At 44.0% G+C, this 72,089-nt stretch overlaps 1 long non-coding RNA gene across 1 annotated transcript; it reads left to right on the top strand.

The window, feature by feature from the left end:
* The first annotated feature begins 49,478 nt into the window (after window positions 1-49,478).
* LOC117060121 lies at window positions 49,479-60,641 on the top strand. The gene is made up of 3 exons (XR_004427971.1): window positions 49,479-49,985; window positions 50,577-50,674; window positions 60,477-60,641. It is a non-coding gene; the product is annotated as an uncharacterized LOC117060121 (long non-coding RNA).
* The last annotated feature ends 11,448 nt before the right edge of the window (window positions 60,642-72,089 follow it).

Raw genomic sequence — 72,089 nt, 5'->3', positions numbered from 1 at the left:
ATTATTATCATTATTATTATTATTATTCAATATTCAAAACAGTTTTAAACAGCCTACAACTGCAGAAATAAGGTGGATTATAAAAATATACACCTCAAGTGTCAAAAGCCACAGGCAAGAGATGCACCCTTCTGCATTCTCTAGAAGCTGTATAATGAAGGTTCCAGACACAACTCTGTTAGGAGTTCCACAGTTTAGGAGCCACCACAATTCCTCCTCCAGGGCTTCCACCACCCTGAGCTTCTGAGGGTGGTGGAATGACTAAGAGGGCCTCCTCTGCCAATTTTAGCACCCAAGAGGGTCTATAGGGAAGGAGACAATCTTTCAGGTATTTGGGGCCTAAGTTGTTTAGGGCTTTAAACACTAATATGACCCCATTGAACTGAGCCCAGAAATGAACTGGCAACCAGTGCAACTGTTTAAAAGGGGGATTATATGAGATCTAGATGCAACCTCAGCCAGTAATCTGGCTGCTGCATTTTGGACCAATTGAGTCATCTTCAATGGCAGCCCCATGTATGCATGTGTGTATATAGTTTTACCTTGCATTTTAGCCAACAAGGCTCCCAAAGTTGCCTATATAAATCAGAAAACATGACCAACAAGAATTAAAAACAGTATGCCAAAACACATAGCCTTGCAATAGTGTGAGATGAAATACTCCCTTTCATGCTGGCTCTACTTTTGCCTTGCTTTATGGTCCTTTATTGTTAATGTATCCTATTACTGAAGTAAATCTCAGTAATGACTTTGGTAAAGAAAACAATAATAAAAAGTTCATTTATAATACATTCCTGATAAGCTTTTCTGTCTTTTGAACCATCCACACAGTAATGAACATAAATGCTGTGCATTTTCTAAATATATCTTCAGGATTTCCCAGGGCATTTAAAATTAGATTTGAGTACGATCTTTTGGAGAAACATAATGATTCCTGAGCCTCATCTGAGGCAATTAAAAGAGGAACTTTGACATTTAAGATATCGTTCTCCCCCTTCATTAAACAATTATAAATAATAGCAATAATTAACAAATTTGCGCCATTCATTATCTGCCTAAGTAAACCTTTCAGGTTAATAATTGGAGCCGTTAACTCTCACCTTTTAATCAAAGGATCGCCTGCTTCAAAGAAAATGAAAGAAACATTTTTGCCTAAGGATGTTGATAATTGCTAAAGACTGGTCCGACCCAAAGACAAATGGACAGTCAAGAGGACTCAGGGGTTAGACTGAATGGACGTTTTCCCATAGCCTGGTGTGTTAGTCTTCTGACAGCCTATCCAGATGCACAGATTCCACACGGAATTTGATTTGTGGCGCAGAATATGAATTTTCAAGCTCCAGACTTTCACTCCTATCCATAGAAAGTTCATAGAATTATAGAATTGTAGAGTTGGACACGAGTGGCTCTGTGATCTAACCCACAGAGCCAAGGGCTTGCCAATCGGAAGGTCGGCAGTTCGAATCAGCGGGGTGAGCTCCCATTGCTCGGTCCCAGCTCCTGCCCACCTAGCAGTTTGAAAGCATGTCAAAGTGCAAGTAGATAAATAGGTACCGCTCTGGCGGGAAGGTAAACGGTGTTTCCGTGTGCTGCTCTGGTTTCAACAAAAGCAGCTTAGTCATGCTGGCCACATGACTCTGTGGACAAACGCCAGCTCCCTAGGCCAGTAAAGCGAGATGAGCGCTGCAACCCCAGAGTTGTTTGCGACTGGGCTTAACTGTCAGGGGTCCTTTACCTTTACCTTTTAGAATTGGACAGGACCACGAGGCTTATCTAGTTGAACCCTCTGCAATGCAGAAATCTTTCGCCCAACGTGGGACTCGAACCTGCAACCCTGACGTTAAGAGCCTCATGCTCTACCAACTGAGCTGTTTAAATCAACCAGAAGTAAGCAAACTGTGATCCACTTGCCCTGCTTACCTCTTCATCAGCTTTTCCCCCCTAAGCTAACAAGTTCCAAATGCTGCAACCGTTTCTCCAGGGGAGTTTCTCCATCTCCTTTAAGTTGCCCTTTTCTGAATCTTTTCTGTCGAAATTGCACCACTTTGTGATTTGCAAAAGTGACCCCACCATTTTGGGGGCACATGGAGACGGGAATTGGATCGCCTCCCTCCCTCCACATCCCATCCCTTCCTTCTCTTTTTACTCCAGCTTTGTTTGCCTGCTGCTGCGAGACATGAAATTGTGCAACATTTTGCACTGAGCATAAAAAGTTCTCAAGGTCAAACAGCCCAGGCAGCTTTCCGATGGCAGCACTACTGTGTTTCAGACCAACCTGGAATTCCCTTGGGAACAAATTTTCTCAGGAAATGTTGCTATTTCCGGCCTTGGTTGAAAGTCAGGAAAGGAGGGGGGCATTAGCAAAAATGTAAGAGCTCACCAGATCATTCCCTTTTTCCCCCTCCCCGCACTGCTTCCTTGTGACATTCACAGCCATTTGTTGCTTCCCCCAGAGCAGCTCTCTGAAGCCCATGACCTTTGGCCCAATGGTTGGGTGGGAATAAGTTTTACATTTTGGATTTCCCCACCTCCAGCTAGACGGCAAGTGTGTGCTTTGTCAGGTCGGAAGGCATCTATCTGGGTGAGGTTAGGGCTACCTGCCCTTCTGGCTGACCTTATGGGGGCCGTGTGCTTCTGCTGGCAAAAGTGAGCAGCGAAACAAACGCAAATTTTACCTTTGTACAGGAGGTTAGTTTCTGCAAACACTCACATGCCCCTCTTTATTGTCCATCCAGACAATTCCCAGATTGGTTTAACAACCAATCCCTCTTTGCAGGAAATGGAGCTCTGTGAGGGGACTAGGCAACTCTCAGCACCCTTAAAAGAAGTGTGGTATCTGAAGAAGTGTGCATGCACACGAAAGCTCATACCAAGAACAAACTTAGCTGGTCTCTAAGGTGCTACTGGGAGGATTTTTTTATTTTTTATTTTGTTTCACCCTTAAAAGACTACAGCTCCCAGAATTCCCCAAAGAAGAACTGGAAATGCTCTGGATACTTTCTGAACTTCATACAAAGACTACATTTCCAGCACCTTTTGACAAGCCGCTCTCTTTTCTTCAGACGCTCTGGATTTTGAGCCCAAGGGCAAACCTGGTGAAATATCAATACAGGTGTAATAAAGATAGGTTTTGTGTAGCTGTAGTTCTGGAGTAGAGGATATTCTTTGCATACAGAAGGTCCCTGGCATCTGAGAATGTTCCCTGCCTGAAACCTTTGAGAACTACATCGCAAAGACAGAGGTGATGAGGGACAAGCCTCGCTGGTAGGCTGCTAACAGTTAACCAAGGCCACATTGCCATAATACATGTAAAGCAGTATGATGCCACTTTTTTAAAAAAGTCATGGCTTCCCCAAATAATTTTGGGAGCTGTAGTTTGTTAAGGATACTGAGAGTTGTTAGTAGACTCCTATTCCTCTCACAGAGCTACAGTTCTCAGAGTAGCCTGTAGAGAGCAATTGACTGTTAAACCACCCTGAGAATTGTAGCTCTGTGAGAAGAATAAGGGTCTCCTAAGAGCCCTCAGCCCCCTTAAGCTACAGCTCCCAGAATTCATTGAGGAAAGTCATTACTGTTTATAGCATGACACTGATGTAAATATAAGTTGTCAGTGTTGCCCAAAGCTGCCACTGACACCAAGATATCCAGGATGTTAAGAGCAAAGAAGAAATGGTGTCCTGCTCTTGTGCTTTTAACCACAGCCTGTGCCAAAAATCAGCAAGTGAAGCTTCCCCCAGTAAGGGCATCAACCTGGTTAGATGGTTGGACTAGGACCTGGGAAACCAGGATTCAAAATCCCCACTGGGCCATGAAACTCGCTAGGTGCAACTTTGAGGGCCTAACCTACCTCACAGGGTTGTTGTGGGCATTAAATGTATGCCACCTTGAGCTCTTTGGAGAAAAAGGTGGGCTATAAATGCAATATATAACAATCATAATGCCTGGAGGTCAAGGCACTGGTATTGTCACAGCGGCTAGTTGTGTTAACCCTATACTTGGTCAGTATTCTTATGCCGTTACTTCAACAAATGCTTCTTTTTCTGACATGTTATTTTCTCCCAGTCTTAATGCTGAAGGCAATTCTAGCTAGTCATCCATCTTCATTTAGATACTTCCCCCTCCTTTTTCTCACTCTCACCACTAGGTGGCAGTGTAATGGCACTGACTTGCATCTACTGTGGCAATCGAAGGATACACAACCACACCTTTGTGTGGAAACTTGGGATATAAAATGTTACCCATTGTGGATTCAATTGACTTTCTCCGTTTTCTCCCATTCTAGCCCACCCCACCCCCCCATCTAAAATGTCTCATTTGGTCACATGACATGTTAGCACCATGCCTGTTTCAAATGATAAACCGAAGATAAATTTATGGAGCAGAAATTTTCAAAGTTCCAGAATTTGGATACTCAAGATATGGACAATGTTTTGAAACGCTATACAGTGGTACCTTGGGTTACATACGCTTTAGGTTACATACTCCGCCAACCCAGAAATAATGCTTCAGGTTAAGAACTTTGCTTCAGGATAAGAACAGAAATCGTGCTCTGGCGGCGCAGCGGCAGCGGGAGGCCCCATTAGCTAAAGAGGTGCTTAAGGTTAAGAACAGTTTCAGGTTAAGAACGGACCTCCAGAACGAATTAAGTACGTAACCAGAGGTACCACTGTATGCAAACAAAATGCTTTTGTGTCACAAGTGTAAGTTTTGAATCCAGTAAATATGATGGGGGGGGGGTGTACCGCTTTAAAACAAAAAAGGGAAAGGAGCTCTATAAAGATCTTTATTTAATGTGAGGTGTTAGCCCCAAATCCAGAAGCATCCAGCCATTTAAGTACAGATTTCAGAAGGTTGGCAGGGTAAAGTATCCCCCCTCCCTTCCTCTATCAGTTTTATAATTCTCCAGGAAGAACTGAAAATGCTCTGGATACTTTTTGAACTGGGTATTTCATATAAAGACAACTTTTCTAGCACATTTTGACAAGGGCCTCTCTTCCCCCCCCCCTTCAGATACACTAGTTTTTGAGCTCCAGTGCAAATATCAATACAGCTGCAGTAAAGATAAGTTTTGTATAGTCATAGCTGAGGAGTAGAAGAACTGCTTTGCATGCACAAGCTCCAAGGGTCAATCCAGATAGGGCTGGGAATGTCCCCTGCCTAAGACTTTGGAGAGCTGAAAACCAAAGACAGAGGTGACAAAGGACAAGTCTCCTTGGTAGCCTGCTAACAGTTGACCAAGGCCACATTCACTCGATGGTACCACTTTAAAGAATCTTGGCTTCCCCAAATAATTTTGGGGAGCTGTAGTTTGCTAAGGGTGCTGACGGTTGTTAGGAGAACCTCACGGAGCTACAGTGCCCAGGCTGTTTTAACAATTGATTCCTCTTCACAGGGAACTTTAGGAATTGTAGCTTTGTGAGGGAAATAGGGGAGGCCTATACTCTGGTGAAAGACAACTCTAGCAACCCACACAATTTCAGTGGTCTCCCATGATGCAAAAACAGGGGCTGTGGTTGGCCAAGAACTACAGACTGCTGCTAGAAAATATAGACATATATGCATCGTGGCTGAAAAGGCACTTGAATATGAGGCCACATACTCACCTTACACTCACAGCATCAGTCAAATACATATGAGTAGGAGGCTCAATATCCTAAATTTTTTTTTGCACATTCTGCTTTTTTATATGGTAACTTTTATCTCCTCCTCCTCCTTCCCCTCCTCCTCCTCCTTCTCCTCCTCCTTATCTCAGAGCCGTTTCTTTGTAGCTCCCAAATGCCCCCCTCACCCAGAGATTGTCCAGACTGAGACTTCCTTCGCTTGAAGAGTGAAGTGCATCATGGACCCTCAAGATTATTCTCCGGGCCTTGCGAGTTTCTAAATTGCATCTTAGGAAGTCCTTTATTCAGGGTGAGATTTGGGGTCTGTGTCAAGGGGCTGTGGTGGCGGCCTATGGAACACTTGAGTGGTAGTATTTTGCAATGTGAAGTGGGGGATTTAGGTTGTGCCAAGAGACCTTCGGCTGACCCCCTCTATAGGGCAAGGAATTACCAGAAATGCATGGAAATACATGTCTGCCCATGTGTGTATAGGGTGGATTAGCTGCCATTATTTGCAAAGAAGATTATAATGAGGAGAGGAAATGTCACAATGCAAATGAATGGACGTGTCAATATTTGGTAGGAAGAATGGAAAGAGTAGAAAGAGTCCTCAGATAAAATAGAGTCCCAAATGCAGCTGTTGGCAGACAGAGATCTGAGGAGAGAATGTGGTTGCTAAGACATCCTCTGGTTGGGGCATTTTGCCTTTCATTTTTAAACCAATAAGGATATCCCCACTTATGGTCCCCTTTAAGCTCTCGTAAGCAAAAGAAGGTCAGTCTGAGTGACATGGCTTCAGCTGAAGACCCTCAAGAAGCACTTAAGTTGCATATAGCAAATGCCATTGGGTCAATGGTGGTCGTGTTCTTCCATCTGAATCCACTAGTGGCGTTCCATTCAGTCAACCTGATCCTAATTTAGCGCTGGCTTTTCGATAGGTTATTAAAGTTTCACTCATTTCCGTTTATTTAAAACAACCCAGAACCATTTTGTGCGTCTCTACGATGGGGAATGTTAAGCCACATTTCTCTGACCCCCTTAGCACCACTTGATTCAATGTTAGCTTGCAGATTCGCACCATGAATAAAGCAATGCCAACTTGATCCCTCTGGGTTTGATCCTGAGATCTGGCAAAGCTTTTTTGGTGAGCAAGTTCTTGGCTTGGTCAACTGTTTAAAATATTTTTTTTCCTTATTGTGTTTGTTCTCATAGCACATTTTTGTATATACTTAGAGTCTCATTTCTCCTAGTAACAACTCTGCAGAGGAAGCTATGCCAAAAACAGTGCTTGCCCATTGGCTAACCAGGAAACTGAGCCAGAATTTGAATCTGAGTTTTCCACAGACTCATACCTCCTCTGGTCTTGTGGTTTTTCAGTAGGACACTGCACTTGCCTTCCTGCTGAATGTCCATAGCAAGCAGGGCAGAACTGAATTTTCATGGGCAAACATTTTCACTGTAAAAGAGGGAGTTTTGGCTCCCTAAAATGTCCCTCTCAAAAAATAAGTTTTCTGCCATGCCTGTTTCACCCATGTGATTTTTTTAAATTAATTTTCCAATATTTACCCAATATTACCACAGTTTTGCCAATTATACAGATTCCGATTAATATCAGAATAATTCTGATTATTTCCAAATTTATACAATTTTATCAAAGCGTTTCACTCGTGTGAATTGTTCCTGAAGTTTCTCCTGCAATATCGTTGTTTTGCTTGCAACAGATCATTTTCTTCAGGAACTGCCAGGTTGTAAGCTTCATGTTCTGATTCTACTGAAGTCTGTCGTAAATCTAGCACAGTGTTTTTCAACCACTGTTACGCGGCACACTAATGTGCCGCGAGATGTTGCCTGGTGTGCCGTGGGAAAAATTGAAAAATTCAAGAGAATTACTTTATATATAGTCAATATAGGCACAGAGTTAAATTTTTTAACATTTTCTAATGGTGGTGTGCCTCGTGATTTTTTTCATGAAACAAGTGTGCCTTTGCCCAAAAAAGGTTGAAAAACACTGATCTAGCACATGCTCAGGATTTCTTTGCACCTTATCATTTCAGCAGAGCAAGCAGGAGAGAAGAGAGAGTGACGGGCAAGAGGTTATCCAGAATGAAAACCACCCCTGCTTCCTACCTGGGCTGTCAGGAGAATCCCAGTTGACTTCTTTAACTTCCTGCCCTACAAGTTTCTGCTGGGTGAGAGGAACACAGAAAGAAAGGTACGTGCCTAGGCCCCAAGGGGCTACACAACCAATGCATAAAATCCTTATTGCATGCCATGAACTAGGTGCAGGGGCCAAATGTGTCTTCCATACATCTCTCTCTAGCCCTTGGGAATCTCCTCAGGCCACATACCTCCCTCAAACATGCTGTTTCCTTGGCCACACTCCCTCTCCCCAGTCCTACTTCATCCCTTCCTTGAATGTCCCCCCCCCCCGGTAGGAATGTGTCTTTGAACTCTGATATTATTTATTTATAGAAGTATTTCTGTACTGCCATATGGCAAGCTGTCGAGGCAGTGTACACCGCTAAAAAAACAAAACATCATTTTTATATGGTACAATATATTTTATATTTTAAGTTTATCCCATAAACTGCCCTGAGACCTGCGGGTATAGGGCGTTATATAAATTTAATAAATGAATAAAAATAATAATCCTCGAAATAAATACATAAATTGAATGTGAAAGTGCAGGTAAATCATAAAGTCAACTGATTGCAAAGGTCTATTGGCACAAAGAAGCCTTCAAGAGACTCCTGCAAGTCAAAAGTGAGAGTGCCTCCAGAGTCTCTGCAGGAAGAGTGCAACATTTAACTCCTGGTGTCTAGCTGAGTCCAGTCAGGCCTCTGGAAGACAGGGGACAATGGACAGCCCTCCTCCAGGTGACTGAGGGTGCAGTCATCTAGACACTTACCCAAAGATAACTCCCACTGAAATCAGGGGCTGATTTATGAGTAGACCTGTTCTGCATCCCAATGTGAACGTCCTACCATAGCAAAACATTCCATGCAGAAAACTTGATAAGGGCTACACATTTTGGACGATCTAGCTTGCCACTCCCTACATTGACTGGTGGTGACAGTCCGGGGCTTTCAAATAGTGATCTTCCCTAGCTCTTTCTCTGGAGACGCCAGGGATTGAACCTGGGACATTCTGCACTTCAAGCCACATGTTGTACCCCTGAGCTACAGCCCTTTCCAAATTTAGAGCATCATACCACATGACTCATCTAGGTCAGTGTTTCCCAAATCTGGATCTCCAGCTGTTTTTGGACTACAATTTCCATCATCCCTGACCATGGGGTCCTACTAGCTAGGGATGATGGGAGTTGTAGTCCAAAAACAGCTGGAGACCCAAGTTTGGGAAACACTGATCTATGTCACTCTTATACGCACTGACTGGCAGTGACTGTCCACAGTTTTAGGCAATACTGTTTCCCAGAAACACTTGGAGATGCCAAGGATTGAACCTGGGATCTCCTGCATCCAAATCAGGTATTATACCATGGAGATAATGGTCCTTCTCCTGTGGTCCTTCTGGACCACTTTTCTCCATGCCATGCTACTTTTTTCCATGTGTGGGGATTGCTGTTATTACTTTTGAATGGAGGAGCCTTCATTCACAGCAGTACCACCCCCACCCCCCAGACACAAGTCTGTCTCCTCAGTGAGATGTTGGCTACTGTGGAAGGAAGCCAACCAAAAGCCCTGCCACGAGACCCACTTTTGCCATAATACCACCGTAAGAACTGATACAGCCCTCTGGATATCTTCCCCCCCAAGGAGTTATCTTAAAGCCAGGCATTCTCTCAAAGTCATTGAGCTGGCAAAGTAAACAGAGGTCATTTTACCTGGGCTAAACAATAGCGTTGCTGTCATCCATGCCAGAGATGGAGCAGTTAGAAAATGCGCTTGAAAGCTGGCTTTGAGACTGGTTGCTAGGCTGAGACAGACCAGGTGCCCTGTCTCAGTTTGGGGGCAGACAGTGGAATGAGGCACATCAGCGGTCTGGCTGGATCAACCTTCCTGGGCAAATTTTCCAGTTCTCCCGAGTAAGCAAAGAGACTGGGAGATGGAGACCAACTTTTGCACAACGCTGAAGCGCGACTGACTTTAGCACGACACTTTCGGTAATTTCCAATGCAGCCCTTTGGTTTTTCAACTCCTTCTGAATGCTGTTGCACATGGAGGAGAAATTCAATTCCATTCACACTGAAAGACAAACGTACCCAAGTCACACTTTTCATAGCGAAGCCAAATGTAGCTATCCCTTGAAATTCACACCCCTCTGAATTCTGCGATGTGGTTCTCTAGTCAAGGACTGTGTGCAAAAATGAACAAGCTAGGGTCAAAATGTGCACAACAATCCATAGATCAGCGAAAATGACACGCAAAAATGCATTATATATTTCGGGAAATTGCTTTGCAAATATGTGCATATTTGGCAAAATTACATAAAACATGTATATATTTGGATAAATTCACACTGAAATGCTCAGAAGGACTTTCCATTTGAAAATAAAAATAAAAATCTTGAACTGGTGTGGAAATGTGGAGAACTGAATTTAAAATCTAACCCTTTATAGGTTTTGTTGAAATTGATCAATGTTATATTACTGCAAAATTAATAACATATTCTAAGAACATTAAAACAAGAGAAACTGAAAAAGACTGAAATGCATAGATTTGTGCATCCTTGCTTTTGCACTATCAGATCAACTCTCTCTCTTGAGAGCTGTCTTTCAGTACTGGAGCCAAATCAAAACCACTTGGGCCATTTTGTGGAAGTTTTGTGCCATGCTAGATAATTCATCCTCCCTGCCCCATGATTTTTGTAGTGTTCCTTGTATACTCTACCACCCCAACACTACCTGACATGATCCCATTCTTCCATTCCACCCCATTCCCTTCCTTCCTGTTCATTTCCTCTTCATTTTTCATGGCTTTTAAAATTATTTCCCTCTCTTCCTATGTTGTTTCACAAAAATTTGAAGGGACTGTGCGTGCCACACTGAAGTCAGAAAGGAATTACTTTCACTTGCTTTCCTAAACATTGGTCTGTTGTACTTTAATGTAAAGGGTCATTTCATGATTGCCACACAGACATTCTCCCTCACAGCCACGCACTTTAAGATTATGCAATAATCTTATAATTATATGATTATACTCTAATAACAATTATTAAGAGTGTATTATAATAATAATAATTTATTATTTATACCCCGCCCATCTGGCTGGGTTTCCCCAGCCACTCTGGGCGGCTTCCAAAAGAATGTTAAAATACAATAATCTATTAAACATTAAAAGCTTCCCTAAACAGGGCTGCTTTCAGATATCTCCAAAAAGTCTGGTAGTTGTTTTTCTCTTTGACAAATGGTGGGAGGGTGTTCCACAGGGCGGGTGCCACTACCAAGAGGGCCCTCTGCCTGGTTCCCTTTAACTTGACTTCTCGCAGCAAGGGAACCGCCAGGAGGCCCTCAGCACTGGACCTCAGTGTCAGGGCAGAACGATGGGGGGTGGAGACGCTCCTTCAGGTATATTGGACCGAGGCCGTATAGGGCTTTAAAGGTCAGCACCAACACTTTGAATTGTGCTTGGAAACGTACTGCAACCATGAATGCAGATCTCCATGTGCTGCCTTTCAGCTAGATCTGCTATTTTCTGTGGGCAAAGGATCTGGAATGCTCCAATATCTTCTTTTGGAATGACTTTTGTTTTCCACGCAACAGAACTTGCACACCATTCTCTTTCTTAACTACTTAACTTTATTCATCATTTTCCTCAAAATACATAAACAATCCCTTTATACCCTCATCCCCAATAAACTCTCCACTTTCTTGAACCTGAAGCACCTTGAGTTTTCTATTGTTCCCAAAAGCTTAGCCTTGGAGCATACAGAACAACTCCTCATCAGTGTTCTTCCCGCACGTGTTCTCCAGAGTGACCCTAGGAGCCAATCCTCTGTAGCTGACTCACCTCCCTTCACTCTGATTGGCTTCAAGCAGAACAAAGGGTGAGGACTTCTCAGTGGCCCAAAAGCTCTCCCCTCCTGCAGATTGGATGGCTTTAGGGACAGGGACTCTACAGCGACTCCACTGCAGAAATAGTACTAGTTCCTTGATCCTCCATGACCCAAGATTACACTCTGTGTCAATTCCTAGAGAGATTTCTTTCCCGGCTCTGCTCTCTGAGATCCCTTTTAACTGGAGATGCCAAGTAGTGAGTCTGGAAGGGAACTTTTGCTCTTATCTTCCAGAAAGCTACTGGACTGTAATACTTTCCCTCCAACTTGCTTTTTACTAGATCTTTATCTCTATCCAGGGGGAATTAGAGACCCCAAAACGCCCTGGGTTTCACAGAGTTCATTCTCTATGCCAGCCTATACCATCCAAACACTTTGAAAACAGTATTTAAGAATATGCGTTGAGTTCCTGATGCGTTCCAGTGAATCCAAGGGGAGATTTATTTTCTCTCTTTCAGCAGTCGCTGGCTCAGGAACCTTTTTTATAATTATCTTTGATTTGCTTCTTAATCTACTGCTGTCTTTAATCCTCCCTCCGGCTCCTAAAGAGAGAAGGGGGGACGACGACTCTATTGGCTTCAAAAATAACCTCCACCTTTTTTTTTTTGGCAACAGGTTATTGCGTGCCAGATTTTTCTTTTTCTTTTTTTTTTAAATCCCTCGCATCGTTCTTCCAGTATGTGTCAGGCATGGATTCGGCATTAATCACTCGCTTGCTCTGTATGGCATTTATTTCTTCAGGAAATGAATCAGACAAGAGGGACCTGCAGCTCCTCACCTTCCCCTCACTCTGCCCGTTTTGCCAGGGAAGAAGGCAAGAGGGTTTTTGTGTGTGTGTGTGTCTTTCTCTCTCCCCTCCCTCCCCCCCTATATAACACACCCCCTTGCCTGTCTCTCCACCAATGAGTTTGGCTTTGCAAATGCGTCTTCTGCGGCTTGAGTCATCGGCCACGATCACTTCGCAGCAATGAAACCGCAGAATCCCCTTCCAAAAGCGAGCGGTGAGTGCCAGCCAGAAGCAAATAGAGAAATGAATGTTCATGCCCGTCAGGGTAATGAGAATGGAAACAGTGTGTATCACTTCTTAGTCTCAGCTCTGCCTGCCAACGCCTGAATTCCTGCAGTTAAAAGGGGGGAACTGAAGTGAGGAGTTCATTGCCTCCTCTCCTCTGCTAGCCAGAGTTCCTACTGGAACTCGTCCTTACTGTACTACTGGCTATGTTGCATGTGGTGGACTTTGATTAGGAGAGCCCTGGGATGTTTGCAGATGCAGAAGACTGTGTGTCTGTGTGTGCATTCAGAGCCTAACTCATAAAAATAAAGGTGCTCAGAATTAAGACAGCAGGAACCATGTTTTGAGAACAGGGATGGGGAGAAATTTGATTCAGTTCACATTTAAAGCTTCAGAAAGAACAAGCGATCTGAAACACAGCCATCCTTTTGAACTTCGCACTCCTCTGAATTTTGCAACGCAGTTCTCCAGTCACGAAATGTATACAGAAATGCACCATAATGGGTCAACGGTGCATATAAATATATAGATCAGTGAAAAGAACATATGAAACTGTATTAAATTAGGGGAAATTGCTTTGCAGATATGTGTATGATGCAAGACCACAATTTCTTTTGTTGTCTGTTGGGCAGAATTACATGAAAATGTGTATATGAGACCTTAATATGAGGGCTAGGCATATTCCTCTCCCAGAGCTAAAATTCCCAGAATGGTTTAACAATCAAAGCCTCTTTACAGAGAACTTGGGGAACTGGGAGGGGAATGTGGTGTGTGGGTGTCTCCAAACAAGTCTCAGCATCCTTAACAAACTGCAGCTCCCATAATTCTTTTGGGGAAGCCATGGCTGTTTAAAGTGGTTTCATTGTGCTTTAAATGTATGGTGTGAATATGGTCTTAGTCATGATAACCAGGACTTTTTCTTTCTTTCTTTTTTTCCAGCTGGAACTCAACAAAACTCAGTTCTGGCACTTCTCATGTGGGTGATATAGGCATTCTAAGAGAATGAGGGAAGTGCTCATGGTGAGTTCTGGCACCTCTTTTTCTGGAAAAATAGTACCAATAATAACCAAAAATGCAGGAAAATTGATGTCCAGGGGTGGTGGGAGGTGTGTTTTTGGGGCGGGGGTGGGGGGGACAGCAAGATCAGATGTTGGTGTCCAAAGATGGTGGGAGATTTTTGGGGACAGCATGACCTGCAAGGCCATGCCTGGCTAAATGGGACCTTCTTGTTCAAAGGCAACGTAGCCCTGGATACCATTTTCAATAGGGGAGAGCTATTGCCTCCAAATTCTGCTTTTTTGCATTCCTGGGAGCATTGGGTTGGTCGCTGTGGGAATTAGGATGTTGGATTCAATGATGGGGCTCCTGGGCCAATCCTGCAAAGCTCTCCTTACATTCTTATGGCTAGGGAAGGAGTGTGTTGTCATGCCAAGGTTGACATATGAGCCAGGGCTCAGCCCCTAGACTGTTATTTATTTTTATTTAATGTATGTGCCAGCCTTCCATCAAGAATTCTAGGGAGGTTTACAGCAAAGCTATAACAAATGAAACATCAAAAGATGAAAATGACCAAAAACAAGACTGGAAAAGTGCTAAAACAGCAGCAGGCAAATCCACACTGGCAGAAGGAGGGGAAAAAACACCTTTCCTTGATGGCCACCCACCTCTGCAATGACAACTAGGGTGCCCTGACTGCTGGAGTTGGGCAGATCACTGTGGCATCCCGTTGCCTGAATGCCAAGGCCCATAAAACAAAATGAGACAGGCTCTGAACTGGTCTGAAGTCAAGTGGGCTCCAGGCAGTCTGTGAGCAATCCAGTTTGCCGCACAGAATGGCCCGTTGATTAGTCTGTGCAACGAGGAACAAACAAACAAACAAACAACGAAGAAAGCCAGTAGCTGTCAAAAGGGTAGATGGATCCCTATTGGCTGCTCAGGTCAGCTAGTCCCTGCCAGACTGCTGCAGCGGTGGCAATATAGTGCTGCAGAGTTGTGGCCGGTGGTTCCTGCAGCTTCTAAGTTGCTCTAGTGGAATGGGGAGTAGGGCAAGCCAGTTTTGCTGGCAGAGTCCTCCTGGTTGACCCCCACCATTAGCTGTGCCGAATTAAACCCCGTGGAGGCCCCTAGGCAGTCAAAATCTCGGGTTTGGGGTCGGTGGCGGCTCGCAAATTATCTCCTAATATGTTTTCTTTTTTAAAAAAATCATATTTATTGATTTTCCAATACAAATCTCCAATTACCAATCAAATTACAATCCAAATTAATTATACAATTCCCAATTAAAGTAATTCCAATTATGCCAATTTTTTACAATTTTTTTGGACTCCCCATGTCTCGGACTCCGGATCTTCACCTCTCTTTCAGTTGCATTCATAGTCATCTCCTAATATGTTTTCAATATCAAATTATTATTATTATTATTATTATTATTATTATTATTATTATTATTATTATTATTATTATTATTATTATTATTATTATTGTTATTATGTTTTTATTGAGTTTTACATTTTTTCCACAATCACATCATAACCAATAATCATAAATTACATTCGCATTGTGTGTCCCCCCCCCCACAACTTCCTTCAACTTCCCCTTCTGGGTTTTTATGTATTAACTTCTCCTGCTTGCTATAATATTCTTTTCATTTTAACATCTTTGTGTTTTCTATGTTTGCTTTGTTAATTGTAAGTGTTTACTCAAAACCTGCTAGTGAGTCCATTTCTTTACATTGTTTCTGTGAGTACAACATAAATGGTTCCTGACCTTTTAAAAAAAATCTCTAAAATCAGTATTATTTTGATCCATTGTCGTGGGGCCCCTAAAAGGCATGGGGCCCATAGGCTGGAGCCGACTCTGCCTATTTGGTAGTCTGGCACTGACCATTAGCTGCTGGAAGGCCTATGTAGCCAGTTCATATGGGCCACAACAGGGGATGAGGAAGCCCTTTGTGTATGCAATATTGTGTATTCCTCAGTGCACCCCTCTGAAGATAAGAACTGCTGATAGAGAATGCAGTGCTGCTTTCTTGGTAGAAGAAGAGTTTGGATGTGATATCCCGCTTTATCACTACCCAAAGGAGTCTCAAAGCAGCTAACATTCTCCTTTCCCTTCCTCCCCCACAACAAACACTCTGTGAGGTGAGTGGGGCTGAGAGACTTCAAAGAAGTGTGACTAGCTCAAGGTCACCCAGCAGCTGCATGTGGAGGAGCGGAGACACAAACCCGGTTCACCAGATTACGAGTCTACTGCTCTTAACCACTACACCACACTGGCTCTCACTGGTAGAACAGTCTCTTCCTTATTAAGGTCGAAGGCAGGGAATCATATCAAGGTAACATGGGAATCAGTCCACAGAGTGAACTTGCATCAGTAGTGGCCAAAACTGAACAGACCCCGGAGACTTTCCAGGTACTTCAGAACCACACGGTTTTTGCAATCTATTGGTAGTTTTCTCTTCCATGAATTTGTCCAATCCTCTTTCAAGCCCATCCTGCAGGAGTGAGTTCCATAGTTTATCTATGCACTGTGCAAAGTCGCACTTTCATTTGTTTGTCCTGAATCTTTCCACGTTCAGCTTCGTTGGATGAAATGGCTCCCTGGCCACTTCTTAAGCCTCGCCAGCCCTTTCCTAACAAACCTTCTGGGCAGATTCCACCCCAGCCTTTCTGCAGAGCAACGCTTTTCAGCTACACCTCTGATCTCCATGCTTCACGGCGAGCGCTGCGCTGCGGTAGCTTTGCTTTGACAGGTCTCTGGAGGATTTCAAGGAAGTTACACACCCACTTCATTCACGCTAATCGGCTGTTTAACGCAGGAGAGTTCAGTGTTATGAATGAACGCGAGCGTGTTTTGGCTTGCCGATCAGCTTGCAAATATAATGCTCGCTTGTCAAATGAGCAGAGATTCAAAAAAAAGAAAGAAAGAAAAGGGAGGGGGAGAATCCCAGCAACCTTTATGGAAATGGAATTTGATTGAAACCATATTCTCTGAAAGTGAAAGTTCTTTGGGGTAAGGGGTGGGGGTGGGGGACTGCATCCACTCTTCCTTTTAAGTCCCAGCAAAAGTTGCTCCCTGCCCTTGCTGTGGATCTCTGAGTCACCACTCTTGGTGAATGTGGGAGGAAGTGAAACCACAGCCTGTTCTGGAACAAATTTCATGCAGCTGAAGTGAGGTCTTGCTGGGTTTTCAGCATGCAAAACGCTTGGATTTCATTCATATCTTTGGGGAAAGGTTATGATGCCTTATGTTGAGACTGGACAGGAGTTAGTGAGATGTACAGCATACTGTACATCTAAGAAAAACTAAAAAACTAAGATCATGGCCAGTGGTCCCATCACCTCCTGGCAAATAGAAGGGGAAGAAATGGAGGCAGTGAGAGATTTCACTTTCTTGGGTTCCATGATCACTGCAGATGGTGACAGCAGTCACAAAATTAGAAGACGCCTGCTTCTTGGGAGAAAAGCAATGACAAACCTAGACAGCATCTTAAAAAGCAAAGATATCACCTTGCCAACAAAGGTCCGTATAGTTAAAGCTATAGTTTTCCCAGTAGTAATGTACGGAAGTGAGAGCTGGACCATCAAGAAGGCTGATCGCCGAAGAATTGATGCTTTTGAATTATGGTGCTGGAGGAGACTCTTGAGAGTCCCATGGACTGCAAGAAGGTCAAACCTATCCATTCTCAAAGAAATCAACCCTGAGTGCTCAGTGGAAGGACAGATCCTGAAGTTGAGGCTCCAGTACTTTGGCTACCTCATGAGAAGAGAAGACTCCCTAGAAAAGACCCTGATGTTGGGAAAGATGGAGGGCACAAGGAGAAGGGGACGACAGAGGATGAGATGGTTGGACAGTGTTCTTGAAGCGACTAGCATGAGTTTGGCCAAACTGCGTGAGGCAGTGAAGGATAGGGGTGCCTGGTGTGCTCTGGTCCATGGGGTCACGAAGAGTCGGACACGACTGAACGACAACAACAGCAGCATACTGATCATGTGCTGCCCTGAGTTTGTATTAGAGCTCATCTTTAAAAACCCTGAGGATAGATTTCATTTCACTTTTGGATTGCATACCACCTTTCTACATTACTGTACTCAAGGTGTTTTACAGCCCAAATAAACAACAGAAGTTCCACTGCCATCCTATAACAATTCAATAATTCTTCATTCAGTCTGACCCCCAACTCCCAAATCATTGTTTATATGTGCTTTTGAAAGGTCTTAAAGTTCCTAGCCCTCATGATGGCCAAGTTGCATGCATGCATAGGAAGTTTCCTTATAACAAATCAAAGTATCAGTCTATTGAGCTCAGTGTTGTCTACTCTGACTGGCAGTGACTCTCCCAGGTTTCAAAAAGGGATTTTGCCAATCCCTACCTGGAGATGATGGGATTCAACCTGGGACCTTTGCCATGTGCAGTCTTATTACAGAGCCACAGCAGCTTCAACATATGGAAAATAAATATTAATTTAGGTTTCAGCAAAGGCAAGAGTTAGCAAGATCCAGGGTCCTGGGGGAAATTATGCCCGCCACATGTTCCTGAACCACATCTCCCATCAGCCCTAGCCATCATGGCCAATGGCCAGGCATGATGGGAGTTGTAGTTCAGAAACATCAGGAGGGCTAGATGCTTTCCATTGCTTGTGCAGAAAGCTTATGTTGAATCAGTAAGCTCAATTAAACTGCAGTTCCTTAATCATACAGGTTTTGATGAATTCTACACAAACGTGCAGTGAATATGAAATAAGAACATATGAGAAGCATGCTGGATCAGGCCAATGTCCCACTGAGTCCAGCATCCTCTTCTCACAGTAGCCAACCAGATGCCTGTGAGAAACCCGCAAGCAGGACCTGAGCACAGTAGCCCTCTCCTAATAGCTTTCTCCTCCATGAATTCAGCTAATCCTCCTTTACTTCTGTAGAAGAACTTTGATTTGTTCTTGGGTGCTAATATGTATTGCCACCAGCACCGTTTTAGGAAAAGCATTCTATCCTGTATTTGAGAAAAGTAGGGGAGCTTGTTCAAAGGTGCTCATGGTTTTTATAATATTTTTCTAACCACTGTCTAATTCATCGGGGGCGACCTTCTAAATCATTCATTAGAAAGAAAATCCAAGAGACTGTGAATCAAATGTTGCTGGACTACAACTCTCATTGTATGACCTTTGGTCATGCTGGCTGGGAATGTTGGAAGTTCTTGTCAACAAGGAGAGTGTCTCACACTGATAGCGTGTTTTCTCAAAAGAGTGAGTCAAATAACTGGACGTTGGTCTTAGTCACCAAACTATCCAAGATGTGGGAACAATCCTCCATATCTCATCTCATCGGGCCCTTATCCAAGTCCATGGAAATCTGTGTTTCTGATGCAGAGTATATCATCAATGCAAAGAAAGACCTCAATCAATTCAACTAAATGCTACTCAGAGTAGACACATTGAAATTAATGAACATGATCTGGACTATACATTTTAAGCTGTATCATACCACAGCCAGGACTGCTCCCAAAGAATCTTGGGAAGTGTCATTCGTTCAGGTGCTGAGAGTTGTTCAGAGGCTCCCATTCTTCTTACAGAACTACAGTTCCCAGAGTTCCCTGGAAAGAGGGATTGATTGTTAAACCATGCTGGGAACTGTAGCTCTGGAAGGTGAATGGGGGGGGGGGTCCTCCCAACCATAGGAGCCAACACCTAGGGGTTGTGGGGAATTCAGCCCCCACGATAAAATATTTGAGGGGGCTGGGCCCCCACAAAATTGATGGGCATTGCCATTCAAATGGTGTGAGCGCACTGTGTCATGTGATTGGTTGTGTAGAGTAGGGCTTACCTGGGGCACCCCCCAAAAAATATTCAAATTGGCACCCCTGCTCCCAACAACTCTCAGCACCCATAAGAAACTGCATTTCTAGATCACTGAGTATGCAGTCATATGGGCTAGGTGTGTGTGTGTGTGTGTGTGTGTGTGTGTGTGTGTGCATGTGTGTTTAAAATACTAAGAAATTTCTTACTAATTTCTTCAGATTTACTGCTCTGAGTTGGAATCAGAGAATGCACACAGAGCACTGATTAAGCCCCGCCACCCATTGGCCTTTGCTTCTGGCAACCAACAAAGAAATCAATACCCCTTCCTTCTGATTGCGAACTCAAAGTCTATTCTCCATGGAGCAATTCCCTGATTGCCAATAATGGATGATCTGCTCCTTTCTTCCTGCTCCATCTGCAGGAAGAAGCATGAGCTACCTTGCCAAAAGTGCACAGCCACCTCCCTCCCCACACCAGACACACACACACACACACACACACACACACACACACACTTGGGCAGACTGTGCCAGCCCAGCCCCAGACTATGCGCTTGATCAAGGCTATTTCTGAGTCATTCCCCAACTCAGCGCTGGTGCATGAGACGCCAACGGGAGGTATCATTTAAGAAATGCAGGCAGGCAAACATTCAGGTGACCTAGATTTTGCAAGCTGAGCCGAGGCTCTGTCTGCTGCAGAGAGACATGAAGCCAAAAGCTACACTGCGGTGGGGCTGTCTCTCTCGAGCAGCGGCTGAAAGGAGGGGAGAGCTAGATGAGCCTTGTCTTGTGCCGGCTTCTTAACTTGATTTCTGCTGTCCCTGCTGGACTCACTGACGTTGCTCTTTCGTCTGGGGAAAGGGAAGGGGGAGAGTCGCCCGTATTGCCCATCTGCATATTCTAAATCCCTTTAAAACATGTGCACCTCTAGGCTGCTCCCAATTAACACAAGCTAAACAGCCATGCTGGTCTCCAGCTGAACTTGTCCTTACAGCTTCTCGATTATGTCCCAGATCTAAATACATTTGCTTAGAAGTGAGATTGATTTGCTTTGATGGCAAGTTTGCTTTGGATAGCAGCAGCAGAATAATGTCAGGGCAACGGGTGGGATGCAGAGCTCTGTAAGTAGAGCCCCATGCATGGAATGAGGGTGCTCTTGGGCCCAACATTTCTCTTCTGGCTGCAGCCCTCAGGGCTTCCTGGCAAAGTGCAGGAAATGTTGGGGGTTGCAAGAGGAATGGGGGACCTGTCTGAAATTGCCTTTCCCCCACCCCACCCTGCTTCCATTTAGGGCCTAGATAGCACATTTAAAAAGTAGTGCTAATAACGCCAAGGTTGCAGGTTCAATCCCCATATGGGAGAGCTGCATATTCCTGCATTGCAGGAGGTTAGACTAGAGCAGGGGTCTGCAACCTTTAAGACAAAAAGAGCCACTTGGACCCGTTTCCGAAGAAAAAACAACAACTGGGAGCCGCAAAACCATTGCGACATTTAAAACAAATATAACTGCATATATTGTTTCTTACCTTAAGTCAAAGGGCAATTCTAAAATGCAGCAGGGTGACTTTTAAAACATGAAGTTTTTTACCCACCAAAAATGGTGACCTCCAACATGTGGGCCACTGCCCAACACGGATGCAAGTACCAAGTATAGACCCAGAAGCTCATAGCACAATTTAGACAGGTAATGAAGAGCAGGTAATGAAGGCAAAATGGCAAAATATCACGAAACGCTCCCCCCCCCAGCCAAACAACAAGCACTGTATTAAAGGAACCGTCCGTACGCCTGACGCTGCAGGGGCAAATCTAGAAGGGGAAATCCAACCCCCCAGAATACTTCCGCCCCATGAACAGCACTGCCGCCACTGCTTGAATGCTCTCGCCCCACGGCCAGCCCTATTGGCCAGCAGAGGGGCTGGGCAAGGCAGCTGAGAGGGGCTGAAGCAGGGGGCTGATCACGTCCCCCCTGCAGGCGCGGGAAAACATTCCTTCAGAATGGATAAAACCCTTCGACTGAAACATGGGAAGGGGGGTGCCCGCTTCTAGGGGGCAGGGGGGCCCTGGGCCGCTGCCCCCCCTGCCCCCCCGTCGGTACGCCCATGCTCGGGCCCCTTTCACCACGCTGCTTAAGGGAAGTCTCCTGCGCGCCCCCAAAACAGAGCCCGGGACTGGTCGTCCCCTGAGCTTTTTCCCGCGCCGTCATCCGGCCGGCGACTCCGGAGCAGAAGGAAGAGCCAAAGGCCCAGTAGCAAGGGGGTCCTCCTCGCCTCCTCTGGCACCGCCCGCCCCTGGGGGCCTCTTCCACTTTTTTAAAAGAGGGCTTCCCCCTCGCCCGCCGCCCCTGGCCCAGCCCGCAGCTGCCTCCTTACCTCGTCAAATCGTTGCGCCTCGTCAAATCGCAGCAGCCAGCAGCTCCACCAGCAGCAGCCAAACACAGGAGGGAAACTGCTGCGGTCTGCTGCTGCGCCTGCGCTTGCACGAAATGAGGCACGCATGAGCAGCACAGCCGCCGGCAAGGTAGACAAGTGGGTGGGCGCAGGCGGGCCAGCAGCGCGGCGCAGCACCCCCTACATTTCGGCGCTAAACGCACTGGCCCTGCCCGGAGCCACGGCAAAGGTGTCAAAGAGCCGCATTCGGCTCCGGAGCCGCGGGTTGCAGACCCCCGGACTAGAGGATCATCAGGGTCTCTTCCAAATCTATGATTCTGTGGCTCTCCTTGGGACCCATACTGAAAGACATTCATGAAAGGACACCTTTGTGCACCTTGTGACCTTCCAAGACAAATATAACCAAATAGCCATGCATGGTTGCCCAGTAGGGGATCAATGAGCCTCCTGCTCCTGACCCTGGAAGTACAGAATGGGAGGGAACTCCCCCCCCCCAAAGAGCCCCATAACCACACATAGAGTGATGGATTATGACTCTGCATTCTTATGATTTCCTGCCTTATAATCTGCCTCAAACTTGCATGTTGCCATTTTCCAGCCACTGTAAGACCCTTTATAAGATAAGTTGTGCTGCATCAGGCCACATATCCCCCCAGTGCAACACTGCAACATCTGGCCATTTCCTACAGTGAAACAGTGAGCTCTTACGAAGCTCAGAGGCAGGGCATCAGAGCAAAGCCAATAGCCCTTCAATAAGATTCACCATGATTGCTATGCTAAAGCTAGTTGTACAGGACAATCCGTGTCAAAGTCCACTGGTCAGAATTGTATTTCCTTCTGTCATGTTTTTTGGGAAAGCTGATGCATTTTGAATGGGCTCTTTTCTTGCCTAAAATCCTGTTGAAGACTAGTTGTTTCTCATGAATTCATGGTTGCTGTTTTAAATTCCCAGGTGCATGGATTCAAAAAGCAGATGTTGCCAGAATGGGTAAGTCAAGCACCTTTTGATATCTGGTAAATCTACCTTAGGAGCAGGAACACCTCTGGATCTTGAAATCTGGGTATTGGTTACTGAACATGCCTGAACTTAAAACCTGGGTCAAATGTTCTGCATGCTACCTCCATGATAAAGAAAGTATTGTAAGGTGAACTGAGAACTCATACTTGAGTTGCAGGAACCTTGCTGAAGCTCAGGATGTCTGGGCCTGAGCGATGAAAAGCAGGATATTCAAATGATGATGGATAACAACACTAAATAATGATTTCCATAAGGTCCCATTGAAATTGCACCTGAAATTATGTGGAACTCCCTGGCCCAAGATATCAGGTTAGCTTCCTCTACCTTTTTGTTCTGATGGCAATTGAAAAGTTTCACCAGAAGACAGGAAAGAAGCCTTATACTGAGTCAGGCCAATGGTCAATGTAGCTCTACACTGACTGGCAGCAGCCCTCCATGGTTTCAGGTGGAGGATGTTCACAGTCCTACCTGAAGGTGCCATTGGAGGTTGAACCTTTCTGCATGCAGAGCAGCTGCTCCGACAAGCTTAAACGTCTGCTAGTGGTGATTATTAGCGTTACCCTTGATGCTTCTGCTGCTGCTTCTTTTTTAATAGTTGTGTTATTTTGTGTGTTGGTGATTGAATTATTGGTGATTTTACGTTTGCTTTTTGTTCTCAAGCTGCTCTGAGCAACTCTTTTCACAGGGGGAGAAGGGGGGGGGTTGTACATTTTTTTGAATAAATGAATTGAAATGCAAATCCAGAGATTCCTCCTTTGGTGATGTGCATTAAGGAGAGCTGACAGGCTGGCCTAATATGCATTTCTGCCTGAGGTGGAGCAGGAAATGGTTCCTTCTTCCCACACCAAGTCAAGGTGCAGGACGCCCAAGGCCAGCCCAAGCTAAGTTGGCACCTAAGGAGGACAATCTCACGAGCACATCACTCCTTCCCTGAGGCAAGTGCCTCACCCTGCCTAATGGCAGAGCTGGCCCTGGGACCCAGATGAGTTCTGGAAGACTAATTGCATTTCTAAAGAAGTGTGTGCGCTTTTACCCCACACATGGCTTAACTATTACCAGGTTTTGCCTAGCATGGAAGTTTGAAGTGAATTCAAGGAAAATCAGGAAAAACATCAGCGAAATTTCAGAGGGGAAATAAGACAGCTAGCGAAATTTGTTCTCACGCCCTCTAACTGCAGGTTAGGCACATCAATATCTGCATTTTGCCTCTCCTCCTATCCTTAGAAGCTGCAGGACTGTCCATCCAAGTTGCAGATACAGAAAGATCCCCAAACTGATCAGACCCAGGCTCTGAAGTCCTGTAGATTTCAGAGCACCTTCAATGTTGCCATTTTCAATATTGTTTGTGAAATGGACAGCACGCCTGTGGTTTTGGTTTTTGGTTTTTTTAACAGACAGAAGTCAGTTTTTTTAATCTTTGTTACATGTGGACAATCTTGGTGTGTGGACCAAAACAGTCACTCCAATTCACCATCCTATTTGCAGGAGATGAACTGGGACAGCCATTTGGCATCTGTTTTTTGGGGGGGGGGTGCGATTCAAACCCACAATGTGCTTTTGGACAGGAGGGAGCTTAGCATGTAAGAAAATCCCTGCTGGATCTGACCAAAGACCACCTAGCACCCTATTCTCCTAGTGACTAACCAGATGCCTATGGAAAGCCCAAAACCAGACCTGAGTGCAACTGCACTCTCCCTGTTTGAGATACCCAGCAACCTAATATAGGGAACAAAGCATTGTTATTCTTCATATTTCTCAGTTCTCCAGATTTGGTAATACAAGCCCGCAGCTTATGGAACATACCATAATGCATAAAATAAGTCTAAACCTCGGGGTAAAATACATTCAGAAGTGTCTATATTTAGATAAAATATTATGTGATAAAGTGCATTTTAAGCAGTATTTATATATTAATTTTAGGATGGATTTTGTTTTTTGTTTTTGTTCTTTAAATAAAACAGACAAATGTGAAAATGCACGTGAAATTAACATAGACTCAAAATAGACTCATTAGCCCTTTCCTAATTATAATCCTACCCCCCCTAAATCTGTTCTGATAGAGTAGATTTGGGGAGGGCACAAGTTGTGTCTGGGTTGTTGTGCAAGTGGAAATCCTTGTGCTGATGTGTTAGTTGAGTACTGCCCATGATGAATAAATATTTCCTTGGTGGTCTGGCAGTCAGAATTGCACCTGCAACATGATTTGCTGCTTGTAGGGGGCCCACAAGGATATTCACTGGTGGTAGGAATATATTGGCTTGCGTTTCCTCCAGAGTGCTCAGAGCAGCTTCCATCTGGTTCCCAGGTGGTCCCCCATCCAAGCAGGTTACATGGCCAGGCTTGCTTAGCTTCAACAATAGAACTGTTTCATGAGCCTTTAGACCATCATCTGGTCATATCCTCCATCTCGCATTCAAACTTTATGAGCTCGTATGTGTAGGTGCTCTGGAGGATGTATCAGACATCTTTTGGACCACTTCCTGATCCTGTTAGCGCATGTGGTGTTAGAAGTAGGAGGAGCTCAATTACAATTCTGAAACCCCAGGAGGTTCAATGGGGTGAAGGTTGCAGCTGTTTCCCTTCCACGTGCACATATTTCCCAGCTAGCTTTCCTTCTCCCACCTAAACAGGGGTGTCCTCTGCTTGGTAGAGAAGGCAGTCTTACCTGTGGTGCTCCACTGACTCCTGTTCAAGGCTCAGAATTGTGTGGAGCTGCCATTCAGTGGAAAGACAGGAAAGCGTAGGGCTCGCCGTGCAGTTGGGCACCACTGCATCCAATAAAGATGCAGTGGAATTTTTTGTACTTGGACAGATCACAAGGCATCTCAGCTCCGAGTGAAGGCAACTTTGAATGTTGCTCAAAGGTCAGACAGTAGAATATTGAGGACAGAAACACTGTGGGAGGGAGGTGGGTGAATTTGACTTTAGATCCCTGGAGAAGTCAGCCCACACTTAAGGAGTAGGCCTGCATCAGGATCCAGTGGATGCAGGACTAATTCAGCCCCCTGCCGCCCCCTCCCTGCCCAATGCCGTGGCTTTCTATGGACCACCATTACAGCATTTCCACCTACTCATTCAGTGGGTGGAATGAAGAATGCCTCTGCCCTCCAGCCCAGCACAAAGAGATGGATTGAAGCCCGTGTTGCATTCTTTAGCTGTGTCTCTTCCATGGCAGTGAAGGTGGGGTGTCAGGAGCTGAGGGATCCTCCAGACACTGAGAGACATTCTCAGGGGAAAAGGTCTCATGGCCCCAGGAGATGCTTCTTTGTGATCTATGGGGATCTTAAAGGCAGAGGATTGCCGCAACACTTGGGGCCATCTTGAGATGAAGAGATATATGACTCTAGATCCTGGGCCATTTGTCACATTCCCCTGTGCTGAGAATATTTCTGCCAAGGGAAATTGCAGCATATTATGTAGCCTTTTGCTATAGCTGTTAGTGGAAGCCCTCCATAGCAGAGCACATTATTTTTTGCATGCAGAAGGCTCCTCCCTTCATTCTTCCACTAAAAAGCATTTTTTGGTAGAAAGGGTGATATCCACTTTAGGGAGATCTGGCTCAGTATAAAGCAGCTTCAGAGATTCAGAAGGCCACTTGATGCCTTTTCAATTCCAGCTGGGAGAAGATTGGAGACTATCTACCTGGACCACAGCGCTTTGGTGAGAGGAGGGCAGAATTCTGTGCCCCTCCTTCTCTTCAAGGAGCTTTTCAAATGCAACACAATTCCAACCTGGGAAAGTCTCTCCATGAACAAAATAGACAGGCAACTAACACCCTTGTGTAGGCCATCCTGTGCAGGCATGTTGTGTGCTGCAAGGTCATGGACCAAGAACCTTCCATTAAGTGTTCTGCTTTAGGGTTATTCTTGTTGAACCTCGTTTATCTTAGAGTATTATGGATGCAGCTGGGTGAAAGTTCAGTAATGATAATAAAGCAAAGACTGCAATGGTGGCAGGAGGAAGATGCATGTATGGCAGGGGTGAGGAGCCGCTGGACCCCCCCCCTGGTCCTTGGAACTGTTCCCAGGCCACCAACCCCCCCCCCCAAGCAGCATTGCTTCACACCCTCCTTGAGTGTTTTTGCTTGGCTGGAAATGTGTCCTTGATAATAGCTCTCTCTCTCACCTGGATGAAGGACACAGAGGAGGATGTGTAGAAACCAGCCTACTGCTCAGGGGTAAAATTTACGTTTGTTGCTCGGCCCACTTTCACTACTGCTCCTCCCACCACTGGCATGTGGCCCCCAGAAGGCTTCTCAGAAGGGAACGTGTCTCACAGGCATAAAAATGATTCCCACCCCTAATATATGGCCATTAGCCATGAACAACTGAGGGACAAACACTGAAATGACACAAAATATGAAGAGTGATGTTCTGGCCTGGACACACCTGAATACTCATTTAATCTCCATCCACCCCCCACTCCCCCCCCCAAATCCCTCAGTCATAATCAGGGTTTTAGTTTTTGCCTTGGGGCAATCTGGGGAGTTCCGCTAAACTAAACATAACACAATTATGCTTGAAAGAGGCTATGGTGGAGTGAGTTGGAAGCCCTAATATTTTTGGAAAGAAAGCAGAATGGCCGGAGAGATGATGATGAGGGGCGAACAGGGTGTGCTTTCTTAAGAAAGCAAAACCTTAGCGATGTAGTTCCCCCAGGAGCATGTACAGTGCCATTCCTCAACTCGGCCACCACTGAAAAGGGGAAATTAAGAATTCCCGACACACAACGTGGTTAAGAAAAAGGGAGGGGGGAGAGAGAGAAAAGCTGAAAGAAAGAAAAGAGAAGCTGAGTGTGACTGTGTATTGAAAGAAAATGTTAATTTCAGCCCTGGACATACGTATTTAAAAAAAGGAAAGAAAGAAATCCAACTGTTCATCCTTTTCCTGGCATTGATATTCCTGTTTGCTGGAGGTGTTTGACATGGGAAGGAATGGTTTGTTGGACAAGGCATTCAACACCCTCCCTCCAGAAACGTCCCTAGTTAAGGGGGGGGGGGGCGGCGGGTTTGTTAGACACTTTGATTTTTTTTTTTACAGTTAATGTTTCCCCTCCCCTGTCTCCAAGGGCCAAAGTATGACCCATATATATATATATATATATATGGATGTGTATGTTGTGAGTATGTTGTGATGTGTATGTTGTGAGTATATATATATACTCACAACATACACATCCAGCCTCACTATGCCGAGAGAAGGAGTTTCATTTTGTGACCGAGAAAATGCTAGCGTTATAGGCTGAGTTCTACATTGTTAGATTTGGCAGTGATTCAGCTGCTTTCAACATCTGCCAGGGAATGTGGGATCTTGTTATAAGCAGAGAGAGAGAGAATGAGAATTAGGGATGCATTCAGCATATGCCTGTGCAACACTTCCTCTTTATTCCCTTATTTTGCTCGGCTCCTTTATTTTTTTTACTCGTATCTCTATATATTCGAAACGGAGGGAGTCTCCTCTACCCTTTTTCCACCTCCTTTACCTCCTTCTCCCTGTCTCTGCTTCTTCTCTTCTTCCTTTTTCTGTACATCTCTCTCTCTCTCTCTCTCTCTCTCTCTCTCTCTCTCTCTCTCTCTCTCCCTTAACTTGTTAAGTTTGAAAGATGATATATACACACAGTTTGCGATGCCAGTCAGCACCGTTAAAGGCCAAGATTAATGCAATGGATTGGTGCGGCTGTGTCGCAGTGGAGCGTGATCAGAATACGAGATGGAAGATAGGGGGAAAGGGCAAGAAAGTGCTGGTGCTCAGAGTTTGTACAAGTCTCCTTAGCAACTTGTCTGACATCTTTTTTAAAAAAAAATGTTGGTGGGGAGGTGTGCAGAGGCGCGTGTATGTACACGGATCTCCCCCAAACCACCCGTTTAATAAAACATCCCTTTCATTTTGAAGCAGTGCTGTTTTCCAGCTACTCTCATGTTCTTTGGTTCAATTACTGGATTAAATTAGTTGTCTGAGAGACGGTTATTTGAGGGGGGGGGGGGTTTGCTGCTGTGCGCACAGGGAAATGGGAGGGGGCGCTCAGTACTTTTTCATTCAAAGAAACCGCTACAGAGTTGGATTCTTCCCAGTTATTCCAATTTGGAACAGTGATTCCTTGCCTCACCCCCCCCCCCGGCCCCCTGGCCTATTCAACAAGCTACAGAATCATCACAAACCCTGCCATTTGTTAAGTAATTTGGGACACATTTGAATTACTGTATGCTTTTTAGAACCGAACTTGTAAAACAAAAGATAATATTTTGGGGCAAGATTTCTCTCACTCCCTCTCCCCCCCCTCTCTCTCCCTCCCTCCCAAACCCCTCCCATTTCTCCCCCTCCCACTTTTTTTTTCTTCCCTAAACTTGACAGCTGAAGAATAAACCCCTATAGGAGGGAGTGGCTTGATAGTGATGAAGGTATGTTACTCCTTTTTTTAAGGGGGGGGGAATTGCGTGTTGCTATGTTAATACCGTGGGGGCTAAATTTGAATTTGGTGGAAGAAAGCAGTCTTCTAGAGATATGCTATATCTCGGAAATGACTCTTGGGAAACAGCGACTGCTTCACAGGAGAGGCTTTCCAAACTTGCGTTGCATTTTCTTTTTTTAAAAAAGGGGGGGGTGGAATAAAAGGAAAAGAGAGAGAGAGAGAGAGAGAGAGAGAGAGAGAGAGAGAGCACAAGGGAGGAAAATCTAAAGAACCAAGCCTCTTTTTTCTTCTTCTTTTTCTTTTTTGGGCAGGACTCGATGTTGGCTTCCATACAAACAGATGTTACTTGTCATTCTGTAGTTAAGCAGGGGCTCCACATTGGAACAAGGAGCAGTTTAAAGAGAACTGCAGCGGAGTTTAGAAAGGTGGGTGAGGAAGGCAATAGGCAGAAAGATCCATATATATATATATATATATTCTTACATACATAGAGATTCTTAAGTTGGAGAAATCCATCTTCTGTGAAAAGCGTGCCTTATTCTTATATGATAATTATAATGGGGGAAATACCTACTATGCCGCTGTTTTTAATTTGTTTCGTTTTGTTTGTGCTGTTAAAGAAAGAAAGAAAGAAAGAAAGTTGGGGAAAATATTTAGTTTTTTAAAAAAGAAAAGGGGGTGGGAGGGTGCTCTGTTCAGAATGCCGCAAGACATTTTCTCGGTAAGTGGAGGTTTTGCAATGAACTAGATGAGGGAGATATGTCACCTTCTTTCTTTCTTTCTTTCTTTCTTTCTTTCTTTCTTTCTTTCTTCTTCTGTTGCTATTTCATTTTCTGCGGAAAATCTGTTTTTGATGGTTTTGCCAGAGAGTTCCCTTTCTTGTGGGCAGGATTTGCGGAGGCTGAAGGCCCTTTGGCCGCCCTTCCCGGTTCTTTGCGGCATTATAAAAGAGAGAGAATCGTGTTCTTTTATACAGTAGAAGTTGAAATGAAAAGTGGACAGTCCCTATTTCCTTGCTCTTTTGTCTATCGCATGTGTCCGCTGGAATAATCCTCTCCATCCCTCCAAGGCTTTGTAAATTTTATTTTAAATCCTCTAAAAAAAACAACAACCCCAAAACATATCAATATAGTTTAGTCTGCTGTACCGTTTATTCTGCAGACCTAACCACCCAATTATTTTGGAGAGTACATCTCCAAAATAAAAGCAGAGGGGTTCCCCCCGCCTCTCCGGGCCTGCAAGCGTTAAACTTTTTTTGGCACACAAACTGCAGTGTAGCAGCGGATCGATTCATTTCTATGAAGGGAATCACAGATCCTGCCATCTGATTTTCCGATTTTACATTTCATACTTCTACTCTGCCTTCTGCTTTCCTCCTCTCTCCTTAATTCACACACCGTACACACACACACACACACAACTCTTATTGGTTCAATTTGAAATACTTATGCTATTAGTCGTTCTGGATTACTGTTTTTCCCAGCTTCTGTTTTTCTTTCCTTCTTTAAATTAAAAATCACTTTCCACTGAAGCATAAGACCTGTGCTAGTCAATTTCCTGAAACTGAAGAGGGTTTGATGATTATTTTCATTAGAACAAAATAACTTTACTCTTTGTTATAATTATATTCCTGAATCCAGTGAATCACAGAGACTTAAAATTAGATAGTATAAACATTCCTGACACTGATTTAGTATGTTATATTCAGGGACGCCTACCTCTAATTATCTACATATAAACAATATGATTTGGTCTAAATTTGCCTATCTATGTGGTTTGTGCTTTTTAAAAAAAAATAAAATAAAAAGACCATAACATACATTTCTTTATTTCGCCATATCAATACATCTGGTGCAAAAAATTTGATTGGTCTGTATAGTGTACTACAAATTTGTGGTCCAAAAATGTAGAATTATCTTCATGCATCACCATAATTTTGCCATGACTGTCCGTTGTACTGTCACATGTGGAAAAAATAAAATTATTTCCTTGATCATTCCCCACAAAATTTACAAAATTTAACTTTTTTTCCCTTTTAAAACAAAAACCAGAAAAAACCAACCTCAAAACACCGTAGTTTCACTTACAGTCACCAATTGCATTGAACAATTGTCCTTTTCCAATTAGAATTGAGTTCTGAGAATGACTCCTGTGATATTGTTTATTCGGGTGCAATATCTTTGGCATAGGCAAATACGGTGAGCTTAAGAATGCCGGACGTCCTAAAAACTACATTATAAAAGGAATAAGAGGGAAACCTTCCTCTCTCCCTTTGTTTTGGTTTTGAGCTTTGTCCTTCATTGGAGATGGAATGGAAGAGGAGAGTGTGGAAATGGGCAGACCATAGCCACCTTGCCCAACAGCAGCTTTCACATAACTATGGTGGCTAACAAATTCAGACAATTTAGTTTCGCCTGTTCTTTGAGTGGCATCCCTGGTCATTTCATAAAAAGAAATAATAAAAATCCAGGTTCTGCATCGAGAATGAGAAACCCTCCTCCAAACCGCCCCCCCCCCAAACCCACATCTTTGTAGGTATCACTCCATTTCCATCCCAGGGGTGGTCTTCAAAGCAAAACTGAAATATTTCTTCTTCTTCTTCTTCTTCTTCTTCTTCTTCTTCTTCTTCTTCTTCTTCTTCTTCTTCTTCTTCTTCTTCCCCCTCCTGTTAGCAGCTGCGTGGTTTTAAGTGGTTGCGAAAGGAACAATAAAATGAAAGGCAAAACCGGCATTTTGAAAACTTGGCACGAGAAAGAGGTTTGGACTAGCAGCCAAGAATCCTGCTGGGGCATAGAGAGAATAGCATTTGCAAAAGCACCGAGAATGAGCATTTCTGCCGCTCTCCTTCCCCCCTGTGATTTTTCTATTTTTCTATTTTCTCTCTCTTTCTCTCTCTTTGGGTAACAATCTCGGCAGCCAGAGCAATTATTCCTCCATCCATGTTAAAAGTTACAGTGGAGAATTGATGAGCCTTTGTGGAAACAGGTAATGCTTCTCTAAATCTTATTACTTTTTTCTCAAATGCATCTACATCGTGTTATGCACTGTCCCTACCCTAGTAAAATGCTGGTAGCTACCCAATATGTGATATGTTTACTGCAGATGTGCCCTTCCCCTTGCTTATTTGGGCAGTATTCAAATTAGCACCATCCCCCTGCCCCACCCACTGTCTTCAGGCATGCAGGAAAGCAATGTTATTTTGTATTTTCTTAAAGTTAGCACCTTATCCTGGAGGTGAGTCCAGGTGAGATATGTGTATGTGTGTGATGATATAGACAACTGGCTTCTGTTTTAAAATGTCACCTGTCTCTAGGGGGGGTTCCTCTTGCTTCAAATCACAAACACTGCTCATCAACAACTCTTTCAAAAACCCAGCATATTGGTTAATATGAACCCAATATATAAGGATAGATTTTTTAAAATCAATGGATCTTCACCCTGACCCCCTGAATTCATTTGTCAAAGATCTGGGCCCAACAAGATGGGGACATCTGTTCACTAATAATTTCCCCAATATGTTGACGAATCGTTAACATGCCTTTTGTTCCAGTTCTGGCCCTCCCCCAGCAACAGTTCTATATATATATATATTTTTCTTGTTCCCATTCTGCCCTCTCCACAATAAGTTCTGCGAAATATAAGTAAGTTCTGGAAGGATAAATTTATGACCGCTGACATAAGTGTTTCGAAAAGCCCCGAATGTCTTCATGACATTGGTCTGGATGTGAACTGTTCTTGCTGAAACACAAAATGGTTGCAAACTGCTTTTATTTTGCATGCAAACTATATCACCAGTACACCAGCAGAAATGTCCACCCTATCTTACATTCAACCATTCCAGAAAAGGAAGGGGAAACGACACTGCTCTGAAAAGCACAGAATGGGGTCCTCCACCTACCAGTCACACCCTGATGTCATGGAGCCTGTTGGATCAGGACAATGGCCCGTCCAATCCAGCATCCTGTTCTCACAGTGACCAACCAGATACCTGTGGGAAACCCTCAAGCAGAATCTGAGCATGATAGCACTAGCTCCTCCTGTGGCTTCCGGCAACTGGTACTCAGAACCATCGCTGCTTCCAACTGCAGGGGCAGAGCATCACCGTCAGGACTGGTACCCATTGATAGCCTTCTCCTCCATGGCTTTGTACAAAAGCCATTTAGTTTGGTGGCCATCACCGCCTCCTGTGGGAGCAAGTTTCATAGTTTAATCTATGGAATGATGAAGTTGTGGAAGATGCTGAGGAAATTATGTGATGTGGGGATGTTGCAGAGGGTTCATGGAGATGCCCCGCCCCCAGCAGCTGGACACAGGAGGAATCAATTCACTAATTGGCACCACCCACCAGTATGATCCTCTGACCCCCCCCCCCCAAATATGTCAGATTATTTATTATTATTATTTATTTGAAAATAGAGTCCATTGTCTTATTTTATATATAAAAAAACAAACAAAGCAGTTTATAACAAAAGTACATAAAACCACACAGTAAAAACATATGTAAAAGATAAAATGATTCCACAGCTCCTTTTGCTGCATGAGCCACTGTGGTCCATATAGTAAGACACCAGAGGTATTCCTGCAGACAAAGCTTCACTTCCCCTGATCCCCCCCCCCACAGACACTGCTCACAAGTACTGGGTTGTTGTTTTTGAGAGGCCATGTAAGGCTGCATCCAGACAAGACCATTGGGAGAAGGCGCAGCCCCCATTGGGAGAAAGGTTCAAGGGTCACCAAGCGAGGAAGAGTCTCTCTTTTTCTGTGGAGCAGGGACAGAAAAGGGCCAGGGGGTGACAAAAAAAATTGCCCCTGGGTACCAATTTACCTTGCTACGCCCCTGGCCAGGAGAGGCAGTGAGGGAAGCCACAGCCACCACAACAGCAAAAGTACCAATGCTTTCAGTGAAGTGCTTTGTCTTTGTCAGTAGAGAGCTAGGATACATGTGGGAGTAAGTCCTAGGTGAGAGACACTCCCGACAACACAATTTGAGCAAGATATGGGATATTCACATACAGCAAAGGAGTGGAAGAGACACAGGAGACAACTGTGGCAGGTACCCTATGTAGCTTGGCTACAGGATGCTCTGTCCAGTTGCTCAAGTAGGGCAGGTGTTGCTGTTTGCAGCTGTACCTTCAAGGCAAAGCAACTGTCCTGGTCGAGTTCCTCTTTATATTCTGGAGACAGGCTTTTTGGTGCAAAGCACTTCCTTTTTTTAAAAAAAAAAATCAATTTATTAATTTTCTGGTAACAAAAACATCACAAACAAAAATTCAAACCATAATTCTTAACTCAACTATACAGTGGTACCTCAGTTTAAGAACAGCCCTGTTTACGAACTATTCAGTTTACGAACTTTGCAAAACCGGAAGTAGTGTCCCAGTACGCAAACTTTACCTCGGTCTAAGAACGGAAGCGCAAAGGTGGAAGGGCACCAGTGGCAGGAGGCCTCATTAGGGAAAGCGCGCCTTGGTTTAAGAATGGTTTCAGTTTAAGAACGGACTTTCGGAACGGATTAAGTTCGTAAACCGAGGTACCACTGTACCACTTTTCGGGTAGTGAAAAGCGGGATATCAAATCCAAACTCTTCTTCTTCTTCTTCTGGTTGCGAACGGGATCTGTTCCAGAGCCCCCTTCGCAACATGAGCAGCGCGCAACCTGAAGCGCTGCATCTGCGCGCAACACAATTCGGCGCTTCTGCGCATGCGCGAACCGTCGAACCCAGAAGTAACCTGTTCTGGTACTTCCAGGTTCGGCGCTTTCGTAACCTGTGATGAATGCAACACGTTTGTATCTAGAGGTATGACTGTATATACAAATCATAACATCACCATACCCTGGGATTTCAAATATCCCTTGACTTCTCTCCACTCCCCCTCTTGGTGCCATTGTTTCGTGCTTATTCATGCACATCTATAACACCTTATATTCTTAACAATCCATTTTTAAAACCTTATTCATGTTATTACAAGCGACTTTTAAAAGTTCTACTAATGTAAAGATCTATACACAGAGCTTGAAAAATATGCATTAAACATTTCCCTTAAAAAATTAATGTCCTCTTTCTTTCATGGATTTCAAATTACTGTATCTAAATTGTCCTGCATAGTTCATTAATTTATTTTGCCAATCTTCTTTATCTTCTTTGGCGGTGACTTCTTCCTTCTGTAGGGGTGGGCTGGTCTTGGCCTGGTAACCACTCTCAAGTGCAAGGACGAAGACTTTAGCTAAAGCACTTCCTTTTTCCATGCAAAGTGCCCTATTTCCCTCTTTCCCATCATCAGAGTTGTCCCTTGTAGTGTTCCAGGTGTGCACAGCATGAGGTCAGAAAGATATAGCCCCATGCTGTACTCACATTGTCTGAATCAGAGAGTCTCCCTCAGTTGGGTTTATTTACTGATGGTGGCAGTGGTTTGCTTCCCCCCCCAAGTCTTGTTGAACTGGGTTGGCCAGTGTAGAGTTCTCCCCATCATTAGGGATGCATTAATCGTCTGACAGGTTAGAGGGTTTGTGACATCAGTTTGCTCCTCCCTTGTTCCACACACATTTCTGCCATACTAGCAGAGTCGTGTGAGCATAGCAGGTCCATTGGCGTAGCGCTGCAGTGGCATAACTGCATGGTTGCAGTGGCATATTCTGTGTGCTGGTGGCATACCTCACATTTTGCCAGAGAAGGGGGCTTCTGCCATATCTCATTGCCGGACACTCCTCGTCCTGGTGTAGGATAGTGGCAAATTCAGAAGTGCAGGGTCCCTTCATGATAGTCACACAGCCAGGTCCTTTCGCAGTCAGGCCCCTTCTAAGATTATACAACAATAGTGATGATGATGATGATGATTAATAATAATAATAATAATAATAATGGATGCATTGCAACCATCAGTGCAGATCTCCATGTGTTGCTTTTCAGCTAGATCTATTTTCTGTGGACGTACATGGGCCAACGATTTGGAGTGCACCAGCCACTTCCTTCAGAGTGATTTATGCTGTGTTTTCTGTGGAGTCCTATTTTATGTAACATAACATGTCCCCTTTCTCTGGAAACTGGCATGCCTTGTGTTTTCATTGTTCCAAAATGCTTATCTTTGGAGCATTCAGTGACTAAAAAGCTCCCATTTCATGCTGATTGAGCAGTTCTAGGATAGTGTAGATAGGGGACCCTGCAGGGATCCTGCTGGAGAAACAGCAGCAGGTCTTTGAACACCCCCATGACACACACCCCGACCACTACACCACTGCTTCTGGGTGTTTCAGACTCCAACTCCCATCAGTCCCACCCAGCATGGCCAGGGGTCAGGGATGATGGGAGTTGTAGTCTGACAACATGTGGAAGGTCCCTGGGTCAGGAAAGTTTCTGTAGCCCTTTCGCTGCCATAACTGTAATATGTATAGGATTGCACTCACAGCCTGCCATATCTGGATCGAATGTTACTTCATTAATGAAGGGCACCTTCAAAAGTATTATGAACTCTGCTTGCTCCACTGCATTTCCAGCTATCCTCCCTTTGTTCTCAAGATATTTCAAAGCTAATTGCAGTGTGTTTGTGCTTAATTTCATCAGTGGGCAGTACAGTCGCAGTGAGGAAGGGTTTCAATACCACCACGACCCCCTGGTGTTTTGTTTTGTTTTGCTTTGCTTTTTACACCCAGCACCTGACATGGATGCAAAGTATACACAGCCCACCTCCATGCATTTCTAACTAAATTGCTCATGCTTAAGCCGTTTCACTGAGCATTTTGGAGCGGCCTTTAGCAGAATTGTCTATCTTTGGTGAATAGGGTTTGCTGTTGTGTTTTGCCCCTCAATATGCTTGTCTTTCTTACAAGTAGAGGATTTTACGAGCTGTAGACCTCCCCCCCCCAAATGGTTTGTGGTTCTGTGATAAAAGACAAAGGGAAGATTAATTTGGTTTATGATTGGCTGGGTGGAAGGGTCACATGATCTTCTTAACTAATGTGGCTTCCCAGCCGTTTCTCTCCTACATCTCAATGCCTCCCTCCTTCCATATCGACCCATTACATCAGTTCTTCCAAAGCAATCCCCCTGCTGCCTATTTATAAAATGCTCAGGATCTATTGCTTAGGAGCATAGCTTGGCCTCCCCATCCCCCCCCCCCGCAAAAGCCATGAAATAACAGGTAGCGTTGATGCTATCTTTGCAATGCAACCCTTCCTCCAGTATTTGCAGATGGCTCTGCAGTTTTGCTTTCAAGCAAAATAAACACAAGGTGTTCCTTCGAAAAAGCCTCCTCAAATAAAAATTCTCCTCTTTTAAGGGGGAAGGGGACCTGTAAACAGAGAATGGCCTTCTCAGGTGAGAATAAGGCCAAAAGTCACCCTGTGGCAACTCAAAAATAAATTTTTTGAAGGGACATCTGAGTAGTGCGGCTTGGGAGACCATCATGCAAGGTTTTTGTGAGGAAGAATCATGAACAAGATGTCTCCCCCCCCCCGGCCCCTTGGTGCTTTTAAAGTGCCATAGGTAGTATGAGGGCAGGAATTGATTCAGATCACGACAATGCTGAGGGAACACCTCGCACCTTGAAATCTCTTCCCTCCCTGCATTTGCCTCTGCCCATGGCTCTTGAGCATAGGGTGGCTGTCCTGTGGCACGTCACATGGTGCGGGATTGCCACACTCGTCATCTCTCACCACTGGTCATGCTGGCTGGGGCTGATGGGAGCTGGGAGCCATGGGCTAGCCACCTGAATTCTCATGTAAAGGTAAAGGTACCCCTGACCGTTAGGTCCAGTCGTGGACGACTCTGGGGTTGCGACATTCATCTCGCTTTACTGGCCGAGGGAGCCGGCGTACAGCTTCCGGGTCATGTGGCCAGCATGACTAAGCCGCTTCTGGTGAACCAGAGGGGCGCACGGAAACGCCGTTTACCTTCCTGCCGGAGCGGTACTTATTTATCTACTTGCACTTTGACATGCTTTCGAACTGCTAGGTAGGCATGCACAAATCCTGGCCCAGCTGTTTGCGAAGTGTGTTGGAGCAAACTACAGTTCCCAGGATCCTATGAGGGGGAGCCATGTGTGAAATGCACTTTAAATCTAGGCCGTGGGTGTGACCTCAGTGTATATATCAAGGGTAGGAACCTCAGGCCTCCGGGGCTTTCCTTTCCCACCTCAGGCCTTTCATGAGGCCATGCCCCCTTGAGAGACCTCAGGTGACACCAGCCCTGCTCCCCCTCCACCCTCCATGAGTGCTTTTGCTGAGCTGGAATATATACCCTTGAAATGTGATAAGGCTTCACATTTGCCTGTAGAGAAAGGTGGAGGGTTCACATAGAAATACCTGATTTTGATTTTGATTTTATTTAAAATATTTTTTATTAAATTTCCAAAAGTTCCACATAAAATTCCAATACATATTTAAATAATTCTTTTATATTATCATCTTCCCACTTCCCGTTTTCTGTGATGTTTTTCTTATCCCCTGCTTTGCTGCACCCTGTCTTCCCTATTTTTTAACACAGTAATCTTTAATTCCTCTGTTGCTCATAGTCCAAAAACCTGTTTACGGATTCTTCATGTTGTAGTATTTCTTCCATTCTTTTTTAAAAAGAAAAAGAAATCATCAATAGATTCTCTTATTTTAGCTGTTAGCTTTGCTGTTTCAACATAATCCATTTGTCTATGAGTTTTGTATGGCTGGAATGTAGCCTCCTGAGCACAGGGAGGAGTCACAGACATTGCTCCACCCACTCCTTGCCTCCAGCCCCTCCCACCACTGGCACGTGGCCCCTGGAAGGTTTCCCGTGAGAGAATGTGGCCCTCAGGCTGAAAACAACCCTCTACCCAAGGTGTCTACGCTGGCAGCCTGAATCTTGCGAATTGCCTCTAATTCACTAGCTTGCTTTCTCATGCAGTTTTATGGGGTTGCCTTAATTGTGTTGATGCCTTAATTGTGCAAACTGCCTTGGAACCAATTTCAGTGATGGGCAGTATAAAAAATGTTTCAGACGAGCGAATAAAGAAATGTGATGTATTGTTGATATTTAAAGTGGCAAGGGTAACAACAAAGAGGGTCAACAGAAAATAAATGGGAAGGAAGCACAGAAGCTGCCGGAAAGCTGGAAGCCAAAGCTGTTGATTGGCTTCACATCTGCATGTGCTCCTGCGGGGTTGTCGTATTGGACCCTGGCCACAGATCACCTGAGAAGGAGATGGGGTAGGGAAACTTCCTTCCTAGGCAGATGATAGTTGAGCTGCGCAGGGCAGCCCAGAAGGGAGCTGGCCTCCAGGACGTACATAAGAACATGAGAAAAACACTGTTGGATCAGGCAGATAGTAATCCGAATGTTCTGTTTCCCACTGTGACCAGGAAGCCCACAAGCAGGAGAAGGAGGTGCCCTAACCTTATCCCACTGTTGCCTCTCACCAGGGCCAGCCTAAGACATTTTGGCACCTGAGGCAAAACACAAAATGGCATCCCCCCCCCCCAGCCAGGGAACAAGGGGTGAGTGAAGATCTACATCAGAAGCAGGGGGAGGGGATAAAGATCTGTGTTGGGAACAATGTAGGGAGGAGACCAGCAGTGCCTTCTATTCATCAAGGGGCTACTGTAGAGGCAGCATGGATTGGGGGTAGCTGACAAAGAGGTGGCATATCCAACCTCCAAGGAACATGCCACAGCCATCGCTGCTACCACAGCAGCAGCAGTGGGCAATGAATTCCTTGAAGGCCAGATCTGTTGCCCCTGTGGATCCTGCCACCGGAGGCAGTCACCTCACCTTGCCTCATGGGTGGGCCAGTCCTGCCTCTCCGTAGCTGGTATTCATTCAGTGGCACCCTTCCTCTAAACGTGGCCAACACTCCCTTATAACAGTGAACTCAGATGGTGAGTGCTGACAAAAATGGAGGCAACATGGAGCCACCAAGAAGCAAGAGGGACAGAGCATTGTGCCTGGAGAAGCCTGAGCATTTACAGAAGTGCAAGTGCTTTAGGCCTCAAACCCCCACCCTCCTACCACCCCCAAAACCCAGTTAGGAGGATTGAACCTGCTGAGTGCTTCCAGGAGCCCTGGAATGTTGTGTGTCAGCTGGAAAATAGCTAGAGGTGGTAGTGGATGGAATGGAGTAGTCTAAAGGAGGGCATGGCTGGCTGCAACACTGTTCAGGAGAGCATTTGCTGTGCTGTACTGGAGGCCCCATTTTTCATGCCTAGCAGCCACTGATAGACTTATCAGTGTGACCTCAACTTGGACACTGAAGGAAGTAACCAAGGAGGGCTGGGTTCATGCACACATATTCATCCCTTGATGTGCATCATCAAGTGAATATGTGAACAGGCCATTGCAAATGGAATTCCACAGACACAGCTTTCCAAGACCTCAAATGTTTTCCATTTCGGCCCCCATGGCATCATGTCTTCATACATTCAGCCACCAGCCATTGAGCAGGGAGAAACTGAATATAATCCAGGCATGGATAAAGGTACTAGGAAAGGTGCAAACATTCTGCTTGTTTTTTATTCTTATTTTTGGTGGGAATTGTTTTAGTTACTAGAATACATTTTGGATATTTGCCCCATCTTTGAGACCTGTTTTGGGGTGGAGATCAACAATCCTTTCCTGGTGTAGATTCCAGCATTTGAAGATCAGCTGGTTTTTTTTTGTTTTGGTTTTCTTAAGTGCCTTTGTGAAAATGTTGAGAGTGAACTTTTCCCATTTCTAACAGCCTTGTGTTTTCACTTCCAGAAATGGCTTATTTCTCTTTAATGTTATAAGAAGACCTTCCTGCCAGTTGCCACAAACCCGTAGATCCGAACTTGTGCTCCTATCCTACACAAGCTTGTATCTATAGGTATGTGTCTGCTTGGCCAATGCACAAAACGTGGATTTTAAAAATAACAGTAAATGTTTAATGCTTTCAATATGGCAATAACTAGATTGGCCTCACTTGTCTTCCCCCTTCCCTTTCTCGCAGGAGCGCTGAAATTAGCCATACAAATCTTGCTGCACAATTAAAATGCCATCCTGGTTATGCTTCATATAGTGCCCCAAATGTGGCTTAAATGACTTTATTCAAAGGAAGTAAATGACAAGGTGTGCAATGTAATGAATGCAGGAGGGCTGGCTTATAGATTGTTGCACTATTGGTCCATCTAGCTCTGCATTGTCTGTTCTGATTGGCAGAGGCACTTCTGATGCCCCATTTGTCCCAGTGGACCATTTCCCACTGGGATGCACCCAAAAAAATGCATGCTGGTTTCATACCAGTTTTAAACCGTCATGGCTCCCCTGCAAAAGATCTTGGGAGCTTATCTTGGGAGATCACCCGGCTTATAAAAGAGCAACCAGGAGCTCACGTCAAGCTCCCAAATGTTCCTTTGTAGCTACACTTCTACCTGCGCCATACATGATATCATATACGGGACATATGGTAGTAGTTTGGGGGAGAAACAGCTTTGTGGGCCAAAATGGGGACCTATCTTCACACAACCATGAAGGACATAACCTTGCCGTGTTTCTTTTAATTGGAAGCTAGTGAAGTTCTCAGGATGCTGTGACTATCTACTTATTTGGCTTGCACTGAGTCGTGGAACCCATGTGGTTCTTGATCTCACTGTCTATGGCATGTGTATGTTTGTTCTTCTCTACATGTGGGAGTTGACTTGGATTATGATGGAAGACTTCAAAGAGCCTAAGTCTCCCCCTGCCTCACTTTGAGCTGTTATTTAGCTACCATCATGTGGTAGATTTATCTTGCGATATTATTTTTGCTTGTAGCGTTCAAATCCACAGGTGTTTCTCAGGATTGGAACAAAGCAGGTGACTGCTTTTGCCTTCCTTGATCCTTGTTTTCCAAGCAAATTTCACAGGATGACTTCCCCCCTCCCCATTCCCAATTTTATTTATAATTCTGATGTACTGTAATACTAATAGGCTTCACTATTTCATTGAAGTCTGCTTGCAATTGGACAGGAAGTTCTATTCCTTTCTTGACAGAGGATTTGGTATGGATGATGAGCTTAGAAGGGTTTCTCAATTAATGTCTTCAGTCAGCTTCTGAACCAAACTTTTGCAGTGCTTTCCTGCTTGATTTCTGTGTTGATGCTTGCCTTGAATGCTGTCAGTGGTGTTTGACAACACCTGTACTAATTAGGGATAACACCCTAGAATGCAAAGCTGATGGAGAACTAGGTAGACGGAAGAGGTATTCTTTGGATTATTTTTTTAAAGTAGTAAGACTTGGTTCCTACAAGAATGATACAGTATATGGACATGAGCAAAAGCTGCTTTTGAAAAATGAGAGTAATGAGCAGGAGAATGAAATAAGCTGCCTTATCCAGAATCACCCTAAAAGAGCATATGTCTGAAAAAGTATAAAATCAGTTGCAGAACAGTTCGACACACTTGAACCTTCTTCAGGGGCTAAACTGAAAAGTGACCTGCAGAGATCTCTGTTAGATATAGCCCCCAATATATTTATCTCTGCTGGCCATTTTCCAGTTTAACCCCTGAAGAAAGCCTTTTAAACAATGATTGTCCAAAGTGTGTTAAGCTGCTTTGGAAATAAATCCCAAATTGTTTTTACAGCATCTTGAGACACATGTTCTTTTGTTTTGGGGGTTCATTTTGGATGCTCTCTGGGATCTAGACTGTCTAGTCAATTTGGTCTGCTCTGACCAAGCTAGGGATGGATGAATCTGTCAAGTTTGGTTTCTCTCTGTTATTCATTTTACAATATTAAGCTCAGTTCCCCAATGCATGACAATGTGCATGCATTTCATTGAACATACACCTTTCTGTATGCAACCTTGCATAATATGCACATTTTTTGCAAGCATTTTCTGCTAACGTAATACATTTTTAACGCATTCACTAATATAAGCATTTTTGTGAGCATGCTTCCTTAATGCACATTTTTGGATGGAGAACTGCATTGCAAAATTTGGAGAAGTGCAAATTTAGAAGGATAGCTATGTCTCAGTTTGCATACTGTTTGGGGGAGAATTGCAAACCAGGATGTGAACTGAATGAATTTGTCCCTGTCCTTACTCCCAGCCTTAATATTCTATAGCCTTTTAACTGGAAATAGTGAGAAGCAAACCGAAGACCAAAGGCATGAAAAACATGCGGTTTAGCACTAAGCTATGACCCTTTCCCCAGAAAACTCATGGCCCCCTGCTCCCAAGACTCACACCACTTTTGCTCCCTCTTCCACCATCCTGGAGTGCTGCTTCAGCCACACACATGCAAGCAGCAGGTGGGTCACACATCACCTGAATCCACTGTCACCTGGTTGAAGCCAAGCTTTTCATGTGTTGAGTGAATTTTGGTCATTGTTGACCATGATTCTATGAAACTCACAGAGGCTGCAGGAGGAACCCTAGCCAGGTAGAGCTACTTCTGTGTTACACATGGGCAGGGGGTTGATTTGAATCCAGCATGCAACCACACTCTAGGAAAGCTGGGGTCAGGACCCCAGACATAGAGGCAAAGCTGAGCCACACAAAAGGAGCACTGCTTCAGATTCCTCCTGCTGTGACTGTGAGCGCACTTCCTCCTTGAGCACAGAAGTGAAACACTGGGTATGAACAGTGTTTGCTTGGTCTGCTATATGTATCCAGGCTGCAGTTTTGTAAGGCGAGAGTGTGCATGAGTGTTTGGCCATGATTGGCATGGAGTACCTGGCTATTCTCAGCAGGTGAGTTTACCTGAGAATGAGCACCGCACTTGTGTCTGCAGGATACTGCTCCCTGCTGTTAGGAAGTGAGGAGTGTTAGAGCAGTCCAGCCCAGACATATATCAAAGAGGGTAGGAAAGATGGTGGTGATAGCATGTGTTCTCCCTCCCCCCTGCTTATGTTTGTGGGATGCCCTGGCCTCTCCAGTTGTTGGAGTGGAGTTGGATTGAGGGTTTGCCTCTGAAGTCCAAAGGCCAGGGACCTGTTAAAGTTCTGAGCAGAGAAGAGTTAGCAAAGTGCCTAAGTTCCTCCATATGTTCTAGACTTGGGGTGTTCTGTGCAGAGAACCCTTTCTCCCTCTTTCCCATCACAAAAGTTTTCTCCTGGTGAGTTGTACGTAGGGATGCAGGAGAAATTCAGTTCAGCCCAATGTTTAGAATTTGCGCTTCCTGAAACAACCCTGGTCTAACCCAGGATTTCCCAAACCTGGGTCTCTAGCTGTTTTTGGACTATAATTCCCATCATCCCTGACCTGCTAGCTAGAGATGATGGGAGTTGTAGTCCAAAAAACAGCTAGAGACCCAAGTTTGGGAAACCCTGGTTAACCAAACTGCAGCAGTCATTCAAAATTCACACTTCTCTGAATTTTGCAATACAGATCTCCAGCTAAGTAATGTGTACAAAAATGCATTTACTAGAGTAAAAATGCACATGTTGGTAAAACAAGGTATAGGGAAAAAAGCAGTCTTATTAGGTGAAATTGCTTGCAAAAAATGTGTATATGTCAAAATTGCATTTAAAAGTTGCATGTTAAGAAAATAAGAACGTAAGTAGAGCTTGCTGGATCAAGTCTGTGGCCCGTCTAGTGCAGCATCATATTCTCAGTTTCCAATCAGATGCCTGTGGGAAACCCACAAGCAAGACCCAAGCACCCTGCCCTACTGGGGTTTCCAGCAACTGATATTCAGCAGCAGATTATAATCATCCAATATTAGTAAATAAATAAATAAACCACCAGGAAAATGCTGGTAAATTTTATGAGAACCCAACAAAAGAAAGCAAACTGGCATGGAAATGTGGAGAAGTGAACCTAAGACTTGGAAAACGAAAAAATTAAAAAAAATCTGAAATTTGGGATTTGCCCACGTATAGTTTTGTGTTCAACACAAGGCTGGAGAGATACAGTCAGACCTCGGAACTCGAACGTATTCCATCCCGGAAGACCATTCGACTTCCAAAACGTTCAAATTCCGATGTGCGGCTTCCGGTTGGTTGCAAGAGCTTCTTGCACTCAAGCGGAAGTCGCACTGGACGTTCGAGTTCTGAGGAATATTAGAAAACAGCAACACTTACTTCCGGGTTTTCGGTGTTGGGGAAATGAAACATTCGGCAACGGAGCTGTTCAAGTTCCGAGGTTTGACTGTATAGGGTTAGAGTTAGGGTGCCCAATTGTTGTCTGAGCCCCCCATCCCCAATGTAATGTGGGTATAGGGTTGCATGTTAGATTCTTTGGTCCCATATCTTTTTAAAACAATATTTTTATGAGAATTTGGATGTGTATATTGAAAGAAAGAGAGAAAACAAAAGTAAAGCATGCCAAACAGATAACCTTAATTGCAGCTTTTGGTTGCTACTTTTATATGCCACACTTTCACCATTGTGGTATATTTACTCACTAATGCTTCATGACATTGGTACATATTGTAATGTCACATTGATATTACATGACTGCACATATTCACCCTAATTGCATAATTATCTATAATTGCACTAATTTTGTAAAGACATAATTGACTAAAATCAACAAGGAAATACTGCCAATAGGAAAAAGGACATTAGAGGAAGCAGGGCTTGTTGTTTCCCTCCCACCCCCCTCAAATTAACTCTCTGAAAGCATTCAGGTGTCCTCTAAATATGCTCCCATCCACCTGGGAACTGCTTATCGGTGAGAAGATCCCGTATGGTGGGAGAAAGTCAGGATCAACCCAACCCAGTGTGCATGCGGGAGATTCAAATGGAATCAGCACCCAAATGAGTTGAGGATGTGGTTGGGGTACAGGGCACAAACATGGGCGTGCATGTGTGGAAAGACTATGCTTTGGCCATGGGTGGAAATGAAGCTAAACGGTAAATAACAAAGAACTGGATTTGACTGGTTAGCTGGATCCTTCCTTTGCCCCACCTGCCGCGGGCCAACTTTGACAGGTTGGTGCGACTGCCCACCTGCCAATCATCTGATGCCAGGTGACAACTTGAAAGGGGCTTGCTGAGTCTGTTTGAAGGCTGTCTGTCAGCGCTGATCATCTGATGGGTCCCCTTTGAAGTCCACTGGTGGGCAGTTTGTATCCATCTGATGGGTGCTGAGAGCCATCCCCTTTGAAGTCTGTTTGCAAGCAGTTTGAATACTAGCTGCTGCAGACTTCCCCATGGCCATCATCTGATCAGCACTGAAAGCCCTATCTTCTGCACAAGGGAGTTCCAGATGAGCTGCGAGATCCATTCTGTGGGAGGACCAGATCCACCTGCATCACATCCCTGGGTGGTGACTGAGCTAAAGGCCATTAGCTAATTCTGATTGGATGGTGATACTGTGATGTGGCTGGGCCACATGATGCTACAACTTGCTTGCTTTTCTTCACCAAAACATTTGCAGTCTATCAATACCCTCCTTGAAATGCGCTGGCCAGATGTACTGCAGTTCTTTTAAATAAAGTGTATGCTCCCCACCCACTCCATTCTAGGCTAAGAATGATGTTGACCTTTTTTAGCCACAGCATCCCACACAGGACTTTGGTTGTTGCTTCTGATGTTGCAACTTCTGATTCCCCCACCCCTCAAACTAATGCACAATCAGTTTGATCCTAGCTTGTGCCCCTGTGTGGCCACCTTTTCCTATGTGGAGTTGCCAGCTTCCTTTTCTGGTCTTTTTCATCTTGGTTGTCTCTTCTGGGGCCATTATCTCCTGCTTGCTGTTTGTTGATCAGGTAGGTGGTGGTGCTCCCGCTGTGAACTTATTTATTTCATTTATCCAGCACGTTCCCAACTTCTGCTGCTGTGATGGTCACTCACGTTATTGGGCTATCCCGGCATGTACGTGCTGGGACTTATTGGGGCAGGGATTTTGACCCTCCCAACATATTTGACTTCTTGCACGTATCCGGGTTGAGGTAGTAGGTTGTATGGTTTAGAATTACACCAAGGGAGATAACTGTACAACCTCCTAGCTTTCCCTGGGTCTTGCACAAAACAGCGAGCATGGTGAAAAGGCTATAAACCTTCAAGAATGTTTTGCTGTCCACGGTCAAATTGAGAAACAACAGGTAAGGCGTGTTTTGTGAATCTTCTTTTAAGTCAATGAAGTCTTTCTTCCCTGGTATGCACCACACCACACCACACCACAAAGAAAAATCAGCTTTGTGGTTGGGCTACAAAGTTGCAGGCTGTTTATGGAATGGGGTGGTGATGTCTGGACATCACCTTTGGGTCCCCTCCACACCTATGGATGGGATTCTTTAGGATGGGATTCTGTAGTAGAAGGGACAGTCAAACTGGTCAAACCTTGTGAAGTTAATGCCCCTAGCCCTGTCTGTAAAGCATCTCTGCATGACTAAAGAGTTGGCCAGGAACTGGTGTGTTGCCATAGAAACTACAAGTGAATGATGCTTCCAGAGGAAAAGGAAAGGACTTTCCTCCCCACCTGACTGGAGGTGATGTTATCCTGGGCATAGGAGAACAATAGACATAGGCCCCGTTTTGGGCTGATGTTTGGAGACAGATGGTCATAGCCAACTAATCTCTACTCAGTGCATGCCCATTTAAGTTAATTGATCTAATTTAGGTTTATTACTGGGTCTACGCCCCCAAGCGGCCTGATTGGCTGCCTAACAACCTGACGTGGCCAGGGTCTCTCCCAGCGTAACGCGAGACGCCGTCCTACCCCCATGCTAAGGTGGACAGCTAGGCGGCCCGACCGCAACCCGGTCCCACCAGGAAATGGACCCAATTTCTTAGACTCTGGCCAGCTTGGTCAAGAAAGCACCTTGGTCACGTAATTGACTTATTCGATTGTGGCTGCAGCCTGGAATTTGCTTAGGAGCTTTGGTGTCTTGCAGTACTGCATCAGGTTCTGTTTTGTGAGCATATATTTTGCTTGCTTCTCTGCCCATCCCTTTAATTTCTCGCAGCCAAAGGACTCTAAGGACAATTTGGTGAATATCTTATGCAGTTATAAGGCACTGAGAGGGGATAATGTGCTTACCCTTTTTCTACTGAATGCATCACAGCAATCAGCCATGCAATCTGAATTCACCTGAATCATAAAGCTGAAAAACCTTGGGGGCTGTACTGCATGCTTAGCCCTAATATGCGATGATCTGAACTGATTAGCTCTATACCAGGACTGTACGAAACTGACAGCCCCGGACCATTCCTCAGCCATCTCTTTTGAACTACAGCTCCCATCAGCCCCATCCAACACAGCCAAAGGTTAGGAATTATGGGCACTGTGGTCCAGACCATCCAGAGGGAAGCAGGTTTGAAAAAGACTGGACTAAGTCTACACAAGAGTGGGTGCACCATGCAGGGTTCAGTGGTGCGCATTCTGGTTTCAGCCACGTCATCTGAATTCTTGAGTTCTAGGGACAATTCCAGCACTTTATGCAGTTTATGCAGTTCAGTTGTATGCGGTGCCTCAATTTCATTGGCTCAGCCCACTCTCCTGTCAATGGGACTGACATAGAACTGCATTAGATGACCTTGAGTTGTGCATTCTTCAGGGGTGTCTTCCTCTATGATATGGAAGCATCCAGGAAGGAAAAGGAACATGTTGCCCACCACCAATGAGAGACACCTCCTGCACTCCAGGTTTTGCACTGCAGCATCTAGTAGGGAGCATATTTGTTTCCCTCCAGGTGCATCCTCTGATCAAGGGCTGGAGAATCTGTGCCCCTCAGGATATTCTTATTGGACTCCCATTAGCCCCAGCAAGCATGACCAATAACCATGAAAGAGTAGACTCTGAGTCCAACAACATCTAGAGGACCAGTTTCCCCTCCTTTCTATAATTGCATCATTTATTTTTTTAAGAATGTGGTGAGAGACTGTCCTTATGTTTCATTGAAATCTGTTGCCAACAGCAAAGTGCTTTGTCTCATTTATGCCTTCAAAAGGAAATAGATATAAGGACTGCACAATCACTTGGCCTTGGGAATTCATACTCCTATTAAAGTTGGCACTGGGGAACCCATTTTGAATGGGTCTAAAATATTTGTGGCCACTTCACAGTAACTGGCACTGGAGTTAAAACATGGTAAGGGGCTCTTGCCCATTTCAAACTTCTAATCATGATTGAAGGCAGAAGGGAAATTACCCAGGGGGCAGGCTCCACTAAACTACACCCACCTGAACGTTCTGTTATCTCTGTTTCCTTTTCTATCCCTGGAACGGTCAATTTTTATTTTATTTTTATTTTGCAGATATATTGCTGTATTAAATACAGGTTAGTGGAAAACACCTCCCCACCTTTTGTTCATCTCTGGGAAATGTTCCTTAACTTTGAAAACGTGATTGAACCATAGGAAACAGAACAGGATGGTGAACCTGGTCACCTCTGGGTGCTGTTGTCCTTCAGTTCCCATCTGCCCCAACCAGCATAGCCAATGGCCAGGGATGGCGAGAGCTTTGATTGAACAGCAGTGCTTTGGGTTCCCCATCCATTGTATAGAATGTTGCCTGCTTCAGAGAGAACCTCCTGCTTACTAACTGAAACCCATGAGCATTCCAGGACTGAAATTAACATGAAAGGTAGCCGTTTGGCAATTCTGGAAAAGAGCATTCATAATAAGAATATTGGACTGTTGGTTAATTATGGCATTCCTAATATGTCCTTGAGTGCCCTTCTGTCATATGTCCTCCATATATCCTTCTGTCATATGTTTTCCATATGTCTTGTCACTAATTAGTTTTCCATCATATGGCTTCCATCACATTAATTAGACTTCCTGGAGAATGTGACAGTATTGCAAGCGAACATGGACCTTTTGCAGTGGGCACAGGAACAGCTATTCTGTACCTTTCAGCCCTTGAGCGATGGAGCAAAAGGAGAAAGGAACAGGTGGAAAGGTAATATGTCAAGATATGAACAGATTTCTCACTTTGTCTCACACCTTGGATAGTGCTGGGTCTAAATAATGCCTGTTTTGAGATTTCTCCATGTTCCTTTTACTTGCCAATTACTACAGTACATTACAAGATACCTTTGACTTTTCCTTGTTAATTTGCTGTATGTTTTAATGAAAACTAAGGGAAATTCCACCAGTCCTAGATTCTTAGTTTATTCTGCAAAGCCAAAATGAGCATTGCTCTGGAATGAGTGGCAGAAGAAAGGGAAATTCAGAAAGTTCAGATATGCATCGCTCTAAAAGCGGGGTTTCTGGTCTGCTGTAAAGGGTGGAAGGTAGATAGGATCAGAGAAACGAGGCATGTAGCTGTGATGCAGCAACTGGTGTTTCAGCAGCATGTTAATACACCAAGGATGATGTGCAGAGGTTCATGATATTTCAATAGAATCCATTTGCAGCTGTGAAAATCTGAACAAGAGAACTCCAGTTCATTCCATAGTAGCTGGAATGCAATATTATGCATAGTAGCTGGAATGCAATATTAAATTAAATACAATGGATGAGTTGTGGCTGACATCTTCTTCTTCTTCAGGGGATGTTTTTAAAAAGACAAGGTGTGCTAAGCCAAAAAGGGTTTTGCATCCAAGACCTCAGGGGCAGGAGGTTTCCCAGCATCGCCCACTGACACTGGTAAGTTGCATGAAGTGTGTTATGGGATACCAGAAGGGGAGGGACTCCAGAGTATGCCATCAGGGAAATTAGAACCTTGGCCTCCATCCTTGCATTGATTGATGAGTGGGTAACTTTGAAGTACATCTATGAACAATATTCCTGGTTGATTGTGCTTGTTTATTTGGGATCAATCTAAGGAGAGTAATGTAGTAAGAATAAGAATAAGAATAATTTATTTATTCCCAACCCATCTGGCTGGGTTTCCCCAGCCACTGTGGGTGGCTTCCATCAAACATTTGTTTGTTTGTTTGTTTGTTTGTTGTTTAGTCATGTCCGACTCTTTGTGACCCCATGGACCAGTGCACACCAGGCACTCCTGTCTTCCACTGCCTCCTGTAGTTTGGTCAAACTCATGTTGGTAGCTTCGAGAACACTGTCGTCCAACCATCTCGTCCTCTGTCATCCGCTTCTCCTTGTGCCCTCAATCTTTCCCAACATCAGGGTCTTTTCCAGGGAGTTTTCTCTTCTCATGAGGTGGCCAAAATATTAGAGCCTCAGCTTCAGGATCTATCAAAATATTAAAAATACATTAAAACATCAGTCATCAAAAACTTCCCTAAACAGGGCTGCTTTCAGATGTCTTCTAAACTTCTTTGACATCTGATGGGAGGGCGTTCCACATGGTGGGTGCCACTACCGAGAAGGCCCTCTGCCTGGTTCCCTGTAATTTCGCTTTTTGTGAGGGAACCGCCAGAAAGCCCTCAGCACTGGACCTCAGTGTCCGGGCAGAACGATGGAGGTGGAGACGCTCCTTCAGGTATACTGGACTGAGGCTGTTTGGGGCTTTAAAGGTCAGCACCAACACTTGGAATTGTGCTCGGAAATGTACTAGGAGCCAATGTAGGTCTTTCAAGATCGGTGTTATGTGGTCTTGGCAGCTACTCCCAGTCTCCAGTCTGGCTGCCGCATTCTGGATTAGTTGTAGTTTCCGGGTCACCTTCAAAGGTAGACCCACGTAGAGCACATTGCAGTAGTCCAAGCAGGAGATAACTAGAGCATGCACCACTCTCGCGAGACAGTCCGCGGGCAGGTAGGGTCTCAGCCTGCGTACCAGATGGAGCTGGTAGAATGTGGAATCCATGAATTCGGGGCCTGAATTCCTACTCCAGTTTGGGCATTCACCACATTGTTATTGAGTGAAGAAGTAGATTTGCTGGCATAGGCTATCATAGGTGGTGTTGGTACATTATCACTCACTGCTGCAGTGAGCAATTAAGGGAGTCCTGGGTTTAAGAATTAGGCCCAGATTTTTTCTTGGATTTGGGGGTGTGAAGTGAAAACACCCCCCAAAATTGGTTTAATCTTCAGGAGATGAGTGGTGTCCCCCCCCCCAGAATTTTCATATCTTGGAAGAGAAAGGAGAGTGGTCAGTAACACTGCTACCCACTCTCCTAAGCTGTGGCGCTCATGCCTGGCCACAGCTCTGTTCCTGGGTTGGGTCTGACCCAAGGGTGAAGAGCAGGAGGAGAGTCAGCGGCAGCTTCCCCACCCTTCTCCTTGCCTGGACTGTGGCTCACGAATGTGGCCCCATGCCACTTTGTGAGGTGAGCTGCAGTGGGCTCCCTCTGTGCCCTGCCCCCCTCAGGGTGTTGGCCTACTCTCTGCAATTGGGCTCCACCCTTCGGCCTTCTCTCTCAGATCTTTAGCCACACTCACTCTTTGTCTTCTTCATCCTTGTCTTCGCCTCTCTCCTCCAATAGTAAAAAGGCCCATTTAATGTTCTAGCTACCCTATCCTCCAACCAACCAGAATTGAGTAGAACAAAATTCTCCCTCTTATCAGACCACTTCCCCTGTCCAATGAGTGACCAAGAATTTCTACCTAATAAGCCAATCAGAAGTGCAATTTTATCTTAGAACACACAAGTTTCGCTTTCTGAATGCAATGCATTCCCAGGAAATCATTTGTTAGGTAAGCATTTGCATAACGAGCTGATGATTTCCATTATTTCCTATGGGAACATTTCTAATCCATGTTTCTCCCTCCATGCTTCCTACCTGAAACTGCTGCAGCTAACTAGCAAGAGCCAAACAAAGGGGGGCGGGGACTGTTTTGTCCCATCTCTCCTGCTCCCTGGTTTGTCTAATAGATTTTCCTCCTTCCATGGTTTCTTCCCCAAAAGGCTGCTGTCAATCAGTGAAACACAAACAATTAAGGAAGTGGGCAAACTCCAGCTGTTTGGATACCTGAACCAGTCATTTGTGTAGTGAGGTTTGGGTATAAGGTTTGTGTAGTGAGGTTTTGGGGGGCAGGTTATTGGGTTGTTGTTTTTAATTTTGATTATGCATTTTGTGGTTTTATATTTTGATTTTATTCTGTGAACTGCCCTGAGACCTCCAGGTATAGAGTGATAGATAAATTCAATAAATAATAATATAATTCTTTGTGTTCAAAAAACTGAGATTTCAGATAATGAGCATTCCGATAGCCAGACCTGTGTGCATTTAAATGAACTCAGTTTTTCCCAGTTCAGCCTTATTTAAGGAAGTAATCAGTTACCAATGGATACTTCGTATTTCAAATCTAGCCTTTTACATTACCCCACATACACATACATTGTATCTAAACCAAGTCCTGCTCTAGTAAACACATTTGAAAAGATGATTTCTCCATATCCACTTACCAGAGAGTAAGCCTCATTTAGCTCCATGGGACTTACTCCTGATTTAGACATGCATAGGATTTCATTGAAAGTCTCCCTAATAATCTGCCTATTAAACCATTAAGGTTTGTGTCTTTGCAGACTACAAATAAATGTTCCTCTGAGTCTGTCATACTATTTTTCCCAGGCACATATCTCGCAGGAAATGCTAACTTTGGTCCTGCTTCTCCAGCATTGATTTGTGCTTTTGTTTCTCTCCTTGAATGTCAAGGATTCCAACTTCTAGAATTGGTTTCCTAGTATACAGCGAGACCCGTAAGCTGAATAATGGATTTACTTCTGTCAAAGGTATAAAAGGCAATTTTCTCATACATGTGTTTTTAAAAAGCTACTTCAAAAACAAAGGGTGCCACTTAAACTTGCTCATGGTGGGTTAAGAGAAATGTATGTTTCAGTTGTAGTTCTGTAGAAGGGAGGATGAACCTGTCTTCCTCCAGTTGTTGTCAAAGTACAGTTCCCATAACATTTGGCTGTTGGCCATGCTGGCTGGGACTCATGGGAGCTGGAGTCCAGCAATCTTTAGAAGGCCACAGGTTCTTCATTCCTGGTGTCCACCATCCTCTACAGGATATGGCAAGAGATCTTTGGTTTTGGAACTCTTAAATTGGCAGCAGTTCTCACAGTTTTCCACAGACTGATTGGAAATTGTTAGGAGTCTTGCTGGACCACATAAGCATCAACATTGTCAAAATCACCACTGTATTATAGAAATCATAGGCCAGGCTGTGAAGTAGCTCCCATTTCATGGGTAATTGGGGGGGGGGGGAATTAGTAGATTGCACCAGCTCCATATTATGAAAATCACAAAGCCTTAGCCAGGCCCCTTTTAGCTTATTACGTCAATCTAGTTCTGGTCAAAATGGCCTCCAAAACAATATCTCCAGTGCCGAGCCAATTGCAGATGTTCTCATTTGTTCCGCAACCTTTCTGCAACCACTGGAATGGAGCTCATAGGCCCACGGTTGGAGAAATAAACCCAAAGCTTTATTTATTGAATTTTCATGCTGTATTTCCTCCATCATGGAGCAAGGTAGCATTCATGGGGTTTCCAGATCATTTCCATTCCGGACACTGAAGAAACCCAAAGCAGCTTAGCTTCAACAAGGTGGCTGCATCACAAACTATAGGCATTGGTGACTTGGTAGAGGAACTCAAAGGCCATCCCACGAGAGATGGTGTGGAGTAGTAGTTGGGATATTCAACTAGATGACAGGGAACTGGTGGCCTTCCAGATGTTGTTGGACTCCAGCTCCCATCAGCACTCACCAGCATGACCCAGAATCAGGAATGATGGTAGCTGTAGTCCAACATAATCAGGAGGGACGCAGGTTTCCCCATCCCTGGACTAGGGGTAGGGAGATCCAGCTTCGAATCTCATGAAACTCACTGGGTTAGCCAGTGGACCATGGACATCTCTCAGCCTAAACCTACCTCACAGGTTTGTTGTGAGGATAAACCGATGAAGGTATGCATCTGAGCCTGTTTTTGTATCCTAATCTGTAAGCAGTACTTCTAGCCAGTTTCCCAGTTTGAAATCCAGGCCAGGATATTAGCAGCAAGTTGAGTATGCAAGGAGAGAATGAAAAGGCACTGGAATGAGGTAGCAGGCTCATTCTTGGTCTGATTAACCATGTATCTGTCTTATTCTTAGGCTGCTACACCATTGTTTCTGGACTGAACTTGTTATATCTGAACAGCCTCACTGTATGTGGAGCTACTTGAACACTACTACTAAGTCATTTAAACTACCACTATGATGCTCTCCAGACCCTGTGTGAGGCTATTTGACCCCCACCAGCAGCAGCAGCAGCAGCCAGCATAGCCAATAGCCAGGAATGATGGTAGTTAATAATACGAAATATCTGGAGAGCCCAAGTTTGGAGGACGACTGGTTGAAATCTGGAATTTGCAAAGGTTTTGTCATCACAGGTGCCCCATAAAGAAAGGGTGGGAAATAAATTTCCAAACAACAGGAAACTTTTTTAAAAAGTTGTTTAAAATTCACGTTTCTATGTTTGACCTGCTAGCAAAGAGTGGACGAGTTGATGGCAAGGTGGTATCAGTGCGCCTCCATAGCCAGTCTTTTCCCAGAGAGGAAACAAGACCACTGAGCAGTATCTGAGCCTTTGTTCATCACATCTTGATGAACGCTTCAGAACTTGTTTTTGCTCCAGTTAGAGAACACCTAAGGCTCATAGGGTTTCATTATGTCTTTTGAGCTGAGAGTCACAATGGAGCTGTTTATAATTAACAGCAGTGCCTAGGTGTCAGGTCTAACAATGAGTATCATAGTCATTGGGAGACAGTGGACCATTTCTTTTTTAAAAAAACTGTCATGGAACCTGAACCTGGTTCCCATCAGCAAAATTGGCTGGCTAAAGAGATTCTTGACTAGTGCTATTTGGGTCCCACCAACTGACAGAACAAAAGCTGCTAAAAATGACTTGGCGACATGATGAGGCTTCAAATAATTGCCACACAACCTTTGGATGATGGACAACTGAGCATTTTTTTTATTTATTTAAGGGTCAAATGGTCTTGTTAAAATAGAGAGTTTCACTTGGAAATGTTTGAGCTTTTCCTTTGGAGTATGTTGAAGGAAATACCAAAATGTTAACCATTCTCTCTGAAGACAGACAGGTGCCAACAACAAACACATTATGTATTGTTTCAGGATGTCAAATTGCATTAAAATGTGAACAACCAAAACAAATTTCAGCCCTATCTTAATTTCTGGTCTTCACCCTTCTCTCCAGAATTGATTAAAAAAGAAAATAAACTGGTCCAAAAGTTCAGAACAGCATATTGAAAGCTGAGAGTGATTGCATTAGCAGGAAACATTGGGGTTAGCACCTGGTTTGTCTCACTACCCTTTGGAGCTGTCCTTCCCCCTTTGCATAAAAAAGCACATGTGTGCATCAATTTCAAAACACCCACCCACCATAAAAAGCAAACTTTTATTAGTTTTCAATTACAGTCCAATAATAGCCTCATTATAACCATACCAATTTTAATAAGATTATTAATACCAATAATTCAAATACCGAATTATATAATTTACTGTATTTTTCGCTCCATAAGACGCATTTTTTCCTCCTAAAAAGTAAGGGGAAATGTCTCTGTGTCTTATGGAGCGAATACATGGTCCCTGGAGCTGAATAGCCTAGGGGCCAAAAGCAGATCTTGCTCTTTTTTTTTTACAAAGAGAGAAGGGGGTGTTGAAAGGAAGCCGCTGAAAAGCTGTTCAGCAAGTGATCGGGGAGAGAGATAAGGCTCCCTTTCCAGCCCCGCCCCCTTGCCAGGCCTCCATTGTTGAATGCAGAGGCAGGCTGTTTGTTTCCCCAGCAACATGTGACTGGCTGATTAGATTATCTGTCTGGAAACTGTAGAAATGCCTGTAGGACTAGAAGCTGCAGAACTGTGAGTTGAACCCCATAAATGTATTTTAATGTTTGGTGGAAGCCGCCCAGAGTGACTGGGGAGACCCGGCCAGATGGGCGGGGTACAAATAATAAATTTATTATTATTATTATTATTATTATTATTATTATTATTATTATTATTATTATTATTATTAAAACGGGGCTTTCCCTCTTTGAAAAAGAAGCTGCACCACTTTCAGCTGATCCTCAAAAAAGCAGGGCTTTCCCCCTTTCCTCTTCTAAAAACTAGGTGCGTCTTATGTTCAGGTGCATCTTATGGAGTGAAAAATACGGTAGTTAAGGTGCCCCCCATGAGCTAGATTTGATGATTTGATGATTTTCTTTATTCCTACATTTCAAAAACCTCAGTTTCAATTACATTCCGGTTATAATAGTAATTCCTTATACAACAACTGCAATATTAATAACTTCTATTCGTGTTGACACATTAAATGATTTATAAAACTCCAAGTGAGGAGCTCAAACTATATCCTTGTTCTTCCTGTCTGTGGCAGTCATTCTGTCCATGATGTTTCTTCCTGTCCTTGTAAAATGTCTTTCTTTCCCCTAATTGTTGCTGTTACCTGTCATGCCTTGGGCGGAGCTGATATCCCACTGTTGTTCCAGAAATTTCTCCATCATAAAAAGCAATCTTGGTTTGAGCAAATGAATCTGGATGCAAGTGCATGTACAATCAAACCAAGGTTGCTTTTTATGGCTCCCCTTTATCACATACACAGCCCAACGAGACAACAAACCGAACCCACCAACAGCATACCATTCAATATGGCTAACTTAACCCAACAACACACACCCCCAAACAAACAAATCCAACTGCAGCCAACCAAAGACAATCAACCACACCCTAGGCCACACCAACCTCTCTCAACACCAAGGAAACATGACAAGCAAATAGAAAGGGAACGTACTCAAGTGATGCTGACACAAAAACCCCGCACATATGCTGAGTAAAAGAACATAAGCTTTACCACCCACCCCCTCTCTCCCATCCCCCCTCTTTTCTTCCCAACCCTATGCTGCATATACTGTAACACCAATGTCTCACAACAAGTGTAGCTGATCTGTAGAAAACACAACCTGAAGAAAGATTGTTGTTGTTGTTCAGTCGTTCAGTCGTGTCCGACTCTTCGTGACCCCATGGACCAGAGCACACCAGGCACCCCTATCCTCCACTGCCTCCCGCAGTTTGGCCAAACTCATGCCAGTCGCTTCGAGAACACTGTCCAACCATCTCATCCTCTGTTGTCCCCTTCTCCTTGTGCCCTCCATCTTTCCCAACATCAGGGTCTTTTCCAGGGAGTCTTCTCTTCTGATGAAGTGGCCAAAGTACTGGAGCCTCAACTTCAGGATCTGTCCTTCCAGTGAGCACTCGGGGCTGATTTCTTTAAGGATTGAAGAAAGATACAATTGGGTTGTTGTTTTTTTACATCTGTAGAGGGCAGCCAGAATTCAAAGAAAGCAGAATTCAGAGCAAATTCATGGAATAATAAAGGATCAGAGGGAGGGGGCAGGATTGCTGATAAGGGTGGCCCACCATTGCATCACCCCAAGAAAGGTCAGAAGAGGACACAGGTTTGCATAATATTTTCATGTGCAAATATTGCATGTGCAAACATTATGTGTATTGATGTAGATTTAGAAATATTACTATAACTTACATAGAAACGTAATACATCTTGCCATAGTGTGGAAGACTGTGACCTGGTGAGCTGTGTTCAATCTGGGTGCTTCTAATAGGGATGGAGGAAAAATTCATTTGATTCACATCTCACACAGCAGACCAGCCTCGCCCAACTCCCTGTCAAACTGCACTCATCATCCTGGGTTTTGCAATGAGGAAACATGTATGTACACAAAAATGCATGTCTTACTTTTTAAAACGCCTACAAATGCACACATAACAGAATAATGCATTGGGAGAAATGTGTATTTTACATAATGACTGTGTACAAAATGTGTACAATTTAAACACAGACTTTTTGCGTTCTTTCAAAAAGACCTAACAGACCCATGATTAGGTACCAGTGAAATGGGATGGAAATCAACTACAGTACTCAGTTCATCCCTACAAACTGTGGATGGGAGTCTACAATGTCCCTGCTGCTCTCTCTTATGATTCATTATCTTTAAACCCAGCTGGTACAAGACAACCACTCAAACAGAGGACTGTACTTGACAGCTGTTCAACTAGAGGATCATCCTCTGTAAAATAGGACACATGGCTACACACATCCACATCCCAAGTAGAACTGGAGTATTGGCTCCCTCAAAACATAGAATCCTTTCAAATCCTTTCTTTGCTTCTGTCTATTTACTTACTTCCCTTTCCCTTTCTTCCTTATCTCTGTAAGGACCTTGACCTTGGCTGAGTGGCTTATTTTGAACAGGACAATAGTGCGCTCCCTGCCCCCCCCCCAATGCTGCCAGGCCATTCTTTCCCCATTTAACCTAGGGGCTCAGTTTCCAGTTTGCATTGAAATGTTAAGGTGGGATCTCTCTCCTTTCTGGTTTCAGTCTCTGTCCAAAACTTTCTCTGTAGTCTTCATCCATGAAATAACCAACCACACAGGCCACTCTAATCAACTGGAGTCTTTTTATAGACTTTGTGAAGCTTTTGGGGGGCCCTTGAGACAATTTGGGGAGTTGCAATCATTTCAGAAATGATAAACACAAAAGAATGGTGGGAGAAAAAGAAGGCTATGATTCCACAAACGAGCTCTTTTTGGTTCTTTTTTTATGGCTTTAACCAAAACCTACCCACGTCAACAAAAGAATTTCCATTCAGTGGCTTTAAGACATTTTATATAATTTCATTGACTCTAGAGGAATTCCCCCAAAGCTGTTTCTTTATATGTTGTGTGTATATGCACACAAATATTTAAAGATTTTGGTTGGATTAAATTGTCCTGTCTCTTTCATGACTCTGACAGGAATAACAGCTGTGGCATTGGAGGGCACACACATTTTTCAATAAATGGTCTGTGTGGATTTTCAGGCACCACAGCTTCCCTTTTCAGATTTCACTTTCCTCCAGTGGAAAAAAAAACTAGGTTTCTTAAGGCCAAAGTTTTCCAAGTCCTTGACAGAACTTCTATTGCTTGGGTGGACTGAGATCCTGATTCCATATTGGTGGAAAATGGGAGAGGTAGGGGATGTCTCCCAAAACACTTGCCCTGAGATTTTCCACTCTTGATATAACTGGTCCCTGGATGACTAGAAATGCTTAGTAAATTATCTGTGCCTTGAAATCAGAGCTGAAGGGGATCTCAAATACCATCTATTTCATTCCACTTTAACCATATTTCCCACTATCTTCCAGCAACTCTATACCACCCCCCGACTCCCTGCAAGTATCTTACCTCCCTTAAATGGTCCCACACATTCTCTATCACTGCCTCCCAAGTCAGGAGATCCCTCATGGGACACCTGTGTAGGACCACAACATCAAGTTCCTCTTCAAAAACCACTTTTTAAACCTCTCAGTCTGCATAGTTTTCCTGTTTGGTCCCAAGGAAGAGTCCATAGGGCACAGTGGGGCAAGGCATTTTTGTTGTCCCAGCACCAAGGAGAGCTCCAAGTAAGTAGCTTGCTCCAACAAGAGCTCGAGGTGAACTGAAGCCATTTGAGCCTCTGCCTCCCTGTTCACCTCTCCTAGGCTCCACCTGCTTTGTTGGAGAACTACTTATCTTAAAGGGCAAACACTGTAGCATGAAGAGCAGGCACTTCTTTGATCCATGGTCTCTCACTTGGTGTGCTCCCAGCCCTGAAGGATGGGTGAAGCTCTTGATTCCTCAGATGCAAGGGAAAGAGTCCATGAGGGTCCCAGCTCTACTTATACAGACTCTGGTGTTCTGAGATCCAGTTTAGTGACCTCCTTTCGGCAAGACTCACGGGTAGTGGGGTCCTGATCCACAGCATCAGCTTCAGTGCCAGGAATCTGCTCCAGCTCCAAACAGATGTATGTGTTTACATTATTCTCCCTGTTACCATGGGCTGTTACCTTCCTTACATTGTAACCATCATAATCATTTAGGCTGAAAGTTCATGGGTGTCCAGCCTAGTCCATTAAGCATCTCTTAAAGTGTCATGTATAGTGATGATACTATTTGATAATCTTGACTCCAAAGATAGTTGCACATATTTCTCATGGAAACCAATGGGATTTAGATTATTCCCATTTCTTAAATGGCTATGTTCTACCTCCACTGTTGAAGGCAGTAAAGCTCTGAATACCAGTTGCTGCAACCTACAAGTGAGAAGAGTGCTGTTGTGCTCAGCTCATGCTTGCTGACTTCCCACTGGGGCATTTGGTTGGCCACTGTGAGAACAGGATGCTGAACTAGATGAGCCACCGACCTGATCCAGCAGGCTCTCCTTAGGTTCTTGTGAAGAAAGCTAGGGGGAAGCCGGGAGGCTGGATTGTCATTAGGGAGCAAGGCACAGTTAATTCCCTGTGCCTGGCTACAATACAAAAATTGCAGAATACAAAGTCTTTTAATTGTCTTGTTATAGAATAATTAGTGCCTTACAACCTACATTTCATTCCAGCACAATAATACTTGGTCCTCTATCACTTTTAAAACTATCTAACTATTTACCACATCTTTTGTTGTTGTTGTTCTCTTCTCAATAGGAAATTCAAGGATGGCTTCTTCATTCACTCCGATTGGAAGAGGCCTTATTGTCTCGGTGGCACACAAAACGTTTGCAAACTTGTTGCATTACAGAAACACTTCAAGGCTGGGTTTCGTTACTTCCCCATTTCTTAATGGGGTGATGTGTATCTGAAAGCACCACAGGTAACTTGTGTGATCCTCCATGAGAGCTGGTTGAATGTTATGATCAGGGATGGTGCTGGGCATTTTTTGATGGTCCATAGCTCAGCAAGGGCCTCCTGACAAAAGCTTCCTGGACTTGCTGCATTATGAGGTAGACTCACTGAGAGTGTGGTGCTTGAAGGATATCTTCTCCAGGAGCCCTCAAAAACTGAGTGACACTGTCCCCAGCACTAAACTCAGCTGAGCTATGAAATTCCTTTATAGCCATTGGAAAGCCATAATCTTTCTACCGCAACCCCCTCCTTGTTAGCTGGCTTAGCGAACCTGTAGCCCTCCAGATGCTGTAGAACTCCAAGTTCCAACATCTCCAGGTAGGGCTTGGAAAGACTCTTGTCTGAAACTCTGGAAAACTGCTGCTCATCAGTGCCCTGAGCTAGTTGGACCTAAGGATAGGAGAGAGAGTGGACTCAGTTTGGACTTGAAGGCAACGTACCTAAATTTGCACTTCCCAAAATAATATGCAAACCAAAACACAGATGTCCTCTGAAATCTTCACTTCTCCAAATTTTGTGTTGCCATTCACTGACCATTAATGTGCATATACTGGGAGATAGTATGCATAAATGCATATATTAGTGAAAAATAACTTTTAAAAAATGAATTCTGTTGAGGGGAATTGCATGTGAAAATAGGTAAAATTGCATTAAATACCAGTAAGTGTATATGAGGAGAAATTTGCACTGAACTCGGGCAGGAGCATGTTTATATAATTTATAAAAGGGCAGTTTAAGTCATTCTATCCCAGCACACTCCAGTGTTGTAGTATAATAGCTGCCTTGGCTGCCTGCAAGCCAATTAAGAAGTTCAAATAATCACTGCCACAAATTCATACTCAGGCTGCAATCCTATATACACTAAGTCCAATTGAACTCAGTGGGGCTTAATTCTGAATAGACATGCATAAGACTGTACTTTAAGTTGTCTTATACCAGGCATGTCCAACAGGTAGATCGTGATCTACCGGTAGATCACTGGACGTCTGTGGTAGATCACCGGAAGATCAGTGGCTCCCCCCAAAGAAGCTAAAAAACTTCGGCTCCCCTAAAAAAAGCTCAGCATCTTTGTCCTGCACCCTTAAAATGACCTGAACCACCAAAAATAGGGCTTTCCTTCAAAAAAAAAAAAAAAAAAGCTCAATGCCGCTTTCCTCTTCCCTAAAAAAGCTCAACAACTTTGACCTGAACCCCCCAAAAGGGGGTAGATCACTGCCAGTTTTAAACTCTGTGAGTAGATCGCAGTCTCTTGGAAGTTGGCCACCCCTGTCTTATACTATGAGGCAAGTATCATTACCCTCATCTTACAGACTGAAGGAGGCTTGGAGAGCAGTGAATTGTCTATTGAGTTTAGATGATTGAGAAATTTTGTTTTCTGTTGCTCCAGAGAACAGAACCCAATCCAACAGGTTCAAATTATAAGAAAGGGATTTCCGTTGAACATGAGAAAGACCTTTCTGATGGTGTGAAGCTAGTCAACCTCCAATGTGAATGACTTTAAATGAAGATTAAACAAATTCATACAGGGCAAGTCTCTCAGTGGCAGCTGGCCATTTTGCCTGCGTAATGAAAACAGTGGAGGAGAAATTCAATTCAGTTCATATTTTGAGCCAAACCTATCAAATTTGTACTTTCAAAGCTAATATGATAACTGAAGTACAGCCATCCTTCAAAATCTGCATCCACTCGAATTTTGTGGTGCAACCCTCCAGCCAAACATTCCCCCAGAAAATGCATATGCAGGAGATAGTGGGCATTAAAAAGAAGATAGCATAACATTCAAAACACATTATATGAGGAGAAATTCCTTGCAAAAAATGTGTGTGCTAGTCAAAAATGCATGTGAAAATCTGTTTATTAGGAAAGATTTGCACTATAATATTGACGAATTTTCATGAGGATTTTTTTTAATGAAGTGAAATTTGCAAATGGCTGCCGTAATGTGGAGAACTGAATTTCAGATTGGAATGCCTGGGATCACAAGTGAGGGGAGTGCTGTGGTGCTCATGTCACCCTGTATGCTTGTGGACTTTCCATAGGTGTCTGGTTGGCCAGGGTGAGAAGAGGATGCTAGACTGATAAGACCTTTAATCTGATCCTGCAGGGCTCTCCTTATGTTCTTAAGACAGTGGAGCAGACTGCAGCAGTAGGTGGTAGACTCTCCCTCCTTACACTTTTTAAAAGCAGGGGCTACCAAGGAGGTGCTATGTCAAATCAAGGACCTATCAGGTCTTGCTTGCAGGCTTCTCACAGGCACTGTGAGAAAAGGATGGGACATTTGCCCGATCAGCAAACTCTTCTTGCATTCTGACATTGCAATAGTTGGTTTCCTGTACTGAACAGGAGGCCAATGACTTTTGAGGTCCCTTCAAACCCTATTATTCTAATAATATAACATACGGGAATACACACAGAGAGCAAAAGTTACCAGGGGATAGAAGGTGCTATGTCAAATCAAGGACCTATCAGGTCTTGCTTGCAGGCTTCTCACAGGCACTGTGAGAAAAGGATGGGCCATTTGCCCGATCAGCAAACTCTTCTTGCATTCTTACATTGCAATAGTTGGTTTCCTGTACTGAACAGGAGGCCAATGACTTTTGAGGTCCCTTCAAACCCTATTATTCTAATAATATAACATACAGGAATACACACAGAGAGCAAAGGTTACCAGGGGATAGAACAAAAGAAAAAAGAATAAACTCAGATACAAATAGTCACAAAAAACTTCTCATGCAATCTGTGGGCATTTTAACAGTGAAGGAGAGACCTGCTCATACATACCAACAGTGCTATTTTTCTAGAAAAAAGGGATGCCGGAAATCATCATGAATGCCCCACTTGTTCTCTTATTGTAGCAACGGTGTCCACCTGAAAGGTGCCGGAACTGAATTCCAGCTGGGAAAAAAGCCTTGCTTACCACAAACTGCTTTTCATAATTTCCTCCGAGTTTGCTGTTTGTCGGAAGGAAGAGGAGCTGATAATGATGATGATGATAAGTTTAAAGTGCACTTTGGCTGGTGGTGCCAGACACATGGTTCCTTGGATCCTGGCTAATGTAAAGGAGCAGTAATGAAAGAGCCCCTTTTGCATACAAGATAATGTGATCTTTTCTGGATCCACCATTCTGTCTTAAAATAGATGTGACCTAAGATTCACCCCCCGCAACCTTAAAAAGGATAAAAAGTTTTATTTAGAATCATGTGTGCATTTAAAGGGGGAAAAACACTTCAAGACCTTAGTTTTAAGGGGCTATTGTGACTGGAATCACTGGGAGGCCCCCTTGAAAGAGTCTCTGAATATTCCATATTTTCCTGGAACTGTCAAGGAAGGCCTGCCAAATGGTTTTGGCAGCATTCCCAGGTGCCCAGCCAACTTTGAGGCAACTGTGGGGACTCGGTGGGTTTATGTAACCTCCGTTTCCAATCCTGTTCGTACATACAAAGCATATAGATTTACTTAAGTAATCTTGCCACATGGAGGAGCAAATGGCTCTGCTTATTTTGCCTCTGTATCGTCAAGTCAGAAAGAATTCATTCAGAAGCCTGCAAAAAAAGGTGGGGGAGAGCCTTCCTTTTACGTTAAATTCCGGCTTAGAGGCTGCTTCCAGTGCATTGTGGGGTGGAGGAGATGATGTTTTTGGAACATGAGCAATAGTCAAAGTACCCAGGAAACTCCATCCATCCAACTGCTGCTGTCCAGGCAATGTTTGGTTGTAAACTGGCTGGCTGTGGAGTTTGGAGAGGTTGTGGGGTCACCAGTGACATCCTTATGATGCACCCTTGAACCTGGCTGTGGAGCAGGACTCATTTCATTAGGGGGGGGGGGTGGAATAAAACCTCCCTTTTGGAGTGCTAAGCAGGTTATATGTGAGGTTTCCAGAAATTCTGTTGCTAAATGTGGTTGTAAGACGTGGTAGACGTTTAATTAGTATGCAGCCGATAAGCAGGTGGGAAGTATAAAAGGGCTGGAATCAAAAGGGTACTGTGCTACTTATCTGTAATGAAATCTCTCGCTGATATGCAGAGAGAGAGAGAGAGAAAGTAAGAGAAAGACAGACAGACCTGGTTACAAAGGATTATATTGCATCCATCCCAAATATGAGATATCCCAAATAAACAATTATGTGTTTTGCTTATTCGTTATGTATCCCAGTCCTTGGGTTATCGAGTTGCAGGAGCTGGATTCCACCCCTGCTCTTGTAAAAGAGCGATGTTGTTACATTTTGCAATTTGAAATTGTTTAGCTTAATCTCTGCGCATGATCCGGTCTGGACTATAATATCACCATGATTCAGAAACATTGACAGGCACCAGGATACTGGCTGCAGCATTCCGCCTGCCCTGTTGCTATTTGTGGCATTGCTGGGGAGGGAGGGGAGGGTGCTTCGAGGGAAGCATGTGGCGGGTCATATGCACACCCTGTCTGTTTGTGGCTTTGATCTTTATGCCCTGCACTTCATCCTGCCTCTTTGCCTGATTTTTGTACTTTTGGGGAATAGAACAAGCAACCAAAGGACAGGTATGTATTGGGAGGTGCAGAGGAGGGAGGAAATGAAATTCAGGTCATCTTTGGTTTGCTTATTTAATGCAGCCCTTAAACTGTCCTTCATCAGTTAATATTGCAGGAAGGTTTGCACTAGATAAAATAATCAGATTTGGTATAAGATGTCACAATCATTAGAATACTATGCGTTTATTAAAACCCGCAGCATACAACTCCTCAAATCAGTATAGCAGCAGACAAAAGAAGTAGCTCTGGCAGTGTATAGTGGCAAGACTTTCCTACTAGGACCTGGGAGACCTGGGTCCAAATCCCCACTCAGCCATGAAACTCACCGGGCAAACTTAAGACGAAATCACTGCCTCTCAGACTAAACTGCCTAACAGGGTTATTTGGAGAATTAAATGAGATGGGGACGGACAGACTATGTAACCCACCTTGAACTCCTTGGAGAAAAAGGTGTAATATAAATGCAATAAGATAAATAACTAAACAAATAAATGACAACGAAATTATTAAAATCCTATGTGTCTATTAAAATCCACAGCATCCAATTCCTCAGGTCAACACAGCAGCACACATATGTACCTGCAGCCATGGGTGTATATGGGGGGCAATTGTTGTCCCCCACCCCACATGAGGAACCATAATCTCCAGATTCCCAGCTTTCATTTGAAACAAGAGTAAGTTTCTATAATTTGTAGAAGCTGAGATATGAGGCAAAATGTGCAGGCATTATTCTTCTCACTGGTTTGTGAGAAAACCAGCCTGTTCCCACTTTTCACTATTTTACTTTGCCTGCGGCCTGAAATAAAATCCCACAAGCACACATGCCTCTGGCCTTGAACACAACAATGCCCCCCTGCCAAGTTTGGGTGAAAAGGTACATCTTAAGTAGATGCCGAAAAGTGAGGGATGAGGGAGCTGCACCTCCAAGGAAGGTCTGCAAATGGGGTGGAACTATGCAGAAGGGCTGAACTATAAGGGAGTGCATAGTTAGAAGGTACAATGAGAAACTGAATGGCAGTTGGGGGTCAGATGAGCCAATGGAAGGGCCTTTTGTCACATTTTTCTCCCTGATTCATCCAGGTGGGATAACCAGGTAGTCAGGTTAAATAGATGACCTCCCCACACACCCCATTCAATCCCTGTGGGTCGATCTATGTAACCCAGACCGCAAATTATGAGCTTGTTTGGGACTTTACTAATTTGCATACAACTTTTTTAAGTGTGCAACCTTCCAAAGTGGTTTATAGAAATTTGATCGATGCCACCTCTATAAGCATACACCAAAAGAACCTCATAACAGAAGAGCATTTAAAAAGAAAGCTAGATGAATGAATGAATGAATGAATGAATGAATGAATGGACAGGCTATATCAGTCACCTGATGCTGGAAAAACAAAAGATGGCACTCTGAATTTTTCTGGGGAGCAAGTTCCAAAATGCAGGATATCCCCACAGAAAAGTCCCTATTCCACCACCACCCCAGTCTTACTTCAGGCAGGAACCAATGGAAAGTCCTCTAATGAGGTTCTCAGGACCCAAGCATGCTCATATGAAAACTGAGCATGCAATTCTGCTGCAAGCTGAAAGTCACTAAACATCAAGAGATGCTTACTGAGCGATAGCTACAGAAGGATATTGCTAGTGTAGGTTTTTGTGCCTCATTCACTTCTATGGTCTTAACCCATCCTTTCCACTGGTCTCCCAAAGAATGGAAGAGCAGCACGTAGGGCGGATTTGTGTTTGCCGGCTGGATCTGAGTGTCGGCTCCATGAGCCCTTAAATGTTGCATGGGTTGAACAACTGCCTGGTCTTCCTGGATGCTGATACCAGCCATGGTGTTTCTGGGTCCCTGTGGACTTGCCACACTGGCCAAGGTAAAAAAGAAGAAGCAAAAACTGTTTTCCAAACCTACCAGCCCATTGAATACATAGGCTTAGAATCATAGAATTGTAGAGTTGGAAGTGACCCTGAGGACCATTTAGTCCAACCCCCTGCAATGCTGGAATATGCAACTGACCCATACAGGGATCAAACCTGCAACTTTGGTGTTATCAGCACTATGCTCTAACCAGCTGAGCTATCCAGGAACTAGTGCACAAAGCAAGGAAACATAGAAGGGTCTTTCTGTCATATTAGCATGCATTCAACAAAGGCGTAAACTGCTAAGGCTCAATATACTCAAACACACTGCATGGAGGTTGGATTCTTCCAGCCCCATGATGGATGGACAGGTCATATGGGAGCTGCAACTCTTAATCATGCTGGGAGTGCCACCATGAAAGCCTTCATATAATTATTCATGTGCTTTGTGTTAAAGATCACTTGGTTGGAACTCTAATCAATGGCTTACAACTAGTGATGTGATTTTCCATGATAAGATGTGTTCAGATTATGTCAAGGCAAAGCTATGAAACAAGAGACCAAATGTAATATGTTTGCTTCTTTGTTTCCTTCATACCCTCTCTTCCACTTAGAAGCTTATGGTGAAAACAGAGGAGCTGGAAGAACAACAGCATTGCTGGGGAAATATTATAATGGTTAATGGTTTATACATGAGCCAATGATACGATGCTGTGGCATAGAATGCCAATGCCATTCTGAGTCATATTGACAAAAACATGGTATCCCAGACCATGGAAAGTATAGTTGATGTTGAATTTTGCCATGAGTGAAGTGTTGAGGTCAACTTGAGAGATAGGGGCACCTATTTTTGATACTAACTCAATTTCTCATGAGCGTTTGGTAATGGCCTGTCTATAAATTCCTAGTGGAAACAGTGGGCAGGGTGACAATTTCTGCATGCATTTGAGCGGATCGGACTAGGGGTGAGTGGTGTGTGTTTGCACGAGAGAACAAGATCACATGCTTGTGCAAAGCTATTTTCTTGTACCATGTTTATATTAAGTGATATTTTAGAAAATAAATAAAAATAAAATTTTTTGCCCCTATCAAGAGCACAACTTATTACCTTCAGGGGTATCCGTGTTTGGATGAAGGCCTACAGAAATGATGCCTCCACCATTTAGCGTTAGCTAAATGAATACGTGCCCTCCATATGGAATTCCCAACTTTAGGAAAGCCCCCTTAAGTAGTAACAGTACCAGGCACCCTAGAGCAGTTGCTGGGGCTCCAAGTACCCTAGCATGGCCCAATGGCACTCACACTTGCTTTGGTCCTACCACCTGCCTGTGTCTGTAGCCACAGGCTTATTGGTAACAGTGTCTAGGTCTGGGAAGCCACATTCTATTTTAAATTAAAATGATGGGTGGCTTCTCAGACATAGCTGCTGCCACAAATAAAGTCTGTGCCAACTGGGTCTTTCTGACCAGGAGGCACCAGATAGCACTTTTCTGGACACCACTTCAAACCTAGAGTTGGCCATGGTGATAGTTTTCAGGAAGCTGGTGACACATTTCCTGTTGATCTTCATTTTTGTGGCTGTGCTTTTACTCCAGTTTCTGCCAGATCCTTGGTTTTTTTTTAATTTTGTTTGTTCCTTGTCTCACTGATCATGATTTTGTTGCCTATTAGATCATGTCTTTGAATAATTTGTAAACTGCCATGATGAGTAATTTGTAAATCGCTCATTCACAAACTGGGAGGCAGGGTAGAAATGTTAGAATAAATAAATATTATGTTTCCCTGCCCTATGAATCACCTCCTAGATCCAAATTGGTCCTTGGCAAGCAGACCTAACAAATAACCACTGATCTAGTGCAATGATAAAAGAGCCACAAACTCAGCCGTGATACCTCAAATATCCAACGTGGAGGGTCTACGGCTAGCATGCCTTGGCATGCTTTGAGCTATCACATTGACACCATAGCCCCGTTGACCACAGTAAGGTCAACATCATGTGTGTGAGGATTAATATCATTCTGCCAACACTTTTTCTTCCTCTTCATACATTTGATAGTACTGCTGCTTTGCTAAGGAGGACACAGGCAGCATACTCCTTTCTATTCCTGGTAACCAAGCAGAAAAGGAGATTCTGGTAACCTCAGTGGCTAAACAAGCTTGTTCAGCACCAGAAGTTCTAGATCGGGGTGAGATACCTGTGCCCCCGCTCCAAATGTTGGTGTCCTACAGCTCCCTGAAATTGGTCATGCCTCCTGGGAGTGATGGAAGTCAAAGCCCAACAACATTGGGCAGGGCACAGGTATCTCACACCTGTTCCATATAGGCATCATCCAGTTCAGCTCTCCCTAACTGTCTGCCTTTCAGATGCCGTTAGACAGCTAGTATCATCACCATCACCCCTGACCCTTCACTGTGCTGACTGGGGCTAGTGGGAGCCCAAAATACAGGGAGGGCACCAGGTTGGGGAAGATTTTCCAATCTGCAGTCCAGGAAAGAGTGTGCTCAATCTCCATTCACCTGTAGGATGGTTAACTTGCACACTTCAATGTTTTGAGCACTCTGTCAGACCAGGGGAATCAGGGCCGAGTCAGTTTTCTCATACAGAGGACATGGTGTTTATAGTTTAAGGATCAGGTTGGTACCGTACTATCTTCAAGGATGGTATGACACACAGAAAAAGATAGTTCAAGTGTTGCTCAGACTCTCTTTCTTTCTGTCATACACACACACACTTTTTCCAATTTACAAATAGAAATGTGGTGGCTTACTTCATATGGATTCATAAAGAAATACCTTCCTTTTTTTGATGGAATGTCATTCACATCAGGGTTCTTAGATATACACCAGAGATTGCTTTGCAGTGTCCTCTTAAAAATGCAATGAGACCATTGTATTTGGATACAGGTGGATCCTGCAAATAGTTATGCTCATTTGCATTGCCTGTAGATCCCAGCCAAATGTATATTTAGCTACAAGAACAGGTTTACTGCCACTTAAGAAATGGAGTAGCTCTGACTGCCAGGTTTTTGTTGTTGTTGAAATGTCCAATGTTGTCTTTATGCAATGCAAACCAGCAATCAGCAGCTGAGTTACCTGGGCTCTCCTCCTAGAGATATTACCTCTAAGATACGATAAAATGGTGGGTGTGGGATGTCTTAGGGCAGGCAAATTATAACATTGTGGCTTCCTTCTTTGATCCCATTTATCTTGGCCTTGGGAAGTCCCTGCTATTCCAGCCCTCCTGCATCCTTAAAACAGCAAGTGCTTGGTTCTGAGAAAGATAAATCACACTGAAGTCTCACTGAAATCAATGGGAATTTAGCAAGGTCGATTCATCCACAGGGTATAGTGAGGTGGATATCTTGAGTGGCGGATATAGGGCATCATGAAAAGGCAGCAGTTTCTCACTGTATGTATGGATGCATACATGCATGTAATTATTATTATTATTATTATTATTAATGCATTTGTGTCTGCTATGAGGCTGAGGGATCACTGAGAGTCCCCATCTCTCACACTAAAATATCTTTGGGTGAACCAGGTTTCAGCTGCTAAAGCTGCACTCTGATGTTTTGTTGGGGTTTGAGTGCATTAGTGAAGGTGAGAGGAATTCAGTTGCACTTTCTGAAATAGTATAAGAACTGAAACACAGGCATCCTTCAAAATTCACATTTTGCCGAATTTTGCAATGCATTTTTGCAACCAAGTAATGAATACAAATAAGCATATACTGGGGTAAAGTGTGCATGAAAGTGCACATATTAGGGCAGCTAATGTACAAAAATGCATTATATTAGGGGAAACTGCAGTGGGGAGTTGTATATAGGAGAAATTCGCACTAAAATGCTGGTGAATTTTCATGAGGACTATAATAATAATAATAATAATAATAATAATAATAATAATAATAATAATAATAATAATAATAATAATAATAATAATAGCAAACCGATATGGAAATGTGGAGAACAGAACTTAAGATTTTTTTAAAAAGAGAAAAATTGAGAGAAACCAGATTTGCTCATCCCTAGCACCCCTCTCCTTTTCCTTATCCCAAGAATTCTCCCT

The sequence above is a fragment of the Lacerta agilis genome, chromosome 15, assembly GCF_009819535.1.
Source record: "Lacerta agilis isolate rLacAgi1 chromosome 15, rLacAgi1.pri, whole genome shotgun sequence".
In the NCBI taxonomy this organism is placed as follows: domain Eukaryota; kingdom Metazoa; phylum Chordata; class Lepidosauria; order Squamata; family Lacertidae; genus Lacerta; species Lacerta agilis.
The sequence above is the reverse complement of the archived record's forward strand: the minus strand, read 5'-3'. Positions and strand labels throughout refer to the sequence as shown.